The 72,089-nt window shown below is 46.4% G+C and overlaps 1 protein-coding gene across 1 annotated transcript; it reads left to right on the top strand.

Annotated features, from left to right (window-relative positions):
* Positions 1-32,230: 32,230 nt before the first annotated feature.
* On the top strand, positions 32,231-70,684 carry LOC149335753 (uncharacterized). The gene is made up of 8 exons (XM_089554542.1): positions 32,231-32,663; positions 56,899-57,009; positions 59,786-59,992; positions 62,363-62,806; positions 63,786-64,085; positions 67,575-67,916; positions 68,756-69,097; positions 69,795-70,684. Exons 1-8 carry the CDS (start codon positions 32,297-32,299, stop codon positions 70,007-70,009), a joined length of 2,328 nt encoding a protein of 775 aa, XP_089410668.1. The 5' UTR covers positions 32,231-32,296; the 3' UTR covers positions 70,010-70,684.
* Positions 70,685-72,089: the final 1,405 nt, after the last annotated feature.

Genomic DNA, 72,089 nt, shown 5'->3' with positions numbered 1-72,089 from the left:
TGGTCTGCACCAGGTGCGGAGTTGGCGCGGAGAGTCAGGAGGGCCGCTCTGAATCCGTCTCCGTGATGTTGGTGTCGAGTGTTGGATTTGATTGTCCTGTGTAGTGCGGTAGAGGTATGGGGCCGCCTGGAGATGTGTACATGGTTTGAAGTGTGTCTAGAAGGGTGTCGGGATCGTCAATGTGTTCATGTGTGAGGCGTGTCACGTGGTGCTGTGCTGCTGATTTGGTGCGTGTGGGGTCAATGAGGTGTCGGAGGAGTTGCCATGCACGTTTGCTGGACAGGTTTCCGGCGATGCCGTCACATATCTGTCCCCAGTTGGATCGACAGAGCTCCTCAGAGTGCTGTTGGATTTATGTCTGCAGCGCGGCCAGCCGCTTTTTAAGCGTTCTGTTGTGTTTGTTGCCTTTCCAGCGTTCCAGGATGCTGTGATAAGCCTCCCAGAGGTGGGCTAGGCGTGTGTCAAGGGTCGGTGTTTCGGTTGTAGTTTCAATGTGTCGCGTGTTGTGGTGAACGTCATGCTTGAGTGATTGCACCCATGCATCGATGTCTGCGATGGGAGTGTCTGGGAGGGCGGTGCGTGCAGCGCGAAAGGCATCCCAGTTAATGAGTTCGTGTGTCATATTTGCGTGACGGGGTGGTTTGTATGGGACAGTGATTTGTATAACGTAATGATCACTGCCCAGTGTATGTTGTGTTCTGTTCCAGGTAACGCCGCGGATACAGCGGCTCAGCGTCAGGTCCGGACTGGTGTCCATGCTGACACTGTTGCCGATCCGCGTAGGCGTCTGAAACGTGTTGTACACAGTGAGTTGGAGGTTCTGCAGGAGCAGCCAGAGCCTGCGACCTCGATGTGTCGTGGTTGTGTATCCCCAGTCAGTATGCTGACTGTTGAAGTCCCCACCGATGAGTAGGGGATGTTTCCCTGCTAGATGGTGTAGCTTTCGCAGAAGTGATTCTAGCGGGGCCATCGGCAGGGACGGGGGGTGGTATATGTTTGCTATAAATATAGAAGGAAGTGAATGTGTGTGATGTATAATTTCCGTGATCACGCAGGGCGTCTCAGACGTAATGTGATGAGTTTTGTAGGTGAGGCTGCGGTGGATGAGTGTGGACGCCCTGGGTGTGTTAGTGGTATCCGAGTGTGTAGATGTGTAGCTGGGGAGGGTTGCTCGGTGTGCAGTCTCCTGGAGAAGAAGTATGTGGGGCATGGGTGTGATGGTGGGAAGGAGAAGTTGCAGAGGTGCGCGCTTTGCCCGGAAGCCGCGGCAGTTCCAAGTTATAATGGGGAGATAATTAGTGTTCCCCCCCGCCATATTGGATGGTTGGGGGATTGAGGAGGGTATTAAGACGGGTGTCAATTGGTATGTGTGGCTCAGGGAAGGTGTTTTGTGCTTGTGGAGGTAGGATGGGGGGAGTGGAGGGGGTTTGAAGTTGGGTGAAGCGATGGGTAAGATTATGCTCCAAGAGCTCCATCATCTTGGTAAGCATAGCGTCCATGCGCTGCTCAAGTTTTTCGGTGAGGGCGGCGGCAAGGGGATTGAATCTGGCCTCGAGGCGGGCGTCTAGCTCCTTTAGTTTACGGTCAAATTTTGCTTCGAGTGCTGCTAATTTAGCGTCTATTTCTGGGGGCACGGGAGGGGGTGTGGCGTCTGTGGTGCGCTGTTTCTTTGAAGGAGGGGTGCTCGAAGTGTCTGTGGATGATGAGCTCGAATTAATGACAGGGGGTGCGGATTGAGGGGGCATGGAGGGGGCGGGGGTGCTTAGGAGAGAGGAAAGGCGGCTTACCTCGTCACGCAACGCCTTGAGTTCCTGGTCTCTCGGGTCTGTCTGGGAGGACTGGGGTGGTGGGGGTTGACGGGTGGTTTTGCCCGAAACGCGGTCTGCCCAGGTGAGACGCGTGGCGTTCTTGCTGCCATTCTGCCGGCTTGTAGAAGGCGACCGGGAAGCCGTCGAGCTGCGTCTGCTGGCTGTGCCTGGTTGATCGCAGCGGGAAAGCCGCGATGTACCCGGAGGAGAGAGAGCGTTCTTCGGGGACGCTAGTTTGCGGCCCCGTCCCTTGCAGTTCCCGGTGCCGGTCATATGAGGGCCTCCGCAGAGAATGCAGCTGGGGGTGCATGAGGGCACATCTTCCTTTGGGTGGGACTGCCCACAGCGGGGGCACTTATGGGATCTTGGGTGGACACACACGTCTGCCCGGTGACCAGGGACGCGGCAGTTAGTGCAGGCGTCTATATGCCCTCGATAGGGTGTGCACCTGTGGAGGGCTCCTCCATAAAGGACGGCGCGTGGGACAGGTCCAGCTCGGAAAGTGATTAGGATGGAACGCGTGGAGCCCATTCGGCGGGCGTCCACGATGAGGGCGTCTGGGTTGCCGGTGATCAGGTCTTGCAGGAGCTCTGTCGGGGTCTCATTCCAATAAGCATTGGAGATGACTCCGCGTACCCCTCCATCCGGCGGGGCTATGCAAGCTGCGACGGCGAAGTCCTTGCCTTGGTTTTTGATGCTGGTTACGCTAACCAGGGCAAGCGCGTCAGCTTTTATGGGCGTGCTTACGGCTGGGTGTACCCTGATTTGGGTACGCGTTGGTTCGTGTAGCTGGGACGCCGCTTGAAGGATGGCTTCCCGTAGTTGTCGGGTGGAAGCAGGTCCAGCTGCAGCCCGCCTCGTGATCTGAACACGACCTTGTTGTCTGCAGCAGGAAGCGGCGGCTGCTGCCGCGAACGCTGCGCAGCTGTGCGCGTTGCTTGTAGGTGCGCTGACTTGTCAAGGCGCGCAGACTTGGGGGCACCGGTAGCAGAGGCTGCGGCCTCCTGGCTTCGGGATGGTGACAGGACGTCCTTGGAGCGGGCAGGCACACTAAGAATGTGCGTCCAGTCCCTTGGGTCGTAGTCGTGGGGGTTAAGAACCTCTCCCTGCACCTGCACCTCCATGATGGTGTTGGTGGCGGAAGCGTCCGACGCAGTAGGCCTAGCTCCCAGCGGAGCGAGGCATTCGTAGATCAGTAGAGATCAGTAGATCAGGAGAGGGCACGTCTCCACAGTTCCGGGATGCGAAACCTGTCTTCCATTGGAGGGGTGTGTTGGATATGGAGTCGAGCAAGAAGGCGGCGACCCGACTCCGTGAGCGACAAGCGCGTGTACTGGTTTGTAAGGTGCGCCTCCCGGAGCTCCCGGAAAGTATTCACCACCCCAAGGGCCATAAGCCGGCTGTTTGAAGTAGTGATGGGGAGGTCAAGGCACGTTTAACAATTTTGCGAAGGATGACCTCAAGGGCGTCCTCCTCTTGTTTCCGTAGGTGGAGATAAGGAGTCTAATAGAGAATTCGACTAGTTACGAAGGCGTTTGCCAGCCGCTATAGGCATCCTTACTTCGTAACCCTCCGCGTTTGTTGGAAACCCGGCGGACCATGCGGCCCACCTGGTCCACCACCTTACGGAGTTTCGCCAATGTAGTGTCTGGCCACCTGTGTTTGTGGATGTATAGTCCGAGTACCCGTATCTCATCACTTTCGCGTATGGGACCACTCGGAAGAAAAAGAGATATTTTAGTTGTGCACTTCTGTGAGGGGCGGAGGTGCACAAATTCCGATTTTTGAGTGGAACGCGACAGCGTGTTGCAGCGCTGCCAGGGAATCCACAGAACGCCGTCGCCCGTTTGGCGCGACGCCTTGTCCGTTGGAAAGAGCTTTGAACGCAACGCATTTTTGACGAGACGAAATTCAGTAATTGTTTCACATTCCGATGGACACCCGAACCCCGCCGTAAGGAAAGGGAGGTAGGTGGGAGTGATAGCAGAGAGAGAGAAAGGGGTACCGTAATGAAGGAAGCGAAAATTCGATTTGAGGTAAGGAAGTTGCAGTAACTGTCTCACACATCTCGTTGGAAACCCGCAGCCTCGATTATAGGCCGCCAGTTCGAATTCCTGCCGCAAGCTCTCTAATAAGTTTATGCTGCTGTAAAAGGTGAATGGTATTACATCACCTGGAATATTCTGCGGCAAGCGGTTGGCATGATAGACTTTTATCCGATGTGCGGTACCGGCAGCTACAAGTACGACGCCGACGGATTTTCTACCGAACGAGCTGCATACGCTGGTGCGTAAACGACTGTGTGGGATACTGAAAAGAGCCATAGAACTACAAAGATAAAAGGTCGCGCTCATATTCTCAACCACTACATATCGCATTAACAGCTGTCTCTGAATATCGCGTTGACACGTGGTAACCGTCATGTCATTTGTTGGTGTTTTTTTAACCTCAACCCCAGACTAAGAGATATGTGGGTTGAGAGACATCACACGCGAACGTGAAGTGCTAGCCTTCGGTCGCAATGATGCAATTGAGCACTGGAGTTACAAATTAAAACACGGTCGGGGCACTCACCTGTGCTTTACATCATGGCGCAGGGGTGCGTGTGCGAGAAAGCAACTGGTTGATCCAGCAGTATGTATAGTTCGAACGGCTGTGACACGCTTTTATGTGGTGTGGGAGGGTAGGCTCGAGAAGATTCTCGTGTCCTACTACCCCACTCCCTCCTCGGATTTTGTCGGCCTCTCCGGCTGTGTGATCTGTGCTTTGATGGAGTGTCCTTTTTCTTTCCGGTTGTATGTACATATGTACCCCCCCCCCCCCCCCACCCTCATTTTCCTGAGCAGAGTTCGTATCCGCCCTCACCTCTTTGAGGGGCGATCAACAGGGCGCCCTGGTCTTTAATAACTCGTTCATTTTGTCGGGGCGACATAGTGCCCCATCCCCGCACTGTTTTCATTGTCTACGCAGAGAACAGCATTCTTTGTTCGGTTTTGTAGAACCCCTTTGGGGATGTCATGTTGGTACTGTACAAGTCTTTTCAGTACACAATAAATTCTCTTTGTCCTGGCATGCTGGCACCCCCCCCCCCCCACCATCCTCCACCTCCTCATTATGCGTAGAAACTTGCAGAGCACCCGGCGAACGCGGTAGCCGCATTTCCGCATAGACGAAAGCCTGCTTGACTAGTTTTGTATGCGACAGGACATCCTGGTAGTCAATACACTAGATCAGCTAAAATCTTGTAGGCTAATCCAAGCTACTACACGAAAGACTTATTTATTTATGCTTCTTGGATTTTTCGCTTACGGCCAACGCCGCCTACGAGGACACCGGCTTTTCTGCGAAACGGGGTCCTTAACGATATCGTGTTAATTAAGGCACATACACACGCGGTAGTGCCACGCAGGGCTCCGTCTGCAGCGCTTTGAATGTGTTCTTCGTCAGCGGGGCACGGAGAGCCAAACAATGCTTTCCATGTTTTACCTTTATCCCTCAGCGTAGCGCTATCTGCTTTCATTATTATTGCGAAATCAATACTACTTGCACGTTCACGCCTTTGCCGTGCCGCGGCGGTGACCACCATTGACCTTCATTTGACCTTGATTGCATTAGATTGGATTAGATTGGATGAGATTGGATTGGATTAGATTAGATTAGATTGAACCGCCGCGGTGGCTCAGTGGCTATGGTGCTCGGCTGCTGGCCCGAAAGACGTGGGTTCGATCCCGGCGGCGGCGGTTGAATTTCTTTGGAGGAGAAATTCGAGGCCCGTGTACTGTGCGATGTCACTGCACGTTAAAGAACCCCAGGTGGTCGAAATTTCCGGAGCCCTCCACTACGGCGTCTCTCATAGCCTCAGTCGCTTTGGGACGTTAAACCCCATAAACCAACCAACCAGATTGGACTGGATTGGGTTGGATTGGATTAGATTAGATTAGGTTACGTTAGATTAGATTAGATTACATTGGATTGGATTGGAGTGGATTGGATTGCATTGGATTGGATTGGAGTGAATCGGATTGGATTGTATAACCGATGCATCACCACAAGTCTAACCACAAGCGCCACCACCAGCTACACTACCAGCTGTACCATGGCGTAGGTACGGATATTGCTTTCGCAATTACCGGGCTTAACCAAGCTAAGCCACAGCGATCTTTTTTTTACATGCCGTAATTTCCCGCTGCCTATTTTAATGCAGAAATAAACTTAGTGGTAGCATTTGCAACTTCCCTTGTCGGCAAATTGTTGTCCGTTGTTGCTCAGTGGTTAACAGCGCTCAGACACAGCCGGAGGATCCGGGAATCGTGCTTTAGAATCCTGGACAATGTGACGACCAGTTGCGAAGGGCGGGCCGCTTTTGCAGTGACCGCCACGGGGTCCCGATGGAGGGAACCGAGTGAAACAGGAACGGTACGCTGGCCTTTTAAGGTTGCGCTTTAAATTTGAGTCACACCGAATTATCCCCGAAGGTTCCGACCTCACGGCCCCAAAATCTGAAAAGGCCCGCTGGAGGAATTTTGCCCCGCCCGGTGGAGCAGTGTGCAACGGGACATGTGGCGAAATTAGACAGCCTTCCAGAATATAGATATTACTCACCCTTACAATAAGCGCACATGAGGTTCTCTGCATGGACATGTAGATAATTTTTTCAGGCATATTAGAATGACTGACACTGTACCCAGACGGCGTTCGGTCCTGTTTTGTCCCATGATTCGCTACCCACTAGGCAGTTCTAGAGCCGGCCACTGCTTATAGACTGAATACGCGATATGTTTGAATTTTCTGCCTTCCCTGCAACTGTGTACTGTTTTAGTGGCAGAGCCGCTCCTCCCTCGTTCAAACGCAGTGTAAGAGACAACATTTGGCTCGATTCACAGCCTGTGAGCATTTGGTTACGAATGTTATTGCAGGCAGTCCGAACAGAGTGCGCTCCATTATCAGAATGCGTTCTAGAAATAGATCTTCTTGCCCTCCAGAAATAATGTGACGGTGACGTTCCCTAGACTTTTCATGCGGTTTCTTCCTTATATACATTCTCATTTTCTTTACTGCTTGCTTTTACACACCTTGCCGTTTCTGCTGTGGTATGTCAATAGTGGTCGCGCTACTGGTCAGCATTGCTAGGCGCAGTAAGGCAGTGCACGAAGAACAGACATATTTTTTTGTATGCTTTTTATTGACATATTTCCCACCGGGGGCAAAATATATTTTGTCAAAATAGGCAAAAATTATATTTCTGTGTAGCGGTTGGTAGTTTACAGGTGTTTAACGTCCCAAAGCGACTCAGGCTGTGAGGGACGCCGTAGTGAAGGGCTCCGGAAATTTCGACCACCTGCGGTTCTTTAACGTGCACTGACATCGCACAGTACACGAGCATCTGTGTTGCACTTCGTAGAATACATACGTAATAAAGCATGCACCGATGAACCACAGTCGCTAATCTACGACAAAGTGTGCAGCTGACGCTACGAGCAAATCAGTGACTACCGCATTTGCGAAAGGTAACCGGAGAGTAAGTTTGCTTTCAAGCCGTATTATGGAGCCTTTATGGCACCTCTAAAAACACCAAAAAGTTTCGCAAGGTGAGGACAACACATGTCCCTACCTTACAGGCTTATATAATATTTGGTGCTAAAACTGCTCTGCTATGCGGCTAAGAAACAGCCATATAGAAGAGCCAAAATCAGCGTCGAAACGAAATCCGAGCGCCACCTATAAGAGGAAGCCGAAGCCCGCTCGGGCTGTGACTAGCCTGACGCTGGTTGGACCCTGTTCTCGGAACGGCCCTAGTGATTTAACCCGGAGGAACAAAGAACGGTCAGCGTCAAGACAGTCACAGCCCGAGTCCTCTGGCTCTCTCATGGGCAGCTCCGTGCGGCGCCGCTAAAACGGTGTGACAGGGCATTTGACATGCCTTTTTTTTTAAGGATGCCTAAATTAGTGTTCCTCTCAATTGGATCCGCAATGGCCGATCACATTAAAGCTGTCTTCAACTGGAAAACATTAAACACGTGGTTCGCAGCATCAAAAAAGCACTTCTCTCTCAGCAACACACAGCTAATGGTTGAAGGGATTTCGGTCCTCTTCGGTACACTTTGTGACGGTTTATTACGCTTTCTTTTTTCTTGGTGACAGCAGCAACATACATTCTTGTCCGAACTCTCAATCATTTTCTCATCATAGATTATCAAGGATGTTCGCATATGTGACGCACATAGTCACCCTTCAATGTGCTGCGTCCGCACTTGCCACGGACACCTACCATGGTCTTACTGCTCCAGAAAGACGCCGCATGGCGCCGCCACTAACGCTACAGAGACCGATCCCCGTAAGGGGTTACCCAAAGGGTTGTCTAAATAACGGCAAGGCCTACTCGTTCGACAGCTCCAATGCGGCCAGGACTCGCACCCTACGTAACCTCGTCGACGTGCTCATCTTCGATAGCGCATCATGCCAGTGGGATACAGTGCAGAGGCATCTCCCTGACGATGGGCTGACGGACATTTTCCGCCGTGCCGTGGTAACGTACAGACAATGCCCGTACCTGTGGGGCGGCCCGTACATCTGGGCATTGAACAATGCCCTTTACCGCTTTGTTCCCCAGTACCTTGACATGGAGCGATGCGCAAGTGTTCGGTGAGAAGAACTCACTTTAAAGCAAGACAGCTTGCGTTTAAGGCAACCGCAAGTATTATCTTGGGTCTATCGAACGATTGGTTAGGTATGCGGCTCCTTGACCTAGATACCATGGAATGGCATCGTTTCCCCACCAGTGCACAGACCCCGGGTCAGCGCACCTTCACCCCGTCTTGCATTGGGATCCGGGTGTACACTCGACGTCAAATGTAAATGGAAGACGACTTTGTCAAAAAAATTTAATTTCTTTAAGTCTAAAGCATAATGGTCTATGTTTGTTGGTGCACACTGCAAATCGCAAAATCACAGTTAGGCTGCACATATGTATTCAAGGATGCATGAATTCAGGGGGTTATGATTAAATTTTTCCTTTACTATTGCCTTCCATTTACTTCTGACGGCACCTGTACGTGAGGGGTGGTGTTATAAGAAACCCATCTGTCTGCGATCGCGTTTGCGACAACTCAGTACACTACCTAGAAACGACCAATTCGACCTGGGCGCGACCACACGTACAAGGCGTTTCCCCGTGGCTTGGAAAGGACATGCAGCTTTCGTGTACAGTGAAGAGCTGTACATTTCAGGAGGACGCTGCCTACTGCAGGGCATATGCTGTGCAGGCATGCACAAGTACGACCCCGAGACATCGTTCTGGACCGAAGTAAGGCCACGTGGGTCAGGCCCGTCGGCAAGACGCCTCCACGGCTGCTTCACTACTGGCGAAACGGTGTTTGTCTTCGGTGGGTTTGGTCTGGTGCTCAACCAGGAGGACGGGAGGGTGTACGCTCACCGATCTCCACGTATTGCACTTGGCCCCGACACTGCAAAACTTGTGCCTACATGCAGTCATCAATGCCCGGCTGGATATAAGCAGCTTACCAGCAACCATTAGAAAGGAGATCAACGACATCACTTTACACCCAGCATAGTCCGTGGAAAGATGCGGGATCTCAAGCCAAAGAAGTGCTCTACACGAAGCAAGGGTGGTGGTGCAGCAATAGTTACAATTTCGGCATCGCTGCTTACCACAGCAATGAACAATTGTTTCACTAGGAAAGAAGCGTTTTCTACCCGACAGATTTTCGCATGTACAAGACAGTCGATAGCGTTCTCTTTATGTGCATGTCGCGTAGGGGTGTTACTTTCTTTTAATAATGCTAACTAATGTGTTGAAAGAAGATGTGTTTATTGATATCCGTTCAACAACCTGGCGGTTTCTTTAAGCGGCTCGCAATAACATCAATTTAGACTTAAGCTACTGATCAATTGTAGCTCATCATATAGCACTTCTTGGCGATTCTTTCATTGTAGACTGAAATGGGTTTTGTGGCGCATAAGCATCTAAGGCTATATCATGTGCCAAACATGAGGTTAAAATCTAGGCACTGTAGCCTATGCGTTCACAATGCACCCTAGTTGTATTCACTTAGTGTGCGAACGAAAAGTAGAGGAAAGACCGTCGAAAATCCATTTGCATTACATTCTTCATAAAAGAGTGGAAAATGAACAAGTGTGAAAAGGAAGTCTCGTTCCACTAGGCATCGTTTCTATAAGAGGATTTCTCTTTGTCTGGACCAGGACAATGGGAAGTCCTCATCGAGAAATGTTGGCTAGCGAATTGAGGCTTCCTTCCCATCTGATTTTCATTTCGTGATTTTTTTTTTGAACAGTTTCCTCTCTTCCCTATACTTTATCAACCATTGGTCCGTCTAACGACGCGTGCTGTAAGTGTTATGTCGTGAAACGTTGGAATTCGAAGAGAGCATTCACAACTGGAAGACGGAGCATTGCCTTGCATGGCAGTTTCGCTAAGCACCAGGATCACAAATCCGAACTTCTTTTTTTACAGCACAACGAAATAATTTTTAACCGGATTTTAAACGAGCAACTGCAGGATATTCGTTTCGAGCTTAACGACATTTACATTTTTTATAGTAAAAAGCTATCCGATCCACTGAGATCAAGCGTTCGCACTTCCTCTGTGAGGCACAATCAAATAATGATTAGCCTTAGAAGGGCACGAATACTAATGAGAAAATGACTGCAAGATGTGCAGCACTGTAGCCTTTTTCATGACGAATGATGTCCAAAAAGAGGAACGCTAATAAAGAACCTACGTGGTAAGGATCTTTCCTTTCTTTATCGCTTTCGCTTTCTTATCGCACTGCTTTCTTTAATTTACATAAGAATAAAAGAAGAGATAGATACGTTATTACCGCACCGAGCAGTCGTCGTCACAGAAGCGGACAAAATTACGCAACAGTTGGTACAAATATACGAGAAAATTACGGAAAAACAGTACTCAATGAAAAAACTATGGTTCGCAACACAGCGACGTCTACGATCGATTTTGAGGGAGCAACCCCAAGCAACACATTGAACAGTAGTATGCAGTGAATATATATAATAACGAAGCACATCCAAAAATCCATGTGGACCAAATCAATTCCGCCTGATCGAAATGCTTTCGTGCAAATAGCAACTTTTTCGACCATCCATAGAATGATTTATGAAAAAAGGCCTCCCGTGTCTCATCTCCCTAGCTGGATGTGATTGTCTGGAGGTAACGGACAAGTAATTGCTTGTGTGCACCTGGGGGTGGCAGACAGCCTCTCATTATTTGCCCCATTGCTCACTCGACAGTCGACGTATCGACCCGCTATGACTTTTGTCTGCTGCCTGAACAAGAGCATGGACTAGCTCACCACAGATAAAGCACGAGGAGAAAGACTTAAAAAAAAGAAACAAGTATTTTCAAGCTGCGCCCCTGAGCAAATTTTAAAGCGAAGAGAAGGGGTCGAGTTTCTTCATAACATATATAATACTGATCAGAATCTTCAGTGTCAGAAAAAATCAATTAACGTATTCAGGTGAAACGTGAATACCGAATGAAAATTTTGCATTCGGCGGCTGGAAATAAGGAGGGAAAGTGCCAACCGGGTAGACAAATGTCCTGCCTACTATCGCATTCATCGACTGCATGTAAAAAAAAATTTAAAAAATTGAGCTGGGAATGGAACAAAAGTAGAGGATTTGTGAGTAATTGAAACTTCTGGGTGCATAAAAAAGTGACGGGTATTTTCATAACCATCGCTAAGACCGGCAACAAATCAAAAAGAAAGAGCGCATAAACAGAAGTTTGAGAATCGGTTAATAACCATTCTAACATTTTTTTTTTCAGACTAAATCAGGCTTTTCAGATGTTTTGTTCGTTCAGCTACCGTGCTCAATCTAATCGCTAGCAAATGATAATAAACAAGGTAACTATAATAAATACCTCAAAAATGAAACGCCATTGTATTTTCCAATCGCCTGCATGTCTGAATTTGTGTGAACAATACATTCTACAGTGATAGCTGAAGAGTGTCGTCATCGGCGAAATCCTATCGTCGTTATCAGCGGCGGCAGTTTCATTCGTACTCGCCACACCGCCACATCTCTATATCTAATAACATATAAAAATGCAGGCAAATTTGAACAGACTTTATTCAAAACAAGTGAGCAACGACGCTCAAGCCAACGTGATATATTGTCTCCGAGCTTATATTAGAGCTTTACTGCGGGCTGAAAATTGATTGCCATCATTCTGTACTCTATTTTAAAAATGATGGGAACTTAATGGTCCCGGCTATTAACTGCTGTCATATAACCGTCATACAACCGAACAGTACAACGAATTAATGCAATGTAGGTGTAGACGAGCATAAAGCATGAAAAGGGTAGACGAATACAGCAGTCCAAATATGCAGACTGATTAAAGCCAGTGAGTGAAAGCATTCAAGCCTGCTCGGTGCGGAAGTTTCTGAGAGAACTCTTATTGTTATGACCGGTCTGAAATAAAATTTTTGCTTTTTGTAACCCCCCAGGAACCTTACTGTACAATGAAAGGGGCTAATGAATTGTGTAAATTGGCATGCAAGTCTAAGAAAAATCTTATTTGACACTCTTTGATTTATTGCTTATTATGCGGATGGTGACAGCTGACATGTCCCGTGTTTTTACGCGTAAAGCTCTTAGCAGACACTGAAAAAGCCTATTGTACTTGAAGGCCGGCCACACCCGACGTTTCTCAAACGGACGCTGAGTATAGCATACTGTCATCCTGACTGTAAGGTGAGCGGAAACACAAAGAGAAACACAAGCGCTGTAGGGTCTCTTTCTTGTGGTTGGGCTTGTTCGCTGTCGACTGACAACTGGTGTTGGTGTGATATGCACCTACAAGCCCAATATTTTACACTTTATGAATTTGTTCCATTACACAGAACAATACGTCAGGCTTCTGCATGAACTTCAGTAACGACGATGTAGTTTACTTCATAGCAAGCCAGAGAAAAAAGAGGGGGAAACGGAGGAAGGAGTACAAAAGCCTTAAGGGTTGAAAGGGGTACAGACAAAAGGGTTTTGGTTGTCTGTCTTTTTTGTCTTGAAACAGGCCTACAAGCCTAGTAATGATGAAAAGGAGCTCAAAACACCAGTGCGCAGTGTTAATAATTGGTTACACATAATTCTGTACAGGAAGTTTTGGTCTTAGTCGCGCCAACACTCAAGTGCAGCTTGATGTCAAGTCGACAGGCAAACCCGGACTACCACATCCCTTGTGACGTCGGCGTCACCAATAACCACTCGTTGTTCCTGCGGAGAACTACTGACAAAGCAGCACAGATGAATGGCACAACATTGCAAATGAATGGTTTTGCTCTGATTATTTATAGGACCGGGCCGCCGCCGTGGCTCAGTGGTCATGGCGCTTGACTGCTGACCCGAAAGACGCGGGTTCGATTCAGGCCCCGGCGGTCGAATTTCGATGGAGGCGAAATTCGAGAGGCCCGTGTACTGTGCGATGTGAGTGCACGCTAAAGAACCCCAGGTGGTCGAAATTTCTGGAGCCCTTCACTACGGCGCCCCTCATCGCCTGAGTCACTTTGGGATGTTAAACCCCCAAAAGCCAAACCAAACCAACCCTATGCACTGAAAATGTTTGGCCTTCTGAAAAGAACAAGGTCGTACAGAGATTTATTGAATAAACCGAAAACACTCTTAATGATGCAAACTAAACTTCTTTCTCAGAAGACCTTGATTCTTTTTATATTACAATAACCCTCCCCGACAACAACTGCTAGTAGACTCGGCATGTATTTTGGCTCAATCTTTGTTTGGGTAGGAGACTTAAGTAATTTCAGATTACTATTATCGTCTGCAATCTGGTTTAAGTTCCTGGAGTAGAACGTAATGATCGTTTAAGAAAATGGAAAAAAACAATAATATCTGCAAGGAAACCTTTGGTACGAGACTGATTAATACGTAACCTGGACCATCCGACCAAAAAGAAAACAAGAAATAGCTGGGATCACGAGAATATCCGCATAATTTGACGAAGATATTACATATATTTCTATTTCTAAAATGTGTGCACACTCACGCACATTCTGGTGACGACACCGATGCTCTGAGCGGTGTTAGTGCATGGTACGGAACCTAGATGGAATAAATTATGTCGTATGTTCAGGATTCTTTGAACAAATTTGGAATATTCAAATTTTGTAATTGTAAGATGCTTTCATGTAAATATTCTGATGCATAGAAAAATCTTTCTTTTAAAGTTTTTCCATCGTTCGCATCGAACAGTTAAGACTCCCTAAGAAAACAACTGGGGAATATTTTTGACGATATCAAAAACGTTAAGAAGAAAATATTAGCCCGCCGTAGTCACATTGGCCGATATATTGATGATTACAGTGAAATTTTAGAATATACGAAGAACATTGCTTTCATAAACTCTTCTCTTTTGAAAAATGCTTTTGTCTAGAATTGCTGGGTATGTCAGTTCTCTTCTTTTTCTCACCGTCCTTCCTCTCACGGTGTGGTTGTAATATACCTGATCCTACTACGACGATGATGATGATAATGTGCGAGTGAAGGAGAGGGAGAGTCTTCCTCGCTTCTCCTTCTATGCGCCTCGCTCTTAGCGTTCTTATCTCATTATCCACTGCGAACTCACGCGGGGGTTAAAGATGTTGAGCGGAAAAACCTTCCCCAACTTTCCCTTTTCACCTGCGGCGCTCCCCATCTCCGTGTCCGCGGTGTGGCGCTGCGTGCACCGACCGTCGCCGCACGCAGCTTCGGCAACCAAAGCGCGCGCCAGTGAGGCCGGTGCCAGCGATCGAACGGCGAGCGTCTGTCCGCTCTATTCTCGTCTCTCCCTGCGGGAACTTTTCTTTCACCGAGGAAAAAGCGACAACAAAGTCTTCTGGCCTAAACCCCGTGCTGCACTGTTCTGTGGATATACTGCAACAGCAATGTGCTCAAGCTACATACTCTGTTCTCTCCATTGGAAACTTCTTTTCCTAACAATCATTTGGATTTGGGAGACTGGAGGAAGCATTGGCGAACCACGGCACGGTGAGTGCGAAAATTTTTTCTAATATCTTTTCCTGTTTCATTATTTTGTAGGAAATTTGCATCTTCTCTTGCCGCTTTCCTTTGAGAACTTATGACTGCACAATGACATTTCTAACTGGAACAATATTAAATTAATAAAGAAGGAAACGTAGGGCAGCCGAGATAATGGCAAGTAGGCGATAGTGAATCAATTCCTGCTTTGCAGCAGCCTCCGTCTAGTTTATGGGAAAAGGGAAAGAGGTGCAATAGGAAAGACAGGTAGACAGGTTGGCCAGTGTGATAATTCTCTACGGCGCTCGTCTCTATTGAGAAAGGGGGAGGGGAAATATATGGGACACGATGGTTGGCAGTAGGGATCGACGACTTATTATTAATCACACCCCCAGTATGTCGGTTCATAGCCGTGTTTTGAAACTCTGTGTTGATTAAGAATTAAAGTAACGCCCGAACTGTCTGTAGAGGTTTGAGCGCCTCCGATCAGGTTCCTAATATTACGTCGGCTAATAATGTTACGGTGTCGAAACACGACGCGGAAGGCGGCGAAAACCTGCCTTCCACGGGCATAAAAAGGGAAGACTGTGATAACACGCCCCACAGTATTAGGGATCTGACAAAAGCAGTTTGTACAGTCTTCACAAATAATCAGATTAAAGTGCTGTGGCGTGGAAGCCGCTATCATTTTAAATCTGTGCGCAACTGTGTCATGGCACCCACTTGCCTTGCCCTTGTCTACCTTGGCGGTATTATAATAAGAAAGCACTAGAACTGACATCTCCGCAAAGTTGCAATGAAACAGAAGGAACTGAAAAAAATACTCAAAAAGTTACATCGGACAAAAAAAAGCAAAAAAGAAATTCTGTTATTATCTTGATCTAACCGAGGCTCATGTGAGGGAGGATTTCAAAGGGCGAGCGTTCTCCTTCAGTGCAAAATGCTCCCATGAGCAAACAAGCTGCCCCTTTTTTTTGCGAATAAAGTTCCAATAGCAGCGCATTCTGCATTTTAACAGCTCCTCCCGCACACACTCCTAACGAAAGAGAAACAAGGCCAACATAACTCCACAATTCAGGCTCTGGGGCTATGTACTAACGTTTTATTCCCTGCATTCTATGTGCGCGTTTCGTAACTGAAGAAGGACTGCACATTGGGGTAGTTGGCAACAATTCGTGATGGTTCAACAGCGCAAACAAACAGGACAGAGAAAGAGAGGGCACACACAGAACTCTGTACTGTTTGTTTGCGCTGTTGAACCATCGTGAAGTGTTTCGTATGCTTCTTCAAAATGTTTCACCTGTCGAACGGATGGCAGTCTTATTAGCCATCGCAGGCGTAGTAGTTTTATCATAGGGGTCGTTTATCTTGTTTCCTGTAATTAAACGATGCTGGCGAGTTGTATACTACCAATTGCTGTTGAGCTTCACTGTTCACCTTCAACATTGCGCTTTGACATCGGAGCTGAATTCAATTTTTGATTGCCTAATTCTACCACCACCCCTTCGAAACAAAAGTAGTGTTGGTGAGGTCCGCCTCTTCGACTTCAACCTAAAGTATGTCTATCTCTTCTTCATGCAGATTAAAAGATTACAAAGCAATTTTACAGAAGGTCTTACGCTTTTCAGTCTTACCGTGTGCTTGGGCGTGACATTTTCCGCGGGTCCGGCTGCCTTTCACACGCAACGGAATCTCTTGACCTCTGGTGCTGATTAACGAAGCCAGGCTCCATTCTATGCCCACAAGATGAGCATCTTCAGTAAGATTTTTTCATCGCAACGAGTCAGTCATTGAGTTACGAGTTTCGAGGGGCTAGGTATGCGATGTCCGTATAACTTATCCGCCTAAGAATGCGCCCTGCGCTTGCATGCTAACAACACAAAAAAGAACTTCTTTCCTCGTATAGAGTGCGAAGCCGGTCAACATGATGCGTGGGGCTTGTTGAGATACAGATATTACAAAAGGAGTGCCGTCTATTTGCGTGCTGACTCAATGCTCAGTAGTGGATCAACCTGCGTTCAGGGAAATTCTGGCAGCATCGATTCGCGCTGTGGGCTGAGCTTGTGTATGTGAAGCATATCGGAGAAGCTATGTATTTTGTCTACACAACGAAATTTAGAGATCTTTCTTGGATTTTTGCAACCAAGCCCATGGGTTCACTGCATCCCAAATGCACAGTGACCTCATACGACTCTGTCCATTCGCCGTAACTTGCTCCGGCCTATCCTACATCCGTAAACTGCAGCTAATCGACGCGGCAAAATCTACGTTATCAGGTAATACCCCTAAGTTAACGCAGGAAGAATGTTTCTTAAAATTTTAAATCGCACATGTAAAGTATTCAGGCTTCTCGTCATCTCTTGACATTAAACATTGATATTGAGCTTATTAGCGCGCCGTGAACTAAAGCTGTGATGCGCAAAAGACAAATAAGAAGTACAAGTTTATGAAAGAAATATGTTTACTGATTAAAAAATTTTATTTGTATGTAAACTTGCTCGGTGGCAATACGCATGAAGGTACTTCTAGAACCAAACGCAGGTGGCGTCATATGTTCTCTTCGTGAAACTGTCAGAAATGTGGCAAAGCACTAGCCACACACCTATAGAACCTGCCTGCCCTTTGCTCCAACTGTGTAAAAGCACTCACACAGAAGCACAGCTTCCGTCTGATGCCCAACAGCTATAATCAGCAAGCGCATAACGAAGCCCACAGTAAGGAAAAGGCCTCTAAACATTGTAATCATTACAGTGGAGCAAAGTGCTATGTGCTTGAACTGTTACAGACCATGAAGAAAACAATCGCAAATCAACACAATGTATAACAGGACACTCCTAGACAACCAAGCACGAGAACAGACGCAGCACAGGACACATCACTACTACATCATAATAGGGCACGCTTAGGAAACGATATACTAGAATAGCCCAAAAAGAGGACAACAATAGCAACGGTTGCCACTCTGCCTCAAACTCGGTCTGGGCATACAATTCCTTTAGGTGAACAATAATTCTGCTGATATGGTATTTTGTAGAAACAACAGGTTCACAATGTTGGTCCAGCCGTATACGCCTCACGTTAAACTGCAGCGCACTGTCGCTCTGTGCATTGCATGTCGTCGTCTTCAACAACTTCCATCTGCGGGGCGAACTGATCGAATCAGCTCAACTTCGATCACAGCGTAACCTGAGTTTAATATCGTCGTCAGGCGTGCCGACGACCCAGCAAAGCAAAACCATGAGCCAGTAAGGCTAAACAAACGGTTTTGCACGTTTGGTCGATTGAACTACGTTATGATTCCACCAATTTTTTCTAAAATATCGTTTACGTAGCAACGGCTCCTCTTAAAATGTATGCTCGTGAGAACTGTCACTTTACTGATTTATAAACTAAGGGCGCCAGCCTGGAAAGTTTACTCTATTTATCAGGCTACTAACTACTACTCTAATAGGTAATCTGCGGTTGAAAATAATCAAAGCGCGTAAGTGGATTGGGGGAGGAGGGTGCTTTTCTCAAGGGCACATAAATTCTCAGTTTCGTCGTATTGCGCATTCACACTCTTCAGGGGCATTGTTCAACGAACACAAATTCTTCACACGTGGACCAAATTCGCGGTGCATACCAAATGAGGTCAACGTGCACAGACACCCCTGCTCATCGCTGCTCTCAGCAGAAACAGGTCTGCCACCACCTAGACAAAAATAAACACCACAGAAACACCAAACAATGCGACTGTGATTCCGGGCACGATGTGTTGTATAGAGTATCCACTGGACGACTGTGCCGAGTCCTAGACGAGGCGCGAAAGCCATCGGTCTATTTGTATTCAGAGCAACGAAGGGATAGCGTGTCTGCTTTAACAAGACAGACGAGACCAAGCTCTCCACTACAGACGATGTGATGTAGTAAATCGAATTTTCCAATCCTTTGCTTATGTGCGTCTAACTGCATCATGTCTCCTGCACTTTCTCTGTCGGCCAGCCTGATTCGTGAAAGGGAAGGGTAAATTTAATTAAACAATATCTAACGTAATAACCCAAATTTCAGGATTGAGACACGTCGTATTGGAGGGCTTCAGTCTGATTTCACGCGCTTAGATTTCTTTCACAATCTCATCAATCCCGGTACATGGACGCTTTTATATTAAGCCGAGATTGAAAATTGGCCATTCTGGTTGGGAAAGAAGCTGCGACGCTGGGCTTAGTAGACTACCGCCATAGACAGAGAGTTACCACGACGGCCGGTAGAATTATGCGCACGAGGACGAAAAGAGTCGTAGATGTCACTGCGAATAGAGAGAGCCATTCTTCGTAATCTCGCCCCTTAGCGCCGCTTTGTTCCCGCGTGTTCCTTGGCCCTGCTGCCAGCTCGCGGCTGCTAGGCCATTAGTAAAGCCCAGAGGACAAATCTCCGTCGCTGTACTTTCGCTGTTACGTAGTATTCCGCAACGCAGTTTTTTTCGGAGTTGCGACTTTTTCACACAATGGATGTGCACAGTGGCCAACAAGTCGCGATGTTTTACGATTGCTTTACTCCTTCGGTTTTGTTCTCGCCGCAGAATGAACTGTCTTTCGAAGTGCCGGTATTAGCCTAAACGAAACAAGTTATGGTTAGAAAATTTGTGCATTGTAAGTACCCGGGAGTGCTCAGACTATTAGGTGGAAAAAACAGCGCAAACTAAGACAGAAAACACAGAATGGTGGAAAAAACACCACCATGAATTCACACCAACTAGCCCAAATGTCTGCTTTGCTTCAGACTATTAGGTAAGAAAAACCAAAATTGCTATTGGATATGAACAAGTGTCTTCCGGTTCATGAAGACACGACTGGCGGATGACAAATACCAAGCTTTATAAATGTTTCTAGCTGCTTAGCCGCGCACTTATTAGGATTTAGGTTTGGTTTGGTTTGGTTTAGGGTGGTTTAACGTCCCAAAGCGACTAAGGCTATGAGCATAGAGTAACATAAAAGTAAAGAGCGGACACTCGGGCCCTTTCGCGGCCGAGTTCGGCGCTTCCCCGTTTCCGCCAGATGGCACTGAACGTGCAAATAAAAAAAAGAAAAAGAGTATCGTCTTGGCATATCTTGGCTTGCAGTGACGTGCGCTGCGCGCCTACGGCCGCAGTTACGTCAGCAACAGCGGCGTCTTTTAAGTGCGTCAAGCCAACGGGCAAGCACGCCCAGGCGGCAGTGTGCGACGGACCGACGGTGTGAGCGGCTGTATTTTTTTGCGGCGTCTGCCAGCTTCGTGGGCACGTCCGTTTTGTGTACTGCTGTGGTGCTGCGACGGTTGTTTCTTCCACCCCGTGAACTGTCCAACAAGAAGCTGCAGCTGTCGGCCTTAAAGGCGGCGGCGGCGGCTCTTCCTAAGCCCTTCCAAAGAGGCAACAAAGCTGCGTCAAGGGCAGATGCCCACCACCAGGTTTTGACAGTAGAGCCTCCAAGATTCCTATTCGCCTATCATCTCTGAGGCCAGTGCGTTTCCCCGGGTCCGCTAGGTGCGCTGTGCACAAAAGTCGGCCGCTGGGGCCTACGGGAGTGTCCGCTCTTTACTTCTATATTACTCTATGCTATGAGAGACGCCGTAGTGGAGGGCTCCGGAAATTTCGACCACCTGGGGTTCTTTAACGTGCACTGACATCGCACAGTACACGGACCTCTAGAATTTCTCCTCCAAAGAAATTCAACCGCCGCGGCCGGGATTGAACCCGCGTCTTACGGGTCAGCTGCCGAGCACCATAACCGCAGAGCCATCGCGGCGGCTATTGGGATTTAGGAATGTGGCGTCCTGTCTAATATATTTGCGGATATGTACTGTGTGAGATCATTGAACTTTCACCTATAGGTGCAAGGTAATTGGAAATAGTTTCAAACTGAAGGTCCGGTAGGTTAAGCCAGGAAATTTTTCATATATGCTGCAGAACTGTGATGCGTTCAAAATGGTTCACTTGAGGTGGTGTTTTAGTGAACTACTAGTATATTTCGTTCACAAACTGTTTCGTTTTCTTTTCAACTAGGATATGCTATTTGGCTTTGATTGCTAGTTTTTCTCTCCAGAACCTTTGGCGGGAAGCCCTAATCTCCTGTTGTCAAAGAACAAGGTTAAAAATCTTGCGAATTTAGGAATCTAACCACGTAAAAATTTCAAGCAGGGGCGGATTAACGAGTCGGTTTTAGAGGGGGCGAGTGACTCAGGGTGAGAATACTCAAATAAAATATTATTGGACTTTGAAAAAAAAAATGGGGTTGAGCCTCGTTTTCCTCTGCAATTTCCTCGGTCCCCCCCTCCCCCCCCCTCCCGTTCTCCAGTCTTACATCCACGAATAGTTTCAGGTGGCCAGAATAATGAATATTAAGCCGGAACAAAAACGCAGTAGATTCGCTGTTAACAGTAGCACAGTAGGCTGTGTCTAATGTATACGGGTAGTAGAGGGCCCCATAATCGCTGTTAGTACATTAGAGGGCCCTTAGACGTATTCAAAAAGCGGGCCCCGAGTCTTTCCACATTGGTTGCTTGACTCCTGCAACCGTCTGGCGTGACAACCTCCACCGACGCTTCACCAGGTGCGCAATGCAGTACACAGGGCAATATGGCGACGCCTACACAAACGCTTGCAAGAAAGGCCTGTAATTGACTTTCTCAGAAGTCAACGGTGTTGAATGCATGTGCTTCCCAGTACGCCAGTTGCTGACCCATGAGAATGTTTCCCGTGTTGACCATGGTACGAGCATTCTTCAGAATGTGACTGCGCAGTGACGTATTCCATAAGCGCCCTCTACATGTCAATCACTGAGTAATACCTCATACTTGTACGGAAGCTAGCAGGGAGGAGGCGTGAGTGGAGGGGAAGTGTAGCATACTAGTTTTGTAGTGCTCAGTCCATCAGTGCGTGTTACGTACTTGCACTTCTTTCTTTCTCCTCTCGTTTTCGTTCTCTTCCTTTGTACGTTCCCCCGCGGCGTAATTTAGGTGCCCACATAAAGAGAGAGGTGGAGACAGTGCCCGTGCTTTTCCTATCTTCAAAACTGCGTCGTCCTCTGCCACACCACGTATGAGGGCACAGAGACGGGGAGTTTTGCAGATGTTCCTCAAATGAAACCTTCTTCTTAGGTATTAGCAAACCATGATTAAAGTATGCAATCACACGTAGGAAACTACCTAGCTTATTCGACATAGTTACTAAGAGCCATGCGTTGAGGTATACAGTGATTAGAAGCGCACTCATCGCTGCCGCATGTTCAATTCGCCCATTGAGCTCAAGGAAGAAAGCGGGTATCGCGTACCGACCAATGTTATAAAGCCTCGAAAGAAATGACATGCCGTGGGAAGTTCGTGGAGCCTTACCGCGGCACCGTCCTCGGCAAGTAATTTGTTGCTCCCTTAAAATGGAAGTACTTAGGTAAAAAAAAGGCTTTTCCACTCTTAGTACCGCTGGGAAGAAAACGCGACATGGTGATTCTATGGGCCTGCTTTTGATGGCTGCTGCGACATCGGTGCTTTATCATGAATCAGTGCCTAACGGAGAGAAAAAGTAGACTATGTCGTCCCAGCACCGTGCAGAACCTCGGAGGTAGTACGCAGCTTGCGTTCTTTCGGCGGCCATCAAAATGTTGCGAACGGCATCATTTCCAAGTATAATAAGAGGAAACGGCGCCCCGTTGAAGGACTTGTTAACAACGATGTAAGGAAGTGGCAGGAGGGCAAAAGTTTACGGCCCCCTGCTGAGAAAGACCACGAAAAGGAAACAACTCGTGGAGAAAAAGAAAATAACTAACTTCTAGTAGCTGCGCTGCGGAAATGTATTCGCCGATTTCGAGGACGCCGAAAGAAACGGCGTCATTACGAAAGCGCAAGAAATGACAGAATATTTGACACCTGTGTGCGACAAAAAAATCTTCGTTTTGTTCTGACGTTTTGTTTCATTCAATCTGGGGTTTTGTTTCGAAAAGAAAAGAAATGCAATGCACCCCAGCTGCCAAAATTTGAAGCAGCACCGGATTAGGAGCAAGAAGGCGTGTGGAACGCCCCACCTCGTCGCAATTCACGCGAAGTCTGGAATGAAAAGAGCCGCATGCTGAAAATCCGACCGGAACTAAAATGTGTGGGCAGCAACACCTTGTTTTCCACAGAAACTCTGCGAGTGCTGATGTGGACCATTTTCGAGTTTGCTGAAAGAATAGACACGGCGTTCATTTGCATTGGAAACAAATTTTAGCCCCTTTGATCCAGGTCAGCTTTGCGACGAAGTTGCTTTGAAAATGATTTGCTTCGTTCAGAGCACGCAAGCAGTGCTAACAAATCGGTCGTAAGCTAAACCAGCACAGATACGGGGTGGTTTGCCTTTGCAAGCTTTTTTGTTTAACAACGAAGACAAGGAAACGGCAACCCACTGCACTGACAATATAACTTTTTTGCCACTTCATTCATTTCCAATATCATCAGTCCAACATTTTTGGTGATATCTTGATTATCACTTCAAAAGAGCGGATTCGCGGATTCACCGGGGGCGTGAGAGAGAGGATCTTTTTATCATCACTTGCTCTTTTCTGGTTTTCTGGGAAAGAATTTGTCAAGGGTGATTTTTTTTTTCTTTTCTCGAAGAAAGTAGCACATAGCTACTATGCCACTATAAATTTCTCAAGCTACCATTATTCGAAGAAGGATGGATACCTGGGCGAGTTTGTATTAATTCATCGTGGGGTGTGCAGCGCGGGCTGAAAATTACTTTCTCCTTCCACCGTTTTTTTTTTAACTGTAACTTTCAATCACATGAGTACATACGATGTCTAGTCTTTTTTTCTTTCTTAAGATGATTTTTTTTTAAACTTAGGAAAAAAATACACCTGCTTCGTCATGAATCAGCTGCTTTCCACGGTCGCAAGCATGCTTACCTTCCAATGTTACCTTTACAGTCATGAGTCGCCTCAGCAAATTTGGTGTACTGGTTTATTGGAGTTTAACGTCCCAAAGCGACTCCGGCTATGAGGGACGCCGTAGTGAAGGGCTATAGAAATTTCGACCATATAGGATTCTTTAACGTGCACTGACCTCGCACAGTACACGGTCCTCCAGAATTTCGCCTCCATCAAAATTCAACCGTTGCGGCCGGGATCGAAGCCGCGTCTTTCGGGTCAGTAGCCGAGCACCATAACCACTGAGCCACCGCGGCGTCCTCAGCAAGTACTCCGACAAGTAACACAGGTTCAATTCTACACTGCGCCCTATGCTCAGTTTTTCATAATGCGCCAGTATTTCAAACCTGATGTCCTTCAAGACCTGCCTGCCGGGCTAGAATTGCTTTATTACAAAATATGGGATCCAATGATTACGTATTGAAATAACAATTGTCAATGCCCTTTGTTTCAGCAACACAGCTCTCTTCGAAGGAGCGGGCACCGGCAGCGGGGTATGCTGTGAATGGTTCCCCAATGTGCAGGAAGTCGTTCAATAATTACCCTTTCGTAAAAAAAATTTACATTTCCAGGTTGCTCTAAATCTTTTTGAGGTCGTTGACAAGGGAAGCCCAACTACGATTATTTCGTCTAACTATTTTCATCACAAGTGCTCATAATACGTTCCGCATTACGGTTACAAAAAGACGCCTCTTGGCTTGCAAAGCAAGAGCCCCCAGCGACTCTGTGAAAGGCGTACGGGACTCGAACAATCTAGGCCCATTGCGTAAGCCGGAATGTAGTTTAAAAGCCCGCACGTCCAGTGATATTGTTACGGGGATGTTACGGCATTGCCGTTACGGTAAGTCTGCAGTGGCGGTTGCTCTGAGATGGCCAGCACTCAGCTCAGAGTCCAAGGGCCCAGCTACCCACTGTCAACGTCGTCGTCGTCTAGCGCACCGCCACTTCTTCGTTCACGATTCGTTAATTTATTCAGTAACCGGTTCACCGGTAACAATATTTTCATCTCTGTTTCATGTTTGCTTCATGTTTGCACACTAACCACATACTTCTGTTTTTCCTTCTCCTGCCTCTCATGAATCGTCATGTTTTTACGAACAGCGCTGCCTTGTCCCATACAAACGCTCTTTTCCAAAACTCTGATCTCTCCGACTTGCAAAAGTGCTAGAAGCTGAGCAACGCTAACCAGGAGGCTTATCTGCCTACGTGGGCACGTTGAGGCTCGCTCGTTAGCAATCCTTGCTTTCCCTTTTTGAAAACAGTCGCTTCAATCCTACGTCTTTTAATGTTTCCACTTTTAGCGCTGTGTACACAAGCCACGAGGTATTGTTTTGCGCCTGAGCTCCATTGTATGCAAACCTGCAACTTTTCCAAGATTCTACTCCCGGAAAACTTCATAGGAAAACACACGCAGAGCGCTATTCCTCAGAAATAAGCATGTGGCGCTGTTGCTATTATTTTCTTTACTGCAGTCCTGCGCGGAGCTTCTTTGTTTGCCCTCGGTGCTTACGGAAGCAAATCGCGACTTTTTTTTTGTTCATTCCCTAGAAAGCTTGCGAGGAAAATCTGGAGAATGCGATGCCCCAAGCCGAGGTGTTAATGACCTCACTCCGCCCTGTGCCTCATAACTTCTGGGGAATGTAAGTAATATGGAGAAAGCGCTGGCTAAAGAAAACACAAGTGGTTTCTAACCGAATGCACAACAGAAAGCGTGAGGGATGCAACAGACTCTGGGTTATATTTATGAAACCGGCGGGTTGCTTTGCGTCACGCTCTATATACTAGGATTTTCGCTTTGCGTTTCCCTTTTTTTTTGCGTGTGCATGAATGCTGTTGCAATCACAGCGAGGATATTTTGTTTTACAGAACAGCTGTCGTTCCATACCACCACCTTCTAACATGCTTTACTTCAGATGTAAAGATTCAAACCCGTCTGTGCAATACAGCCAGACTTATATGAAGAGTTGGAAACTCAAGTTTGTACTCAAGAAAACTTTGCGCAGAATAACACAAGACGGAAGCGAGAAACACGTACACACACACGAGCGCAAAGTGTGCTCTCGTGTGTGTGCACGTGTTTCTCGCTTCTGTCTTGTGTTATTCTGCGCAAAGTTTTCTTGAATATGTCGCTACACCAACTGGCCCAACATTCTGCTCTATCAAGTTTGTAATAGACGTCTAGGGGTAAACCAGCGCTGATCTTCGCTATTTAGGTTTAATGAATGCTTCATTGCAGTTAGAAATCAACTAATTTCTCCTTTGAGCATGCTGACTTTGGCTGTGCGCTCGTATAAATATCCTGATCATTGTGGCCTATCATGAAAATAGAAAATAAGAGCACTTGCAGTTACTGTGGATCCTGATTCGGCTCAGGAAAGTTTTTGTTGAGAGTCTAGACAAGACAGGCCAAAAGTTTGGTAGGCTGTTCCTTTATTTCAGAGAATGAGACCTAGTTCTAAAATTATTCGCTCTTCGGGAACAATACCGAAACGAAAAACTGTCTTAGACGCGCCAGTTGTTTCCAAGCCGGACAGGTTGTGGGCAATAAATAATGTAAGATCGCACCTAACTAAGTAAAACTACAATATCAACTTCAGCATTTGTGTACTTCGGTGGCTCTCCTGTCTACCTCGACGCACGTTTTAAAACATAAGCCTCTCTCTCTCTTACTGGGCTTCATTGTTTTTCCACTCCGGTCTTGCTGTGAACCTCGATGATATTAACTCATTCATTTCATCGCCTTAACAAGTACTGGCCTGATTTGAAAGCTTTACAACTGGTGCTAGTAATGTTCATGATGTAAAAAATAGCGCACAGGGAACACAAGGGACGGAAAGTAAACGACGCAGACAAGCGCTAACTCGCAACTGAGGTTTATTGCTGACGCGCTGACGGCGGAGCTGTCTATGTAGGACAAACGGGGCGATGCCTCAACGTTAGGCTTGGTGAACACCGTAACTCCCTAAAAGATCATTATGGCAATCTTCATGAGCATTGCCGGGAATGTAGCAAAAAAGAAGAGCAGAAGGGAAAATTTGCAAACCGATTTTTTCTAGTACCGTCATACTTTTCAGACATCGAGATCAGCGTGTACGCGAGATAATGGAGGCATATCATATTAGGAAATGTCGGAATCCGTGTATCAGTGAGCCCTCTGTTAACTTGGCAGACTGTGAAATCGATTTTTTAGCCTCAGCGTTGCATTGAATTCCTTTTTTGATAACGGTTTTTTAACTGATCTTCCACAGCGATGAGTGGCGCCTGATGCTTCAATTTCAATTTTTTCCTCTGACTTGGTCTTTCGAGGAGGGACTGTTTGTGGTTGTTTTTGTTTTATGTTTTTAAAGTGACTACCTTATATTGCGCGCGTCAGCAATAAACCTCAGTTGCGAGTTAGCGCTTGTCTGCGTCGTTTACTTTCCGTCCCTTGTGTTCCCTGTGCGCTATTTTTTACATCATGGACGTTATTCAACTTGCCCAACTTTCCGCTTTGCTGGTGCTAGTAATTCAGGAAAAAATGTAAACCATATTCGCGCACAGGAAGAGCTTTTAATTGTATGCCACTTCTGACATCTGCATAGAGTGATCAAAGTGGCCTCAGTGACCGGAGCGAGTCGGTTACAATCATTCATTCACGAATAAGATGCCCTTGAAATTTTGACTAGATTCGATGCTTGCACAGGTGATGATTGCAGCTCCAGTTTTAACTTATCTGGGAATAAACTGTTAGGAGCACTATGGGTTCAGCAAGCAAGAGGGTTAGCTGTGGTGCTCACATGCAATTTTTGCGTCGATGCAATTAATGACGGAGGAGGAGCTTTTCGACGAACGGTCGGATATAACGAGATCCTCCTCTGCCTGTACAACTTAAGTCTCTGCGGAAGGGGAAAACTGGGTCTCTATGGTAGATCTGGAGCGCTAGCGGTGACGTGCGCACAAAACACGCGTGGTTAACAAACATAGGCAGTGGCTTAGCTCGGCTATGCCAGTACATCCGTAGCGAAAGCGAGCGCAACGACGAGGCGCGCGGTGTGACGTCATGCCAGATGGCGTGGCGGACGCACGGCCTCCGCCAGCTGCGGCGGTTGATAGGCAACGGCTCAAGGTCGGTCTCTGTGCCTCCTCGGAGCACCGCCACAATGAAATCGCAAGTTCGTGGCCAATGTAGCTTTCGCTACAAAAGCTCCGTTGCTATCCCTGTAGGCGCATAGCTTCTCTCCAGACGCGGCCAACGCGCCCAATCGCTTAAGGAATAAGCAGAAAAACGTGCGGACTTCGAATTAGCTGGGATGAGTGGCCGCGCGTTTGAAAGAATCTCATCGTGGGCGAAAAGCGGCATGTTTGATAATCACCGGTTCCCTGTACCGCGCCAGTGGACGCTTTGCTCAGTGCACTGTACCTCGTTAGGTACTTCAGCTGTACGAAAGCGTACGGTGCGTTACTCCCCGCTAGCGGCACTTTAAAAAGCTAAAATATTACTTCAAGCATTCTAGCGATCATCTTCACAGCTTCGTGGAAACACATCAACACCCTGGAATGTTGACGGGGACAGGTGCCAAACGGCGCAAACAACATTCAAGGTCAGCGACGTTAAGCTGGAACGTTTTCAGTATGGGCGTGCCTGGCGTGAACCAATATTGAAGATGGAAAACGTGGTTCAGTTGATGTCGATTGAACCAGTTACCTTGACGCGGGATCACCGAATGAGTTCCATAATACAGCTGGTCGAAAGGCTAGCCGCGTGAAGATTGCCTGCAGTGTCGGGCCACATGGGTCTTTCTTTTGAAAACGGATGGGCAGTTTCGATCTGGCAGACCTTAAAAAGTGAGAGCAGAGAGATGCCGCAATGATTTCGAAGTTCCTCCTACGGCAAGAAACTAGCTGAGTAGAGAAGTGGCCCAAAGTAGCCGTTAACCATCGAGTTTTCAGACATCCGCCATGGAACTACCCCGGCCTAAACAGAAGGTCTTTGGCCGCCTCCAGACAGCGACATGCGGCCTTTGTTCTCTCTTCAGCGATTAAGATGACATCGTAACTCCAGCCTGAAACCTGAACATCAGGAATCTGAATCAGTGCCCGTAGCCACGAGACAGAGCTAACGCACCCAAGATAGTGAGCGGACTATCCAGCCCTTCAGTCAGCTACCGTTAAGGAATAATTAATTAAAATCGTCATCAGCCTGCATACGCCCGCCGCAGGAAAGACCTCTTTCGTATCCCTGCAATTAAGCCTTTTCCAAGAGCAAAAATAATAAATAGCTGCCTTTAAACTCTCATTCTTGGTAGCGACTCGTTCATTCCTGACCTAAGCACTAATTCGAATTTGGCAACAAGACTGGCTGCAATTTATAACCGCTCAAAGCTTACGTCATATGGCTTCACGTCTTTCCACGTACAATTATTTCGACCATGGTGCAGGCACGAGTGACGGCGTCACAGGCTGCTGCAGTTGGCCGGCTCTTTTTCACGGGATTATAGTACTGCCTTAAGTATATTTCTACCTGCTCTTGTCGTCCCAAGGACAGTAGAATCACACAGGCAACATAGAGCAAGCAGAGACGCTAATAATAACCCTAGCTTTCAGGTTTTCTGGCGACTCTCACGACAGCTCGTGAAGCCATCTTTGGCATTTTATTTCCTTGGAAAGAGAAGACGTTGCGGAACAACTTCCACTGCACTGCTTTTGATAAAGCGAATGGCCAGGAGCACACGTGCACGCAGCTGAATAAATATGCTCCGACGTGGTTGAGAGGAGGAACGCGCATGCGTGACGTGCCGGTGGCGTGACCGTGGTGGCGTGAGCACTGAGAAATAGACGTTCGATATCAGCTGGCGTCGCGACCTACGTTGAGTGCGAACAATGGCCCGATCTCTACTATGTGCATGTGCGTGTTAACCCTGTATAAAAAAAAGCAGCGCTCGCCAGGCATAAAAATAATGAAAATGGATAGAAAGAACACGTGAACAATTGCGTCGACGAGCTCTTAAACTAAGTAGTCGTCATGCTTCTCGTTTATGCTGCTGGCGATGCAAGACTCACGAGGTTAGACCTCAGCGTCGCCGTAATGGTCATATGGTCAATCAATACGAGACAGAAAAGGCCGGAAATAAAAACTGCGGTTATGGAAAGCTTCATAATTGCGTGTTAAATAAATATGCAAGATGGTTCCATTATAAAGGTTTCTTTAGACAGTCTATAGACTCACCATAGTCTTTTGTCTATAAAGTCTTTAGACTGGCTATACACAAATCCTAGAGCACAGTCTATAGACAATACAAATCCTATAGACAGTCTGTAGACAATTATGGTCATATACATTTACTAGACATTTGTCTATAGACTGTGATTAGTCAAAAGTAAATATCTATAGGAAGGCAATATAGCCTATAAAAGGTCTGTAGACTGTCTACAGACCACATTTCTAAGGGCTTGGTTTTAGTGGAATCTTCATGAGACTCACATCATGCAAACAGTCGCTACAGACAATCAGAAGCACTCGGACGAGGCCCTTCACCACATTTTAGGCTTCCCAGATCTGGATTAAGAGTGGCTAGGCCCACTTGCAATTGTTGGGGATTGTAACCTTAGCGACTAAATACAGTGAGTGACCAGGGTCATCGAGTTCTTCGCGAACGCATATAGGCCCTGGTAAAACGCCAGGTGACACTCCACTAACATGAACATAGCGTTAGCTAGAGAAATATATATGGACTTGGTTTGGTTTTGTGGGGTTTAACGTCCCAAAGCGACTAAGGCTATGAGAGACGTCGTAGTGAAGGGCTCCGGAAATTTCGACCACCTGGGGTTCTTTAACGTGCACTGACATCGCACAGTACACGGGCCTCTAGAATTTCTCCTCCAAAGAAATTCTAGCCGCCGCGGCCGGGATCGAGCCCGCGTCTTTTGGGTCAGCAGCCGAGCACCTGAGCCACCGCGGCGGCATATATGGACTTCAGAGCAAGTCTCTACCGTCCAACTTTTAAGATTACAACTCTGAGATTGTTACTGTGCTGTGAGCAGTCGCGTGCGCCAGCAATACTTTTCTGAAACCGATTATTAAAAGCGACTGTTATTTCTGTATCTCATGTGCACTGTCGTCATGCAAAGTTGCACATTTCCCGGACGAAAAGCTGGCGCTAATTTCGCCGTGTTTAGTTTGAAAGCAAAACAACACTGAATCCGTGAGCATCTTTCCTGCTGGAACGAAAACTTAGATTTCACTGTCTCGCCTTTTATCGTATTGAAAGGATTGCTGATCACTCCTGGTTCGGCACCGTCGCTACAACAAACTTTCAACAATTTTCACCATTCCTATTTCTTAGATGAAGACCAAACTTGATAGCTGACTTCTTTGTTGTTTGATGGTCTGTGTATACCAAACTCCAGAAATGCGTATTTTTGATACATCATCATCATCAGCTTGACTATGCCCACTGCAGGGCAAAGGCCTCTCCCATGCTTCTCCAATTAGTCGTGTCCTTCTCCAGTTGCGGCCACCGTATTCCCGCAAATTTCTTAATCTCATCCGCCCACCTAACTTTATGCCGCCCCTTGCTACGCTTGCCTTCTCTTGGAATCCATTCCGTTACCCTTAAGGACCAGCGGTTATCTCGCCTTCGCATTACATACCCTGCCCAAGCCCACTTCTTCCTCTAGATTTCGCATCTCGTCTTAAGCAAAGGAACCAACCGGTAAAACGGTAGTGTTTGAAATCATTGCAAACCAACTATAATTTTAACAACGCAACAGCGTAGTGCTTTTTCTGTGATTGATTCGGGTGTCGCGGTGAGTTCTGTCTAGAATTTGGTATTCTTTATTATTTCATTTTTAATAATCCTCAAGCATAAGTCAAGTAATGTTCAACACTAGAGTCGTTTTGTTGCGAAAGCAACACTACGCGAGTAGCCAAGCCATTTCGCGGAGCTGCCGAAAGGACATACTGGGCATGCGCGAGAAGCTGGGACGTCACACGGCACACAGCTGGCGCGCCGCCGCCGTCGTTGCGCGGGTGACTCAGAGGTGCCGCCGCCGCGCTCGCCAGTTGTGCATGCGCAGTAGCGGAGAATAGCTAGCGTGCAGGGGCCGCCGCCGCGCGCTCTCCATCGCCTCTCTCTCTCTCCTCGATGCATTCGCAATCCTCCAGGTTTAACCAGAGCTAAACCACTGTCAATTCTTTTTAAGGTGCTTGAAGAAATTTTTAGTAACAAACATGCTTCTTCCTTGTCATTGCTTGTCAACGTGCATTTTATGTGGCACCCCCTTCTGCCAAGGGCCCTTGTTCAAAGGCTAGCTATATTACTGAAATAAATAAATAAAATAGGCATTGCCTGTTGAGGAGCCACGGGGTGCATTAGTTGTCTGCACTGACACCTTCAAGTATAATACTCGTTCTCGTAATCCTCAAGTTCTTGAGAGGCCCTCAGAAAGTCCCTAAACATGCGGCGGGCCTTTCATTTTGTTACAGGCGATGGCAAGGTCCTCACTCCAATTCGCCTGAACGCTTTGGAAGGCGAGCAGACGTCGCTCCCTTGCCCCATCGACATGGAGTCACGACAGGCCGCGTCGGCAGTCTGGTTCCAGGTCGCCGCTGGTGGTTCCAACGTGCATGGCAGCTCACTCCGCCACCTACAGATGAAAAAGGTCTATGCATTGGAGGCGCCAAATGTGTCCTCTGCCAGCGGTGCACTGGAAGGCCCTTACGGTCTGGTGGATGGCAGCCACTGGAAGCAGCCCTCGTGGTCGGGCAGGGCATTCTTCTCTCTCCTCAGTGACCCTCCGGCGCTCCTGCTCAACAGGCTCAAGCGTGAAGACAGCGGAAGTTACGTCTGCAACGTCACGTACCGAGACAGCGTCACTTCCTACGCCCCAGCGACTGTCACTGAGGCTCACATCGAGCTGTTCGTAGCCGGTAAGCTCGCTTTAGCCTCGTTTTACCCTCTTTTTCTGCAAGAAATTGTGAATGAGGACTGTGTCGCAGTACAGTATCTTAGTACTGCATCTGCTCGTTCAGATTGCGCGTTCAGGTTTTCTCATTGTTTTTACCAAGTCTATAAAGGAATATTTTACTGGGAATCAGAAACCGCCGCTTTTGTAGTACATCGCAACACAGAAACTGCGTTCATCAGTTGGCTAGATGCATTATTTTAAGCCGAAAGCCTTTAATGTGTCATCGTTGTCGACAGGAGGTTGTCAGCAAAGGTGTCCCGCTTTTCGGTTGGTCGAAATGGTCGTGTCGTCAGAGTGCGTGGATACGAAGTAATGGGGTCACCCACGGATGCCTGACGCCCCCTTTTGGAGCAGACAACTATTAAAATAGTTGTCCGCTCCGACAGGGTGCGTTAGGCGTCCGTGGGTGACCACATTGCACACCTCATTACTGCGAACAGAGCCATGGATACAACCGAACTCATCGAAGCAGAGATAGAGCCGTGCTAAAGAGAAAAAATGTGTAGTTGTAATGTGTAGTCAAAGTGTGCAGTCAAATAAAGCACTAGTACAGCCCAAACAGTCTCGCAGTCAATGCCAAACAGTGCACCATGAGAGGGTTTCTCCTTGCAGCACTTTAGAAAACCAAAGTGCCCCCTGAATATTTTTAAAGGAGGAAGTCTGTGCTCTAAGACTGTTTATACAGGAAGGGACAAATGGGCTAAAGCGGCTTGTCTTTTTGGTGACTAACGAACCAGTCCCCCAAAGAGTAACCATTGCTGCGAAGGAACCTGATTGAAAGCAGGTGACAGGCACATTTAAATTCTCCACACACACACAAAAAAAATTGGTGCTAGGACTGTCTTCGCAGCCACTGCGCATACGTAACTATGCAACAGGGAATGGTGCCACCTGGCTCTAGGCGTACACAAAAGACATCCGCTAATCTGATATGCGTGTCGACACAATACGTCTCCGCTGCGCCGAAGCTCTCTAATAATATGAGCACCGTGTAAGCGCGTGTGCTATTGATTCAGGCACACCACGCCAACGCCGACGGCACACACACCGAATAATGACCGACGTGCAGCAAGTGCCGCAAATACAAAAAGTGAACTAAAGCATGTACTTTTTCCCAAACATTAATTTGTTCCGTGAATAGAACTGCGAACATTTAAACAACATATTCCAAGAACACGACGACTGCTATTGAAAGCACATTTCGTCGTCTTTCCAGACTGACAGAATGACTAAAATACAACCCGTGCCTCTGTATCATTTCGTTAAAACCACGGCTTTGGCTCAAACGCATTCCATACTTAAGCGCCAAGATAAAATTGGGATCGTTCTTTAACTTTAGCCCGGTTCACTGCATGAAAATTGAAGAGACGGAGGAGATTCTTCGGTGTGGAAACAGGTGAATGCTCCAAAACGAACACCAGGAGCCAAGTGTTTTGAGAGATATGAATAGCTTCAGTGTCAAAGGTACGTGAAAAGACTCAAGCTAAGAATAGCGACTGAACGTGGGGCGCAGGAAGACATAGAATAAAAATTGGCCTGAGGCAATTAAAGGTTCGTCCCAAGCAAAGATGGTGACAGAAATAGAAAGATGGTAAGAAAACATAGAAGTGGAAAAAAGAGGAACGCAACTCCACACGTGCGTGAAAGAAACAGGCCCGCACCTTCTCCTCGTCCTTAGTTTCGCTTAGCCTCGGCTTGTTCTCCCAAAAACGGGATCCGGAAAGTTAAGACCGGAGGGCCTTCGAACGAGCCTTTTCAGTCGTTGGGGAGGTGGATCGAAGAGCGTAGCGGTCAAACCTATGGACGTGATTGTGCCCGAGGGTCGGGAAGTGCGCTATCGGTCTTTGCCTTCCCTACCCCTTCCCCCTCGAAGACCCTGATCTGCGGTTGAACGAATCCCGCGCCCGTACTGTTCTACGTGTAACTGCTCGGTACTGGCAACAAATTAACCGTGAGGTTCCCGATAGTGTTAGATTTTTTTCAGGTTTGCACTGTAGTGAGAAAACATGTTTGAAAAGGAAGCGACACCACCTGCTTTCATTGCTCTCTTCGTACAAATCGATTGGCTCCCTGGCTCAGTTGTGTAGACCAGACCGTATAATCTCCAAGCGAAGTTGTTTCGACCGTACCTCCGTGGCGCCCCTACGTTGCCTCAACAGGCAAACTGGAATGGTTTCAGTATCCCTTCCGACATACTGTTCACAAAATCAGTGCCGAGCTGCGGCTTTTCACAGGAAAACCAGTTATGCGAACGTCGATTCGCGGAAACCAATGGATGTGCCTTCTGCAGGACATATTGCGGATATCGGATAAAAATTCTCACCATAAATATTCTCACCATAAAATTCTCACCATTTTTACGCTCTAATGGTTCGTGGTTTACGGGGGTTTAACGTCCCAAAGTGACTTAGGCAATGAGGGACGCCTTCTACACTCTAATGCCAAAGAAGTATATTGCGGTGAAGAGTGCCGCATTAATTTCGTCTGGCTGAAGTTTTTCTACCCCCACCGAAATATTGGCCTATGCCCGCGTTTGTTTTTCTTAGAGAAAGGAAATTTAATGAGGAAAAGGTGGAGAGGTCGGCCGGTGGTAACATGGCCACGGCCTGCTACTCCCTATCGAAATATAGGCCTCGTGGCTTGGACGGAACGCGCGAACCAATGAACAACAGTAGAAAGCCTGACCTCTGAGTCTCGGCGTGCTTAACAATTTCATGAATTGACGCACATATTCCTAACTGCGCATATTGGTCGAGTGACAGTTTGCCAGTATTTATAGCAGCCGATGCCACTTACATATCCGCTTAAAGTCAGCTCTGTAGCCCTCATATTAAAAAAAAAACACTGCCTTTGTTTCGTTTATATTTTATACCAGCTAGTGTGAATTTTTCTACATCTGCCAAATGTTTCCCGCAGCAGGTCCCTTATTCCGACGAAGTAGAAGAAGAGCGACGGCGCGCGATTCAGGAAAGAGGAAGATAATGTGAAAACCAAAGATGAGGAGGATTACGACACGAATTTAGCGGTTGCCTTGCTGACGTGGGGTGAAGGGAAGGGGAATGTAATGGGAAAAGACAAAGAGTGCTAAGTTAGGAATCAATAGATTCGCGAAAAAGATAGAGCTTTCGCTCATGAGAAAGTGGCAGACTATCCCGGAGACAAATTGCCCGCTACAAACGTAAGAGCGCCAGACAAGCCATGAGATCCGAAGATCGCTCCTGCCACCTTCCGAGAACCTTCTTTTCCTTCAGCAGCGGGTTATCAAAGTAGTCCAGTGCATACCACTGATTGTATTTCGGCATTGCTTGAACCGCACAGCGTAGACTGATTGTTCAATCTCCTCCACGCAGCCAACCATGATTCCCATCGTGCGACAAATTTAGAAACACCCTTCGGCTGAATTCGAGGATCAATTTAGATGTTGCAAGACGTTTAGGGTTCTTGGAAGTGAATGAATACCTCTCTGAAGGTGTGTCGTCATTCACTTTTTTTTTGTTTCGCTGGTATCGCGAAGTGTTTTGGGTGCCTTAAGCCTGAATGCAAAAAGGCTCTGGGTACAATATGACTGTTAAAAGAATTCCAACCCACCTACAAACTTTTAATAGAAAAACTTAAAATGATTCATAAGAAAGTACACCAGCGCTTGCACAAACGATGCTAAGCATGTACTTACTCAAAAGCGGAAAGCGCACTCACTTCGAACGTTCGATTTTTTCGTAGTAGGAAAGTGAGTTGTCACAATAACAAGGAAAGTTTTGCGCACGTTCGACCAAACATCTGCCAATAGAAAGTTTCAGTGCTGCTTCCGGCGCGTGCTTTGCTTAACGCTTGCCCAAAGCAATGCTTGGTCTCAAACACACAAAATAGGGAGGGCTCCTAGCGCAGTTTTTAAGAAGGTAACGAGCAACCAGCGAAGCGCTTTCGAGAACGCGGGCTTGTGCAACATAAATGTACTAAGATGGTAGGTGGTGGTATCGTCAAGGGGAGTGTCATATTGAACACATCGGCAATAGTTCCGCATGTGTCGCATACGTCTAACAAAATTTGGAAGACGCTTAAGCTTCACTTTTAGGAGTGGAATGCAAGAGCGTGTTGCAGCGCGGCCAGGGAGTCCACAGAACGCCACTACCCGGTCAGCGCGACGCCTTGCCCGTTGGAAACAGCTTTGAACGCAACGAATTTTTGAGGAGAGTAAACGGCACAGTGATTGTGCAGTAATTCTGCGGGTGGAAGGCGGTCCTGTACCATATGGTATGGGCCTGCCAACGAAATCAGGCGGTCACTGTCAATAACCAGCCAACGCAGGAGGGGTGGGAGGCAGCTCTGACTAGCTCGGACGAAACGAGTCAAAAAGAACTCATCGAAAGAGCGCGGACAGCAGCCTACGCCAATGGGGTTCCGCACTCGGAGCTGCACCCGCCGCTACAACCTCCTAAACAATTTCGTTAAAATATTTTCACCACCAGTATTTGTCCCACATCTCGGTGGACACCTGAACCCCGCCGTAAGGCAAGGGAGGTAGGTGGGAGTGAAAGAAGAGAGAGAGGGAAGGAGGTGCCGTAATGAAGGAAACGAAGATTTAATTTGAGGAAGGGAAGTTGCAGTCACTGTCTCACACATCTCGGTGGATACCCGCAGCCCAGATTATTGGCCGCCGGTTTGAATTGCTGCCTCTAGCTCTCTAACTAGTAAGTTTACGCTGCTCGAAACGCTGAATGGTATTACACCATCTGGAACATTCAGCGGCAAACGGTTTGCATGATAAGACTATGTGTTGTATACTGAAAAGGGCACCACAGAACTACACAGATAAGAGGTTACGTTCATATTCTCAATCACAACATATCGCATTAACAGCTGTCACTGAATATCGCGTTGACACGTGGTGACCGCCATGTCTTTTTTTTATGTAACCTTAACCCCCGACTGAAAGATATGCGGGTTGTGAGGCATCACACGGGAGCGTGGAGTGCTAGCCTTCGGTCACAAGAATGGAGATGAGCATTGGAAGTAGAAATTAAAATATGGCCGGGGCGTTCACGCATGCTTTACGTCATGACGCAGGGGCGCGATGTGTGTAAGCAACTGGTTGAAGCAGCAGTAGTAAGCTCGTACGGCTGTGCGCTTGCATCGCTTGTTATCTCTCCCCCCCCCCCCCCCCCTGCCTTTCCCGTTATGCTTGGAAGCTTGCAGAGGCATCCGGCGAACGCGGTAGCTGCATTTCCGAACCGACAAAAGTCTGCGTGACTACTTTTATTTATTTATTAGTACCTCAAAGGCCCACTAGGGGCATTACATGAGGGGTAATACTTTTCGCATACTTTTGTATACGACAGGACGTCCTGGTAGTAAATACACTAGATCAGTTAAAACCTTGTAGACTAATCCAAGCTACGAGCCGAAAGACTTTTATTTATTAATGCTTTGGGGATATTTCGCTCAGGGCCGACGACGACACCGGCTTTCCTGCGACACGGGGCCCTTAACGCTATCGCGAATATCATACGTGGAGCAAAATCGTGGTTTGAGCTAGTTGGTACATCTTCAAAATGTCCAAGAGTCCAAGGTGTCTAATAAAAAAGCATGCTTCCCACTGCTTAACAGGCCTAAGATTAAATTCAGACATCCAGATCAGCTGAATAGGGAGTTGTGTGAAGCCTATCACATTCACATGAACAGCGACACGTGCGTTAGCACATCATCTGTAAACTTACATGAGTGGGAAATTTTGTATCTAGATTCTTAACTTTCTTTTGCGTGCTTTTTGCGGGAAGCGCAGGCGCTTTGGGTTGTCATTTGTGTGCATATAATCTGTGTTTCTTCAAATAAACTTTCAGTTGTTAGTAGCGCTTGTCCTTGTCCTTCCTTCTCTGTTTTTGTTCCTAGTCGCAGCGCGGGTGAAGTTTTGAATATCATACCTATACTACCGACGAGAAGGCAAGTGAAGGCCAAGGAATCGCCTTAAACCAGGCTCCTTTCCCAGTCTGGTGCGACTGCACTTCACCATGTTGTACGTAGATCACGGGCGTGCTCTATAAAACCCCACAAATTATGACACTGGCTTATAATTACACTCGTTTAGTCATTCGGATTGAAAAAGAAAACATTAATAGACCATTAAGCAAATTTTAGCATTTGTAATAGGCGCATCTCCTATAGTAGGAACTCATGGTTGTTCACGATGTATGCTTCCTAGGTTGTGTGAACTGCGAGATATCATGCAAATGGTAGCATAAAAGCATCTTATATTGAGTTGGGTCAAAACAAAAAAGTCACACAGCCAAAGGTATCTTTGTATTTCGGTTTCTGCATGACAGCTACTGGCGATGAAAAAGACATCTGACACAGCCAAAGGTATCTTTGTATTTCGGTTTCTGCATGACAGCTACTGGCGATGAAAAAGACATCTGACATCAGGTCAGCCGCCGGTTTCTCTTTCGGCCCTCCGCCCTCTTTCACTTACGCCTACTATCTGCAAGCTTTATGAACACATTCTAGCAGCTCGCTTGTCGTGGTGGCTGGAATCGAATGATTGTTATCCAGAATCTCAAATTGGGTTCCGCCCTCACATTGGAACAGAAGACGGCCTGGCTGTTTTGGCTGCGGACGTACTAAACCATTCTCCCCATAGTCATCTAGTTCGTACGGTGATCGCGACTGACATCACAAAGGCATATGACAACGTCCTACACTCTTCTATTCTTGGCACCCTTCAAGATATCGGTCTCCCGCATCGCTTTCTCCTTTCAATTCACTCATTTTTAACAAACAGAACCTTCAGTGTACGTATCCATGGGAAGCCTTTTGGTCACTTTACCTCCAACGGCGGTGTACCCCAGGGCTCCGTCCTCGCCCCCACATTATTTAATGTAACTTTTATACCTCTTGTCCGAGCCCTAGAGAAAATTCTTTCTGTGCGCGTCCTTGCGTACGCCGACGACATAACCTTGTGGTCCTGTAATCCAGATGCGTCTGTGCAACAGTCGGCGCTCCAGCAAGCGCTGGATGCCTTAACATCACGACTACCCCCTTTGGGTCTGACCCTCTCGTGTAATAAATCTTGTTTCATTCGCATTGGCAACAGAAGTGGCTTACGGAAAGCAGCACCTTTTATTCTTGATGGAACAGCGCAAAACATCGGGACAAGAGACAAGCGCTGTCTCAGCGCTGTCTCAGCGCTGTCTACAGCGCTTGTCTCTTGTCCCGATGTTTTGCGCTGTTCCATCAAGAATGAATAACCAACATGCCCAAGCTGCTGTCCTAGCACCTTTTACTTTTACGGTAGACAATTGTCCAATTCCTCAAGTTGAAAGTGTGCGTGTTCTAGGTCTTCTACTTCATACATCTGGGACTGGGTCTCCGTGGCTAAACGCGACCCGTAAATCGGCTCACGCTACTCTCGGTCTGATTCGACGCATAGCTATGCGCTCTGGCGGAGCGCGTTTTGATACTGCCCGTCAGCTCGTGCGCTCCATCCTTCAGCCGCGGATAGTGTACCAAGCGCAATTTCATCGCCTCACCCGCCGACAGTGGGACTCCCTTGAATCAATCAATCGGGAGGCTATGCGCGCCATAACTTATCTTCCGCGTATCACACCCATACCCATTCTGCAAGAGTACGCTCAGCTTAATACATTAAGTGAACTTATCGGCCAGCGTGAGGCAAACAGAGCACGCAAGATGTCGCTTCAGCTTCATCGTTTACAGACTCTTCATCCATGATCATACTGTCAGCTCACAGACAATCGCCCCTCTGCTTCGACGCCGATATCAGCCGCCCATCTTCCTTCAGGGTGCATAATATACACCGATGCATCACACACAGCAGTGCAGGGAGTTACTGCAGTTTACAGTCCCTCACATCCTCATCTCAACTCCCGCGCTACATATAGCACGGATACTTGCTCCCCCCTGGCCTTGGAGCCTCAGGCGATACACAATGCCATTGCTTCCCTTCCACTCGCACCTACTTTCGATATTGTACACATTTACACCGACTCCCTTGCCGCCCTTAAGCAGCTTAAGGCTGTCCGGCGCACATTCCAAGCTACACAATCCATTCACCAACTTTGCACAAAATACCCCTGTCCTGTGCGTATACACTGGATTCGCGGGCATGCCCAGGATCCGCATAATATTCATGTGGATTCAATGACACTCCTTGACACATCCGATATCCCGCCACCTTCCCCTCTTCCCTCAGATCCGTTCCTGTCCCATGTTTCCGAGAAACAGTCTTTGCGTCAGCGAACACGCGCTCTAATTCCTCCGTGTTCGTACCCTCTCCCCCGGAGTCTCACTCGGGAGGAGGAGGTATCTGTGCGCCGGATTCGGGCAGGAGCGGCTCTGACTCCTTCTCTGCGTCATCGGTGGCGTGACAAACGTTACGAAGTGACTAAGTGTCCCCATTGTGGTGCTGCGCCCGACCAGTGTGACGAAAAACACTTGCTGTGGACTTGCCCGGCTACAGCTTCCGTGAGACGACGTTTACTAAGAAAGGTTGGCCTGCGATGGGACGTTGAAGACGACTATACCAAGTGGACTCTAGATAATCGCTATATCACGAACTTTTGCCGCTTTTTAAGCGAGTCTTGTTTGCACTCTTTTTTATAACTCTCTTTCCTTTTCATTATGCCTGATGGCAAAGAGCTCGAATAAAAAAAAAAAACATCTGACAATTTGTTCATTATATTCTCCTCACGGAAACATTCTCGTGGTTCCGTTTGATTTATGCGGTTTAACGTCGCAAAGCGATTCAGGCTGTGAAGGACGCCGTAGTCGAGGGCTCCGGATAATTTCGACCGCATGGGGTTCGTTAACGTGCACTGGCATCGGGCAGTAGGCGGCCAACTATCATTTCGCTTCTATAGAAATGCGACCACCACGACTAAGCTCTAACCCACGTCTTTCGGGTCAGCAGCTCAGCAGCTTCACCACTGAGCCTCTCCGCCAGCTGAAACATAAACATGTCAGAGATATTCATTATTCACAAAGTACGCAGAAAGTAAACTAACGAGCAAACAAAAACCGTTCCCAAGGGCCAATGAAAATGAAATGCATAGACGCCATATTTTAGGGGTTGCTCGTAGTGCAGAACGATGTCTGGACTAACAGCATCTGTATTTCTGTTATCAAGCGAAGCGGTGCGGTCATATTCACTGCGACTTCCACAGTTTAGGGCGACAAAAGTTTCGAATGCAATACGAAGTTAAAGAACCCTCCACACAAGTTTGCAGTTTGCGCGGTAAGCGTCCACATTTCAAAGACAATGACGGCGGCAAAGTGCTCAGAAAGCCCTGGCTCCAGATAGCCTACCACAAAGATGTCTGCCTCACACTGAATGGCCTTAGTTAAATGAAGTTTAGGCAATAAGGAAAAAAACGGCAAGAGAGTTCCCATTAAAGCTTTGAGATTCGCAGTGAACACGATCACACAAAGGATGTCGCCTATGTGCGCATGCATGCAATAGGAGCTCTGTGCAGGCGTTTCGCTAAACAGTCTCCAACAAACTGGTGGATAAATTTCTTCGCACAACTTCGCCACGGCAAGCAGTCGACTTAACTAAGGAATGCGCACCACCGGTGGTACCAACTGTTCCTTGCAAGGGATTAAACAACGCACTCGCTTAGAAGCCGCTAGGAAATCTGCATGAGAAGGCGAAATGAGCCTGGTTTTATAGACTTTGCAACGCTAAACGCGCAGCGTAAAATGCTTGTCTAGGGTAAACCGATCGCTTATTATCACTGGAATATGACGTAGGGGTGGCAAATCACAGTCTTGCTCTTTTAATTACAAAGTTTGGAAGATCCACTTTCCTGATCTGATCAGAATTAATGGCAAATCCGCGTCGTCTGCAGCGTTGGCGACCAATAAAATCAGCTTTCGCATAGTACGCGTTTATCGTTGCGAAAGCCTGTATTTTAGTTACTTAGCTTCTTTCCCAAACTTCCGCCTTGTGGTTTTCACTAAGCAGGGATCAAACTAGTTTAGAAGGCTGGAAGGAATTTGGGGCCCCCAAAAAAGTCAATATTATTTTTTCCTCTTGTGGTGGTCGCTGTTCCGGGATAATCGAGGTCGCGGATAAAGTAAATTTAACAATTTATTTTCGTGGAACAACGTTAAAGTACACGCATTTTAGAAGTTTGCACAACGTCGTATTTTTTCGTTGATTTCTGTTTGTTCTTAATACATACCAGAGTTGCACTCTGCAAATTTCATATACTTGCACAGTTTCGAAGGAATTTCAGGAATGCAAATTCTATGCGATGCACAAAATTTCACAGTCTTAATGAATCAGTGGAGCACTGTACTTGCTTGCTATTCTGATGTGATTACACAAGTTCAAAACCCGCACTTTCTCTTTAAAAGCTACTTAGCCTAAAGGGTCCTTAAATACATGTTTGTGATTGCACTATTCAACAAGAGTCTATGCGTTAACCTTCGGGCTCACCTGCTTGACAACCTGTACATCTAACCATAAATTCGAGATAAAAATAACTGCTTTAAAGTTAACTGAAGTGCACACGCGGCCGCGGCGGTGAGTTTCGTTAACTTTTGTTGTAGTCAGAAACATTTCGCATTCCTGACACGAACATTTCTGAAATGTCGTTTATGTCCCATTATTTTCCCCGTGTTCTGTTTACATGCACTGTTGTTTCCTCTGGCAGTTTGATATTTCGACCCAATCTCTCCTCTCTGTCACTGTCGCTTGTCTAGGCAGCCAAAAAGAAGAAATTTTATTCTTCAATAAAGAATGCCAGCCGTGCAACAGCATTGTTTTTAAAATCTGCTCACCGAAGCCACAGACATGAGTGAAGCGAAGTCATAACAAAAACTATCATACATTATACCACAAAACGCTGAAAAAATTGCTATACCGGGCACTATGCCTAAAAAAAAAAAAACTTTCATGCAAGCATAAAATAATCCTTATGACTTTAGAACACTGAGCAAAACAAAACGAAAAGTGCACTTCTACTAAATACGAACAGTACTCCAGTTTCGCTCTGAAAGCAGCCACTGGACATTCAAGAGCTCCTTGCAGTGCTACAAATGCTTCTATCAAACGTTTTCAAAAATCGCTACGACAGGATGAAACATGGAAAAGGTTTTGGCGTGAAGGAGCTATTCTCAACTTCTCGCTGCGATGCTCCTAAAAGTAACCACACAATAGAAACACATCTCGGCATAAAATGTTTGCACAGGGCATACAAATCCTTATGAACCTTTAAGTAATGGATGTAAATCTTCTAACCCCTTTTTGAAACCACTATCAGAGCATATTGGCTAAACAAATAATACGCCCGCTTCTGTTCTGTCCTCAAGAAAAGAAAAACAGCAACAAGAGAGTGCAGGTGGCTTAAAATCAATAAGAGGAACACAATTATTATCATTTAAATCAAAACAAAAGCCACTGTGAAGCCAGCACTGAGGGATAAGTGAAACAAAATGTGGGACACTCGTTTGGGTGTATGCACTGAATGCCAAGACGTAAGATATGATCTTTGCCATACTGCTTTACCTCTAAATGGATCCAAGTGAAAAGTATTTAAAGAACATTTAACAATGAAAAACAAAACAGCTGAGCAAAGGCACAGTATTTCGATCATGTCATATTTGCAATCTTTTTTATCATTGCTATTCACCGCACTCCATACCTCCAAGTGATAGCGAATAAATGCACGAAACGCAGTTACGCATGTCTGTTTCCGAAGATGTAAATAATAAACAAGGATTTTTCCAAAATTCCTTTCAGTATCCTGCCCGAAGGAAATTGTTCAAATTAGGAATATTATCGTAACCTTTGTAAAAACTTCGTACAAAACCTCGCGAGTCTTGTGATTTTCGTAGCATTACATGGTAGTAAACTCTCTATCATAAGTCCCCACAGTGAAGAAGTCAGTGGAGGAGTAAGGAGCCACTCGCAAACCATCGACTGCTGTTATATTTTTCATCAAGAAGCCGAAGCTGCCACTTCAATCAATTTTTTGCTACCTCGGCACCTAAAACCTCTATTTTGAGTTCTGTTCCCGCCAAACGGCAACTCAGAATTGGACAGGCAGCAAAGTTCAGTGGGTAAGCTGTCGATTAAGCAAGAGGTGGGGTACCAGCCTACGTGTGAGCATATGCAACGCAGAGCGGTTAATATCAAGAACACACTAGACCCTTTGGTCATCTTGTTCGCAGCATTGTTATCTTGAAGAAGATTTTAAACTACAATCTGTTCTGGAACAGTACAAGAAAACTCGCAGCCGGATGTGAAGTTGTATAGATCTGGCTCTATATGGGCTCCACAACGCGAGCAATGAAATGCGCGAGAAAGGAAAATGAGAAACTCTACAGTTCCTGGGTCCGCCTCCAAGAAAATATATATGTAAATGCCAGCGCACACATATCCACTTCACTCTTATATTACCTTACTTTTTATTCTTCCTTTCATTGCTTCCTCTTTTGAGCTGGATTTGTAGTCGGAGCAGAGATGACAGTCAATTCTTCAGGGAGTCAATCGCTTTCGGTCGGCGAATTGGAGAAAAATAAAGCGAATGTGTTGTTTTTCCATGTGTTCAGCCTTCTTTTTCCACCACCTCCCGCTTCATTCTGGGACGCTCGGTAAACAGCGCCCGAGTATAATATCCACGCTGAAAGTGTCTACACTTGATGTGTATCTTAGCAACTTCTCGTAGTTTTCTGTCTCACTAAGGCGGCCTTCTGGTCGACAAACATTGCGGACTTGGTAGGGACACGCAAACAACCCGAGGCAGTATAGGATAGCATTTCCTGCAAAGAAGAAACTGGAAAGTGTTCCATTTAAAAAAAAAAGGAAAAGTTGCAACAGCATCTCTCGCTGGTCGTACGGCTTTCGGCGCTCTGAGTTCAGTTTATAGTGTTTTTAAATGTAGTCTTCTAGAAGTTTTGAGGCAGCGAGATATTACGACATTAAGACGAAGGTAATTTTGTTTTTAATTTCGACTCTGGTTTTTGCTGTCGGAAATATTTAAAGTTCGGAGTGGGAGTGGGGAGAGGCTCCTTACTCGTATTCGCGATTGTACAAAAAGCATTGTGTTAAACAAAGAAAGGTCAGACAAAGGAGGACCTGACGTTCAATGTAACTAAAAACGATTGAACTGAGACGGTGAAAGGGATGGGAGAAGGCAGTGAGAGTGCCATCGGCTCCCCTTCTGCTTCACCTAATGAGAGGCACCGGAAAAATGACTAGTCGTAGCGAAAACAATTATACGGGCGATGGAGCTTATTTTGACCTAGAAAAATTATGTAGACCATTAGTCTTCGCGAGGTTTTTCTCTAGAACACAGTTCATTGCCCTGGCAAGTTATTCTGCGCAAAACATAGCATACACACTGCCACCACATTTAAATTCATTTCATACATTAGACATTGATTTACAAACAACTTCTGCGCGAACTCTGCGCGAACATTCGTGACTCCTTACTTCAAAGATAAATAGTGCGATATTTTAGTTTTCCTTTTTATTGAATTTTTCCTTTTTCGTGACTTTTACCTGCTGGCGCCTCAATTAATTATGGAAATAAATAAGTTACTAATATGTTTTTCGATTCTCCTGCTTCTCTTCTTTTTATTTTTCTTCAGGCACATGTACGTTATGGCACTCTCCTTCCTCTTGGTTCCCGGTGATGTGCTGCCCTTTCCTGCGTCACTTTGAAAGGGTTTGTTCTTTCATGTGCCTAGTGACAACTGTCTTGATAATTGTGTCAACTGTTTCATTTTATAACATCTAGCGCTGTTTGCTTCACTGCCACGAAGAATATCCTTTTTTAATCTAGGTCACAGCGAACATGCTGATTGCCGGCATGACGTTTGGACTGAGTGAAGGCGAATGCACTGAAAAAAAAAATCGCATTTGGCAGACAGAGACAGACCTCCCAGCATTGGCCTTTCCATAACTTCCTCTTGCTTGTCTCTTGTCTTGGTAGGTAGTCTGCAGGTGCCAGCTCTTTTCCTTTCGCGTGCTTGCGGTCGTATGTCTCGAGTTGGTCTCGATAGCGTTCGCATTGAACGGCTCGAAGATTAAAAGTATCTTTGGGTTAAATAGCTGGCCCTGGAAACTTCTGTCTCTTCATAAAATGAATGCTCCAATCGACCCCGCATGTCGCATCATTTATGCAGACATTTCGGCTAGAGTCACATTGAGTAAATTTATGTCTTTAAGACAGGGCATACACGGAGGCCAGATTAAGAATTACAAATTTTACCGTTATGCGATTTCTCTCATCACAACTCTGTGAATGAACAGAGCGTAGAAAAGGTTTAGTGGTTTTCATTATTCTTGTGGCATTCGTCGAATTTCGGCGGAATATTTCGATCCCACCAGTTGCCTCCATATTCTTCTGATTTTATTGGCCTCTTTTGGATGTTATGTTTACATTTGCATTTGAACAAAAGGTTCGCTCGGCATCATTTTATGCTTTGATTGCATTATAAAAGCAATACATTTATAGGAAAATTTTTTGCTCGAAAGCATATCAAGGAGAACATTTTTTCCGACTGTAGAGCAATTTTCGCATTGATCAATATTGCAGAACCCTGGCAGCAAATCAACTGTTAAGAAAGCTGTGGCATGTCAGATGGTCTCGAATGAAACTGCGACGGTGTTGGTTTACCCGATACCAGATTAAACACAAGTCGCAAACCGTGACCTCCAATTTAGACTTTAGCTTGTTCTCAACGGGAGTCCTTATTCTAAGGTGCTCGCTTCAATAAATTTTAATACAAAGAATGCAGTCCAGAAAAACTCCCAGTCATGCTGTTGAGGCTATTTGGTTCACCACTTTTGAAGAATCGGAGCTCATTACAAATGTATGCTCTTTATCTTTATTTATTGCTTTCAGGTATGTTTTCCAGCCCGGTCAACCTTCTGCTATTTTTTCTTTCTTAAAATGAAGTGACCAGCAAGACAAATTTCTTCAGTAAAGTTTTAAACATCACGGACTACACACGCTGTCGTTCTGATAATGTTCATTTGCCATCAAAAATAACAAAAACGTCTGGTTTTCTGCATCTGGCTGTTTACGGTCTTTGCAAAAATTAAGTGTTCGCCACTTGAATCTCTCGTCACCCTTCAAGGCCACATTGCTTCAGCGCCCGCAATAAGTGCTTGTGATGATAGAAGGTGGACGGGTGGAGAGAGCCAGGTGATGAGGGATGGGTACTGTTACTAATACCAGCCAATATCGCTCCTTCGACCATCGGATCAATCATGTCCTAGCACACAGATGAGCCAACGGGTAGAGTTACCGCGTCGAAGTCGGCCCTCGGAACTTTGGGTGCTTCTGTCAGCACGAAGAGTTATCCACCGTGAATGGCACGCGATGGTTTCTGGGCATCCAGCTCCTACTTTGCCACGGGCTTTCGCGAAGCTTACATCAGCGGTTTTCTTGTTAGCAAGGCTCTTCCTACTTATCTTCAGCTATCTGGAGTAGAACTGAGAGCAACACGAAGTTCCACATCAGCCGTCACGCGTATATTACTCCCGAATGACGAAGTAATTTCGAGCTCCGGACGTAATTAGAGCTCCGTGACGCACCTGACGGGATAGGTTATGCTGGTGCTTCAGAAGGAATTGCGTGCGAAGTGCCGGCCCTTTTGTTCAGCTATTGAAGGTATCAAGCCCGCATTTCGCGACTATTCATTTCCTGTTACATTGTTTTGCTTTTTTATCTTTCGCCAATTCCACCTTTGACTACACAATCGGCGTACGACGTTGCTTTCTCACTACGAGGCCTGAAGCCACCGTCGACAGCTGGTAGCGATATGCACCGGAAGAATGGAATGGGAAAAAAATATTCACAAAATGCGACCCCCCAGATGTCGTTTTTTTTCAGTTTAAACTCTGGTTGAGAGCGGCCTCTTCTAATTGACAAGGATGCCATCTATATTTAGAAACAGCGGGTGAAAGTTGCACGAAGGCTTTGCAAATAACAACAGGCGCTATGCATTAGTTATTATGCTACTAGCACGAAATAATAATGGCAGTGGGTTCCTATGCCACATAAATGCACCTATACACTTGTTTACGGCTTTGGATAGTCATGAGAGTGCCGTTGCTCCCGCATTTCGAAGGCGTCCTTTACGAAGTTTACCATGTACTGTTTATAGGCATGTCTACAGATATGTTGTGAATTGCATAATGACACTTATCGCACGAATAGTAACGGCTACGACGCTTGTTTTACAGTCATTAGTAAACTGCACGTCAATTGCTTTAAGGATCGAGTGGGTTAGATTTAAGGGCAGGGTTACCAGCAATCTGTGGTAACCGACTTGAAAGTTTGAGTTGCGCCCGCTTTGGAGAAGAAAAAAACCTTGCTACTTTTTCGTGTATTTTTGTCAACAGAAAGATGAAAATGCGAACATGTCTTGGACTCACGTAGCTTTATGAAACGAGGTTAAGTATCATTATACCTGATTTTTACTGATCTAACGAGCTGTCTTAATAGATCTTTCCTTAAAATTGTACACGTCACTAGATTATTTTCTCGTTGAGAAAGCATTTTAGCAATGGTCTCTATCTAATTACTCGGAATGCACAGAACAAAAACAAGAAAACTAATACCTCGGCGATATAGTCAAATGGGGCACAGTAATCGGTAGCTCTCGAGAAGAACTTTGATACGGAAAAGTAATTTCTTCGCGAAGGTGTGCCTTTAGATGCAAAGTACAGCTCTCTATTAACGCAGTGTATACGGTAAATTACGTATTCGCTGGAATAGCGACGTTCTCTACGTTTACTCGTTTTACCAAATTAGAACATTCATCGACCTTTAAAAAAAAAAAGCTTCGTCGCGAATGTGCTATCCTACCAGCCTCTCACGCTTTATAAAGTCTCTACCACTTAACCTTAGCAGTGCTGTCGAGACTAGGATTAGCACCAGCTGATCAGGGCCTAACTAGGATAAGTGTTTTGCGCTTAAGAGATCGTCGCGATTGTCAAGCCGAGCAACTCCAGACTGTGTCGAACTGTCCGCAAATGCAAAAGGAGGCATCTTGTCTACCGCTGAGAATAGCTGACGCCCAGCGTGCCTTCCACAACGCTGCACGGTGTTGTTGAAGTGACGCACACGCATACATACACATATACAAAAACATAAACACAAAAAACGCGCGCTCATAAGCAGCACCCATTCGTGCGCAGAAGCACCTTGGCAAGTGTACTTTAGCTCATTAAATCGATTCCTACCTCCAACATCGGAAGAAAATAAGCATTTTCAAGAAGACAGCAAAAGGACACCCGCGCATAACTCGAGGCGGAAATCCGAGGCTGGCATCGATTTAAGAAATGAAATTTACATTCTCGTTTGCTCAAGTAGCTCTTCAAGGAAATCAAACATGAGTTCAGAAACTAGACAAGCATGAAAACTGACACCATTTCTCAGAGTCGTATTCTAAATTAACAAGACTTGGCACACAAAACATGCTGCACTCCGCAACGTAATGCAGAGAGACGAAGCAGTATAGGTCCCAAAAGAAACCTAAACTAAGAGGAAAGTCTCTGTATCGAACATCCATAGCTCCGTTGAACCAGCATCCAGAAGGGCATCAAGCGGGCCTGGCTTCTCGCTCGACACTCCGATGGGACCGTTGCTCAGACGTGCTTGAGATCGATTTCGTTAATCACTTCGTACGGAGCTGGAGGATCTGGGAACAAAATTAGCTCAAGCATTTATACAAGTGCGTCATTGAGTTTATGAGGCGGCCGCTTTCAGAGGCTCAAAGAATGAAGGGGGAACAAATGAAAGGAAAGGCATAGAAGGGGCTCTAAGTTTCGATGGAGTTATCATTTAGTTAGCTTTTCGGTTACATGAACGGTGCCATTCCCATAAATCTATTCTGAATTATAGTTATGGCGTCGATAATGGCAGCGTTTGGCATAGGGGACCAACACAGGCATTGATTCGTACGGTAGAGGGCATCTGATCATGACTGACAAACTCGCGACTTTAATTTTCTAATAGCACGACAGCACACAACACAGCGGCATTAATCTTGTTCCCATCACTACTGGGAACTGTCTTTAAAATCTTGCTCTTAAACTAGATACGCCAAGCTTCCTATTGCACCGGTTACCCGGGGCACTGGCTAGCTGTATTAATAAGACTCGAGTTAAGTCAGCAGCAAAGGCTGAAAAGAAACGAAATACAAAAATGCTAAAAAGCAGCAGCGCGAATCATATAAAGAAGGAGAGGCGGAATATTCATAGCACCCTTCGGTTTCGGCTAAAACCAAGATTTTACTCGACTCTTTTATAGTGAACAGATTTTTCAAAAGCCGCGCTAAACCCCATTTTTATCCACAGAAAAACCTTTTAAAGAAATTAGCTTCCCTGCGCACTACGCAGAAAAATCTGCGTTTCTCATGCTTAATCTAAGGGGACGTTTTTAGTAAACCAGCTCAAGCTTTTTTGACAAAAATTTTAAACGCTGTAATATTGTACGGTAGCGTTATGGAAATGTTGAACGTAATGGTCCATTCTTTCGATGAGCAGCAAAACCTTTCTTTCGAAGTTTTTCAATCGCTCGCATACAGTATTTAAGGCTGCCATAGAAAAACAATAGGAAACGTTTTTGACGGTAGCAAAAAGCTAGCAGCAGAACAATGCAAGTCTTCCTAGGAACGATCTGCGGATATCGATTTTTATACTCAAATCTTCCAACGCATAAAAAATTTGCGTTCATAAACTCTTTCCCGTCGAAAAATACTTTTGCCCAGGATTTCTGTGTATGTCATCAATTTAAACTGCCTTTAATGCGCTTTATTTGTTGTTTCATACTTTCAGCGGAATTCAAGTGAGAAGCCAAAACACTGGTACTGACCGGTTGTCTTTCGGGCATCAATGTACCAAGCACTCCTCACTTTAACGTCATCTTGCAAGCGTCTTCGACATTTGAAAGCAACGCTAGTTTTTGAAATAATGTTTTAGGTGTGTACAAAGAAAAGCAGGCAGGCACTTCAGAGGCACAGAAATGCTGTGCATCAGATCATAATTTATGCATGTAAATATAAATGGCAAGAAAACCAAATACCGGATGTTGGTATAGGTTTGATCTGCTACATGCCATTGCCATACTGCTTGCAAAATACTCCGCAAAAAGGGAGCATTTTAAGTACGGCAAAAACAGGCCAATATAGTCACTCACAATCTGCTACAAAATGTGACCCGACAAAAGAAGAGAAATACAGAACTTCTTGTATGACAACACGATGAGTATCTGGAATTCAGTTTTAAAAATTCCGCTATATTTTTGCCCCGAAACTCCGCATAACATAAAACCGAAAAACGAACGTCCCTATTTACAGTGACAAAGTGTTAGGGAAAGATACCATAGGATACCGTATATTCCGAAGCAAATCGAAACATAATCAAGTCTTACCCAGACGAGCTGAGAAATTTGTTGAGTAGGCAGGCCGGGGCTAAGACAAAAAAAAAAGAGCGCTGAAAAGAATCGAGAGCAATATTTCTCTCGCAGTTAACCTCACTTAATGGTGCTTGTGATGGCTTTGGTGATGATGATGGTGGTGATAAAGTACCACTCGGGAATATTATGTTGTTGCCAACTACCAAATGGGACGTCCTGTTTCTGACTGTTCTTCAGTCAGAACGTGTGAGCGGCACTACGCAGTAAATGTCTCACTTCTAAATGGACACCTCGACCACACCGTGAGGGAAGGGAGGAAGATGGGACTGAAAGAAAAGAAGAAAAAGAGGTGCCGTGGTGGATTGCTCCGGAATGATTTCGAACCCCTGAGGTTTCTTTAACGTGCACTGACAACGCACAGCACACGGGCGCCTTCTTCGTTTTTCCTCCACCCAAACGGGGCTGCCGCGGAGCAGCAAGCTCGAGCAATCCGTCTGGCACGATACGCTTTGAGAAAGACGTCCCCCCACGGGGCTCCCTTTCCATTGGAGGGACCCTAGGGCCTGGCTGAGGGAGCGGAGGGGCCTCTACGTCGACCGTAATAGTCATCTTGAACTTGAACCACCGCGGCCGGGTAGAACATAAGAAGACGATGAAGAGTTTATAGATCCATAGGAAAATACGTGAAAAAAAGGAACCTATACCTTTCCATAATGATTGGCTGATAGATGCTAAGTGCGTGGTAATAAAAACTAGATGACGCATTTTTTTATCAGCATGTTCCTAAGCTATTTGAAAGAACATGCGCAGGTGTTTCCTCTCTTTCTTCGTTCCTTCCCACCTTCCATCATTTCTCTCTCTTCTTTCACTCCCACCTTCCCTTACGGCGCGGTTTAGGTGCCCACCGAGAAGTCAGACAGACCTCTCATTAATTTTTTCTTAACCGGCGCAGACTCTCACGATAGGTTTTGTGTACTGAAGGCTGTGTGAAAACAAAGGAGTAATGACCGAAAGGACACCGTGGGAAGTTATTAGCTATAACATTCTTTTGTTGTTGCAAGCTTGAGTGAAAGCAAGCAGGAAAGATGCCTTTCTAAGGAAAAGTTGGATTCTGTCATTTGCTATTAAGTAAAAACCTAGCTCACGTAAACACCGCGATCAGAGAAAGCTAGCGCGCCCCTTCGTGGACCACCTCCGCATCACGCTGTCTCTTTTGTTTTCCGTGCTACTCGGCCCAGAGACTCTCTGTGCTGCCGAGGAAAGTCAGGCATTTTCTATGACAAATGCAGCTTATGCAGCCAACAAGCACTAATTGCCGTTGTCGATTTCTTTAGGCACGCGAACATGACAGCCGGAAGATAAATAATGTGCCGCAAAATATTACCCGCGCACTTTTCGCAAGCTTCAAGCGCCCGCTCTATATAGAGTCACCTTAACTGAAACCATGCAGCTGCTTGTATACCAGACTGAAGGCCTGTGCACGTTTATTCTTGCGAAGTTCATCATACTTGAGAGCGTTTTATGAATGACTAGGCATTGTTGACGACAAGGTGTGGGATGGTTTTTTACTATCCGTAAGTATTACCAGCGAAAAATACACCGGTAAAGCCAGCGTGATTTATTAACATGAAGCCAAACTTTCGCACTGCTGCAACGCTTTACTGGCGTGTTCTTCAGCTGCCAGTGGCTGCAAGGTCCTAATCGGAACTGTCAAACGAGAATTTATGGCTGCTGGGGTTGCAGCTGCGGAAAGGCAGGCGAAACGCCACCGGGTTTGGGCTGAAAGCCGCTCGCACTTGATGTACCCTAGCAGCTATTTATCAGAAAGCGGGGAACATCAGGAAAGGAAAGTTGTGTGATGCGGAGTTTTCAGCGGAGAACAACATAGTTCGGCTTCCTGTACTTGAATACTCGCAGCTACGAACGTAACCTCTGAAGGCTGTATCTTTTAAAATGCTTCCTACTTGAGCCAGTACTGCGTTCTAAGTTTGAGACTGAAAATAAATGAGAATGACGCATTGTATTTCTGCTTGAGTATCAGCTGTGTGCATTACTATACACACACGCGTTAGTCTAATGTCGAGCACCTGTGCGACAAAAAACCGCCTGCTGTGCGGAAACATCAATACCACCGCCTTTCGCTGTCCACATATATTCCTGCCGCTCTAATTTACTCACGTAAATGAGAATCACTTCTTAATAAGCTGAAAAAAATAGGGTTGCCACGCTGCAATGTGTTGAAAGAGAATAAATCAAAAGGGAGATTCCTCTCTGTCGGTCGGATGTTGCAGATTATATATAAATTTTGCACAAAAAAAACTGGAAAATTAGATATTTCCTCTTAGAGGCGCTAAATTTAGTTGCGTGTTGTAGAATGCGCAGCAGCAAAACGCACACGCACGCACACGCACGCACGCACACAGCACCAAAAAAGTCTGTCCCTGCCCAGAGTAAATAGGAGAAAGAGAGATTACAGCTTGGAGGAGAAACATACAATGCTTGGAGGCAGGCTTGTCTAGGGTAGGTGTGACCTCGTGTGAGCTTGAAACTTCGATTAATTGAAATGAAAGGCAGGCAATGAAAAGGCTTAAAAGTAAGACACAGGTTGTGTTACCGGAGACAAGTGGTTCTCTATCAGGAGCGATGACATAAATAGTATGCGAGTACACATTCAAAGACGCCGACGAAAAGCACGAGCTCGGACACTTCTTTCTACTGTCGAAGAATGCAATGTCTTGTTTTAAAAGCTTAAAGTTAAGAACAAGACGGGTTAGTAAGAAGATAATTAAGACGACTCTCCTTTTGGTGTTTTGTAGCATGAGTTAATGAAGCTTACTAGGTCATTTTATTTCAACAGCTGACAGCTTGTTTCAAAAAAATGTTCCTGATGTCATGGTCCGCAAAGAGTATAGAAAGCTTTGTCTTTTTTTCAGTACGCTGTTTTCTTTTCTCAGGCTTATCTAAGCAGAGCTAATCATCGCCCGCGCTCCCTCCTGGCCATCTGCATAATTAAAACCAGCATGCGCCCCGAATAACGAACACCATGAGGCGATCAGGAACTCATATGTGCAAATATCAATCGATGCGGAACGGGAACCAGCCACTCGCAGTCCATGCGAGATGCGTCAGTTAGCATCTGATCACGTCTCTAGCAGTCCATTAAATATCCTAGCATCGAGGAGACGCTAAAGAAGGCAATGTTTTTGTAGTGCAACCATGCCTTCCAGGAGAAAATGATACTGGAGCGAAAGATATTCGCATCGAGATCAGCCAAAGCCGAATCGCCATCAGATAGAAGCTGACCTGCAGGTTTGGAGCATCGTTAGTGACGCCTCTGGGAATGCAGAAGAAAATGCACATTCTGCGTGTTTTGAATCCGAGACGTATTTGATGATTTTCTTTTCAAAAGCTACAATCCAAAATTCGACGCTCTGTTTACAATGCCTCCATGTGTGTGGATGCTTGTTTGCTATCTCTAAAGGAACAGCATTTAGGAAGAACGCGTCGGAATCTAACCTAACGTAACGCAGGCGGACGTGGTTACTTCGCTCTTTGCAAGCCACTCAGAACGTCGAAAGTTGTGCAGAGAGCGGCTGTTGCCTAATTAATTACGCCAAAACCGCCGCGGTGGCTCATTGGTTATGGCGCTCGGCTGCTGACCCGAAAGAAGCGGGTTCGATCCCGGGCGCGGCGGTCGAATGTCGATAGAGGCGAAATTCTGGAGGCCCGTGGAGCGCTCGTGTTGTCCAAGTCTCTTCTCTGTCCGTGTTTTTTAGCCCTTGTACGTGTCTACTGTGTGATGTCAGTGCACGTTAAAGAACCACAGGTGGTCGAAACTTCAAGAGTCCTTTACTACGGCGTCCCTCATAGACTGAGTTGCTTTCAGACGTTAAAACCCAGAAAGCAAACCAAACCATACGCTGTCTAGCGGCCCAGGCCTCGAATCAGAAGAAATGTTGTCATTGAACGTTCGTTTTATTTACAAATTCTTGGCTTCTTTAAATAAATTGCTAGTAATGCCGAAGTTCACAGAATTGCCGCCCTACATTCCAGCACTAAAGAGGCATGCTTGATGCTTTTCTGCACCCCATGTAAACTTCGCATGCAGCCGCACAAGTGGACTTTGTTTCCAGAATTCCCTAACTTTCCAAATGAAATCACGCATATGCCTGAACCGTGATACACTTAAAGTAGATTTTGTTTAATACAGAGGAAGTTTGTTACGTCGCGCTCTTACTGTGGCTATGTACTAAGCATTTTGTTTCTCTGAACACGTTTGCTTTCGGCCATTGCATAAGCTACGGACGCTAAAACAACTAGGCCATCACGGTGATACCATGCTCATTCGATTGGAGATCTGCAAGAAGAAAGTGATTCGTTTTACTTCGGGCCCAATGGGGTTCTTTTCAAGCTGGAGGATAGGCACGTATACATTCTAAATAACACCTGCGACTGTGTGGTCTGCCCTACGTCGGTCGTAGTTGGGGTCAATATTAAGGACCTACAAATAAAAGCTCGCAGTTCTTGGCAAACGTTCTTGTAACCGTGTTTCAATCTCATACGATTCTCTGCGCAGTTAATCTTCGCAGTATGCATAAATCAACTGCACGTGTCTGAATCGTTGCAAAAGATAATGAAAACGACATATTTTTACAAGCATGGGAGGAAAAGAACTCGGCGAACACAAACAAAATGATTCCATTTAAAACACTGCCGTTGTGACTTTTACGGGGGAGCGTTTGTTTCACCGTGTCCTAGTTTTTGCCGCAACATGCATGCGTTCCTCTGCCTTTCATTCATCAACAGCGCCGGCTTGCCCTCCTCTCATCAAGAACGCCGACGGTGCGACACTGCAGAATGCGGCTGGCCCTTTTGCTGAAGGAGACACCGTAAGGCTGATCTGCGAAGTAGAGACATGTAAGTTATCCGAGTGAAACCGGGTCTGAAAGTGTATTGTCAATTTATCATGGCTCAGTTTCCTCGCATTTCTTTCTTGACTTACTGCGACGCCTCTATAAAGACCACGCGTATCCCTCTAAACGCTCCTGTAGTTGTATAGGCCGCGGAGCCGCAGAATCTCACTCTGTATACACAATGTAATACAGTATGCTCATTCAACAGCACTTTCGCCACCTCAAAATATGCTTCTACGATATTCTAAATTTCTTTGCGAGGAACAGTTTTCCGCATTAAAAGATCCATCGGGAACAAATTTCAATCTCGTGGGGCAGGAAATAAAAACTACATACACTCTGCCCGAGAAAAATTATCAGGGCCCTCCTGCAATGCGGCGTCACATTCTATGTGGCGGCCACGGAACGTTACCATACCATACCATACCATACCATACCATACCATACCATACCATACCATACCATACCATACCATACCATACCATACCATACCATACCATACCATACCATACCATACCATACCATATAGCCTTTGCAATTGGTGGTTTAGTCCTTAATGCTAACACCTATTATTAACACATGGCCCCTCTTGTGTGGCGCATTTCACTATCGCGGTAAAACAAGGTTCATGCCACAAAGGACCTTTCTGTGGAATCCGTGATATCGGTCCTAGCGCACGAGAATAATATTTTTAAAAAAATTTAAAGAGGGCACTTCTGTCGCCGCCAGCCCGGCATCGCGTTTTCGCCTTCTATATTCGCCCACCGCCAGAATATAGTGGCGCCGACAATTTCCGTCCGTATCAGATCCCGACGAGGATTGTTTACCTCGAACCTGCGAGGCGCATATTGTTTGCAACGAACCGGTGAGGCGTTTATTTGTTACACCCCGTTCGCAAGCCATGATTGCCCTAATCCACTGTTCTCGTGCATGATACCTTATAATGACAGTTCAGGCATCGAATTCCTTTTGGGCTGGTATTTTAGGCTGAAAACCATAGACTGATTGGCGAGCTGGTGTTGTATTGGAGACCACGTACGAGCGAACACGATCAAAGGCAGATAAAGACGCAGACAACACAAGCGCTCACTTGGAACGCCGCACTTAGAAACACTGATTCTTTGAGCATCAGTAAAATCGATAGTGCTCTTACAAACCATGCAGCCGTTTTTCTAATCAAACATGCATCTATCATCTGCCTTACAGCCTGGCTCCTATGTATAGCTAGTATCCTGTACTCGTTCAACGAATGTTTGCAATGCTTTCGTAGCCATGACAACACACGGAAAAGTTCCCGTTCCTCTTATTGCCAACCTTTCTCCTGTTCTCAATTAATCTTTCATTTAGGCACTGTCTTCTCTAGCGAATGCGGTTACATCGGTCAAATCCACCGGTGTCTACATCAAAGATTAATAGAGCACAGTGGGAAGGTCGGCAATTACAGGAACGGAACCTTTCAGTAAACACGTCCGGTGAATAACGAATGGTGTTGTAAACCTTCGTTCTAAGCGTGCAGTATACTAGCTATGCATAAAAGCCGGCATGTAAGGGAAATAATTCGTTTGATTATAAAAGCAGCTGCATCACATGACAGCGCAATGGTGCACTCGATTTCACTGACGATCGATTTCACTGATGTTCAAAGAATCAATGTTTCTAAGTGCGGATACCTGATGTCAGCATTTTCAGTCGCATCATGTCATGAAGGAAGGTGTATATATCATGCATTTGTGTCAATAAATGATTAGTTCGAAGTGAGCGCTTGCGTTGTCTGCGTCTTCCTCTGTCTGCGTTCGTTTGAGCTCTAGCGTAGTCTGCTATATTTGAGGGCCGGCATCGGTTGTGCTTGTTCGAGACAGTACCTGGCACCTAATCAGGTCTTTGCTGCATTGGGAATATTAACTAAATCCCACCACTGAGCAGCAGTCCTCTAGGAAAAGAAAGCTTGTTCCCGAACGGATCGTGAAAAGAGCAGTAACTCATAGTAAACTGGGAGACAACTGCAATTAAAGCTTTTCCATTGAAATCCCAACGTTTCGGAGCCCCCTCGGCTCCTTCTGCAGGGGTGACAGGAGTCTGTTGGCTTGCACCTTGAGGTGCATGGTTGGGAAGTGGGGGGGGGGGGGGGTGCGAAGGGGGTCGACTTGGGCTATTGCGGACTGAAGTTCCTACGCATACAGAGGGGACAGGCTGCCTGCCCCTTGTGCGGCTGACAATTTTTGAGCTCTTTCGGTATGCCAGCATTCGAATAATTCCAGAATTTCCGGTAATTGGTGTCAGGTTCCGAGGTTGGTAGTTCCTTCCAGGTTGATTCTGGTCTGCACCTTCACAATCTTCGGCTACCGGGCTGCGTTCTCTCTCGAATTACACGAGAGATTTTGGTTGCAATGGTGGCGCTTCACCTCTGACAAGCAACTTCAGGACACTGTCACGGCGTGGCTCCAAACAAAGGCTGCAGCGTCCATTGCAGAGCCCGTTGCCAAGGTTGTCCACCACAGGGAAGAGCATCAAATGGCATGGTAATTGTGGTGAGGAGTAGGTCGTAGCTGTAATCTGTTACTGCGAGTAAACTGTGGTTCATATTCATTATGGTGTTTGTTCGCAACGATACTAGAAGATCAAAATGTAAATATTCTTTTTACGCTACATACCGACTTTCCACGTCCCTCTGTCCGTGCCAGCAATGACGCAACACTTCCGTAAATTCTCGTGTCTTCTGAGCTGTGCCGCACTACTTCCGGAGTCTTAATGTTGAGTATACCCGCTCCACGTCCGTACAGGCGACCACGACCTGACGCTGACCTGGTACCACGACGGCGTGAAACTCAGAACGGCACACGGCACAGTGGCGACATCCCGGGGCGGCTGGAAGAGCCTCGTCACTTTGGGACCACTGCGTCGCGGCCACCTCCACTCGAACCTGACCTGCGCAGCAGCCAGCGACGTCTCCTTCCCTGCATCAGTGACGGTGCTCGTCGACATGTTTCGTAAGAGTGCCCAAAGAATCTGTGCGTTCCCGCACGCGTACTTAGATACATGTATGACCTCATGCGCGTTGGAACACAAGACACGTGCCAGGCCACATTTTACTAAATTGTCCAAAATTCTACAAAATGTTGAGTTAGATCTTTTTCGTTTATTTTTGTTCGAAGTATTTCTTAAGGACATAACTTCCTGGAGATATCTTCACGAGAGAAGAAGTAAATCTGAATTTGTTCATAAGTGTGAACTCAGCGTTCTCTTCAAGAGATGTCGTGCCTCTGCTACCATTGTTACTGTGACCAAAGAAGCGGCCAGTCTAATAAAGCTCCATCTATTTCAGTCATAGAATGACTGACCTTTTATAAAATGGCTTAGCATGAAGATAGCTGCGGCTTCGACAGCAGCCTTTGCTACTACAACCATAGCAAAGCTGCATCGAGCCTTATTTTGATGAATAAAGCATAAAGAAAGAAAAGCCGAGAAAATTATGAATTCTAAATGGCGGCAGCGTGCGGTGTTATGGTTTGCTTTCAGGATTGTCTCATGTCACTGCTGACGTTCTCCTTGACCGGCGGGCCATATTTACATCCCTAATACTAAAACCGCTTACGATCTCGAGTGCTGCAAGACGCAGCTGTCGTACAGGCTATTTTTCTCGTCGGCTATTCTTTTCTCTAGCCAAGTATGGCCTGACTTGCGCGGGTTTTTCAGCGCTTCAGCTTCACCTCTCAGACAGAAAGAAGGTTTGTTCATAAGGAGTTTCGAAATGGGAATACAAACGCTCATAATGAAAATAGAAATGTAAAGTGCAGGTAACTGCCAGCAGAAAGGCAGAGTTCCATTAACGCGCAGAAAACAGGGGAGAGAGAGATTATAGAAACAGGGGAGATAGATTCGAAATTTCAAGCGACGTGGAAACAGGGAAAAAATGGGGGAAAAAAAAAGGGGGGGGGGGGGGGGGGGGGAGGGCTCAAAAAACGCTAAAAGGCTCAAAATGTAAAATTTTCAAGAAATGACAGAGCACAAGCCGTTGCACAGTGTAAATAGAACGTTTCCTGAAACTCTTGAAAACAAAAAAAACTATAAAAAGAACAAGCGACGGGATGGCAATTGCAGCCGTTCATGCGACCTTGTGAAGGGCGGCGCTTTCTACCTCCCCTTATGCCTAGGTCACCTATGTAATTATTATCACACTCAACATTGCGATGTCTTCCTGGCCTTCATTATCCACCTTGTGTGTCCTCTTCAGTGAATTGCGAAAGCCACAGGAATTAACTCTCGTCACAACGGATTAAGAAAAAGCAGCACTTTTCAATTAATTGCAACTGTATAATTACTGTTCGCACGCGAGCACAGGGGGCACTTTTTGAGACAAAGCAGTATTGGAAGACACAATGAGTCTTCATTTACTCTGCATACGAAGGAGATGAACAGAAAATTTGACAGATATTTTTGTTATCTCCTTTTCTCTTGCACGTGACCTCTGCGTGAATGGAAAGCGCTATTGTCACCGGCCGATAAATAGGTTTTGAAATTTATATTTTTCTTCGTCAATTTTTTTGCCGCTTCAGAAAGTTCATATCGTTACTCTTCCCTTAAAGTTTCTCTTTTTCCCCTTCATTTGCTGCAAATAAGGAAAAAGGTTTAGAAAACTGTCCTTGTCCTTGATTGCCTCTTCCCAAAAAACTGGTATTTCCCATTGACTCCTCGAAAGAGCCTCTCGCTTGCATCACCCACCTTTCAGTTTCAATTACGCTCCTACTTTTCGCTTTATACATAGCAGCACAACAAAATGTCACTAATCGTGCGATCACTAAGCTTCTCTTTCATAAACTGCGCCTTTATCTCTCGTAACTGTTTTGCATAAAATCCAGTTTTTCTTCCTGGTGGGAGCATAGCAGCTTAATGCCTTGAAGTCCCACAAATTAACTCGAGATGCTGAGAGGCAGCTCAGCATACGCAGCACGTTTTGTTCTTCATGCAATCACGCCGCCTGCACATGAACAAATAAAGAGGAACTCTGGGTTCATAAAGTGATAACTGCCAGCATGGTTTACAACGGACAAGAAGTGATTCGGATTAAAAGTCCGGAATATGTTCCGTTTAGTTCTGTTCGCACCTTTCAAGCTAGGTAGCGGTACCCGAATTAAAATAAACTGAGGTCTCCCAAACACAAGCATGACTTTAATATGTGAAAGGGTCGTGGTATCGCAAACTTTACCAGCCATGAAGAATGCAAATCTGCTCGCCAAAGCTATGACATCGCGCTGAAACACCAGCACTCTAATTAGCTTCGCGAACTCTTGAGTACAGGATTGATGATCTTTGCACAAACAATGACAATGGTGACGGCGATCCCTGGCTTTCCCCCGCAGTGGCACCCACAGCCGTGACTATATGGAGCTGGCCTCTGCAGAAGATGAATGTATTTCATTCGGTGGCATTCACCGAGGCATTACCCTCACTACCAACAAGGACTACACCGTTTGAGTCGGGTCCCTTGGCGGTAGGCGCTGAGGATCGAAACGGGGCTGCGGCTTTGGCTTCGGTCGATGCGTCCGAACTGTCGTCCGCATCGAGAAGCTTCGAGTGCGAGGCCAGCGGAAGCCGACCTGCTGCAAACATCACGTGGTTTCTCGACGGGAGACCCGTGGAGCTGGCGTTCAGCCGCAGCGTGACGCAGGGCAACATGACGACCAGCATGCTCTTCGTGCCTCCAACAGTGCAGTCTGGGAGGCTGTTGGAATGCCGTGCTACCAACGGAAACCTGCCTGAGAACCTTGGGGTGATGAGCCACTTCCTCAAAATGGACACGTCACGTGAGTGACAGCTTAAAGGCACAGATGCAAGAGCTTAAGCTATCACTCCAGGAATGTCAGTTATTACCATGAATTCGGGAAAGCGCCTAGCCAGTGTCGCCAAGCCTAGGCGCCAATCACATTCTCCTCTGCAGCCACTCGGCTATATTCTTTGTTATATCACGGATTATACCAACGGGCTACTTTTTAATGTATAAAGAAATGCGGTACGTAGCGGCAGCGAAGGGGACTAGAAGTGTTTATTCCGAACTCCTGGTAATGTTGAATCTGTAATTCTACAGCGTTTTTATAACGCCCAAGACATGTATTCTGTGCACCGCTCGCCTAAGTGCAACGTTCAAGAAAGGGTATTTTGAACAAACAGCCTCAAAGTTACTAAATGCTGATAGGGTTTACGACCTTTCCTTATTGAGCTTCTAATTATCTGAAAATACCCTGGACTTGTAAACACTCACTCTGCTATTAGTAGTGAAAAACAACGCTTCGGGTACTCCTCAGGAAGCATGCAACACTTGTCATCCGAAGCTATTGTTTAATTACCAAGGAAAATATTCCGCCCAAAATGGAGCTTAAATCTAAGTAAAAACGAGGATACATTAAAAAGAACAGAGAATGGAAGTGCTCGTAGACGGATTAGTGGATTCGTAGCTTTGAGCTGCGTATACGCCTCATGTGAAGGAGGAGTTTAACATATGGTGCATGGTTGCCTGTGTAACGTCTTTCTCTGCGGAATATATGCACATTTTCTGTTTCATTAACTTCATTTACAGTCACCACTAACGTTATGAGAAACATGCGAGCGCGTCTTAGACGCCGCGGCGCATATTCCTGTTAAATATTGTGGCCCGCTGTTAATATGCCGTATACCATGAGTTCCATAACTGACTCGGATGCCCGGAATTTTCACGGACCTCCTGAGTGGTCAAATCTACAAAAATCACGCTAAGCGTCTGCAACAAAACGACGCAATGCCGTGCAGACAAGACGGAGGTGAGCGTGCGACTTGGCGCGGGTCTCAACGCGAGCGACATCGCCGAAGGAGCTGACGTGTACATGGAGTGCTCGGTACTGGCCGCTTCCAAGATCACCGAGGTCTCCTGGCGCCGCGATGGACACCCGGTGAAGGGACTCACGGGCGACTCGGGTGAGGCGCTCGTAACCTCGCGCTACCTGGTCATCCGAGGGGTGAACGTTACTCACTCCGGCCGCTACACGTGTCGGGCCACCAGCGCGGACGAAGAGACGACGGAGAGCACGCCGCTAGAGCTCCGTGTGAGACGTGAGTGCGAAATAATTTCGAGGGCAGTGGGCTCACGTCATCTACGCTTATAATATCGGGTGGCTAATACTCGTCCCTGATATCTATACAAAAAAATTAACTGTTGACATCACTTGAATGCTTCCTTGGCTAAGTGTGTGTTGGGCTTGCCGGACACTGACTGGAAAGCGCTCACGGTTATTCGGTTGATTATCTGAAATGTGTTAATTGCATTTTATATATTAACTTTAGGCTGCCTTTAATGATAGCAGTTTTTAGGACTGTATTGATTACACACTAATTCAGTTTGCATAACTTGCCAAAGTGCAAAAATTCTTGAAATATCGATCAGTCTATACCCTTCTCTTTCAACCTAATTCTGGTAGAAGACACTCAGCGAGTGCGGAATCTCAGCACAGGCTACGAAAATCATGGAAGTGATTAAAGAATGGCTGATGATCTTTTCCACTAGGGGAATCTCTGTAGATAACCTTAGTTTAGAATCAACACAGTTTTCAAGATCGCGATAGCAACGCGCAGTGTGAAGAGAACAGTTCAAAAATTCATAAGGAAATTTCCGCTAATTAGCCGCATAACCACGATTATTATCAGGTTGTCATGTTGCCGCCAACCCCTACACACATTTAGTTAACGGAGCATCCACGTGACCATCAGTCTTTATATATATATATATATATATATATATATATATATATATATATATATATATATATATATATATATATATATAGCAGCAGTAAAGGCAAGCAGAATCACCCGGCATGCACCGCACGAGGTGCCCCTGTTTTGGTGCAATATACCTTCTGAATGGCGAAATGTATTCTAGAGCTTGCACGTTGATTATGCTTTCACTTTTGCGCCTCTATTTCGTGGCAACACTTTTGCGACCAGAGTGCAACGCGCACTGGTACAGGGCTGAATATCCATGCTCTCTTGGACGATAGCAATCAATGCCGCCCATACCTTAAGTCCAGCCGCCGCGGTGGCTCAGTGGCTATGGTGCTCGGCTGCTGTCCCGAAAGACGCGGGTTCGATCCCGGCCGCGGCGGTTGAATTTCTTTGGAGGAGAAATTCGAGGCCCGTGTACTGTGCGATGTCAGTGCACGTTAAAGAACCCCAGGTGGTCGAAATTTCCGGAGCCCTCCACTACGGCGTCTCTCATAGCCTTAGTCGCTTTGGGACGTTAAACCCCATAAAACCAACCAACCATACCTTAAGTCCGCACGGTGCATAGGTGGCAGCGCGTAGCGTACTCTGCACACATGTCCATGTGTATAGGAGCAACGCACCATGCACGGTATACAGGAGAGCTTAAAAGAGCGGCAAGGTGAAAAAAATACAGGAAATGGGAAGGAAACGATAGAGCGTCACTCAGTCATACAGAGTCATCTAACAACAGTGGTGGCGTTTTAAAAGGGGCAAAACAGAAAACACGCCTCTATACTGCGCGATATTAGCGCACGCTAAAGAACACCAGGGGGACCGAATTATTCAGGAGCCTCCTATTACGCCACCTCTTTCTCTTTTCCCCCTTTCACTCCCTCCATCCTTTATGGCGCGGGTAAGGAGAAGTAAGGCAATTGCTACGCCTTTCTTTCCCTTAAAGACAATTTTTCTTTTTTTTTTTTCCCTTAGAACCGTATGCATTCGGGCGGCAATCTTTTCCACTCCAACTAAAGCCCTTTCACAAGTTCATCCAGTTGCTACCTCCACTAATGGGTTTCATATTACTGATAGTAATGTGGTTTATGTTCTGGCTAGGTTCTGTTCCCTACCCAAGGTAATTTGTAGGATGCACCTGATTCTTCAGAGCGATCAGATGTTCGCCCTGTCTAAGACAGCTGTAATTCAACTGTCTTTTCCTCCGGACCCAAGGCCCTCAAATAGATACTCCGAGTTCACCGGAATAATTTGTCGGCCAGAAACCCAACTATACTGCATCTGCCTTAAGCAGTTTGAGCCAGTCTTTTCTAATTGACGGTCTTTCACAGTCTGATGCAGTTCGATCTATATCACATTCTTTAGATAGCAAGGCTCGTTAGGCCTCCTCTCCTCTCCAGGAAACGCAGCGAGAACGGTGCTGAAGAGTGCTATCTAAGCTTCGGCCTAGCTGTACAACGTCTTCATGTCGGCGTCGGTACAGAGAGAGAGCAAACCTTTATTAATCAAATATAGAGGATGAGCCGGCGCAGGCAGTGAATGCCGGCATCTTCTTGGTCCGCGTCCCTTGTCCGGGATGCCTCAGGATCCCGCCGCCTCGCGAGCTTAGCGTGCGAGGGCAACTTGCGCCGTCGCACTCGACCACTCGAGGAGGAAGGTCTCCCAGGCCTCTTTAGTGGGCTTGGAGTGTGGAGGGAAGTGGGGACTGTGTTGACAGGCTCAGCAAATGTGGGACAGAAAACAGAGCTCGTCACAGTGTGGGCGCAAAGCATTCACTTCCGGGTCATAGCGAGCAGCCATTGCGGAACACCAGTAGGTGTTCTTCTGTAGCTGTCGCAAAATGCGTTCGTCTGCATTCGACAGCCCTTTAGTCGTGGGAGGGAACTGGCACTGCCTGTTTTTGCAATCGTCGATAATTCCTCGAAACCGCAGAAGCGGTCGGCTAGGCTCATCGGCTGGGGAGGACGCGGAAATAGGTGCCCGGAGGATAAGTGCTCGGGCAGCCGCATTCGGTAATCATGCTACCGGAACAGACGCCCGGCTTTTTATTGCGCAGCAGTGAGACCTGGAGCGAATTTCAGGTGCTGAAAGATATTCGAAAGGTCTCTACACGGATGACCAATCCTATTATCTACTATGTAGTGCCAGCGCAAAATTGATGTCGCGAAGCGCGGCCGCAGAAAGTGGGTAAATATTTTGCGTGTATTCCCAAGAGGGTATTTCTTGCAAGAAGCAATAATTCAGAATGGTTTCCTGGCCTTCATTGCATACTGACATCACACAACTCTGGTGAAATGTTCCCTATGAGGATTCCCATAATATCTATGCTTTTCGGATAAACAGAACACGCATGCTGATAAGTCGAAATACATACGGACTCCACACGATATGATATGCATCATGTGAAAATTGCATTCAAACCATAAAAAATTAATAGCAAAGCCAACGGAATCTTATACATTTTTCATGTGATACAAACATCGTCATTGTGTACTGCATCGATGGGTTTGAGGCTTGGGCATCCGCCCCATATGCGATAGATGCGGGGTTTCATTCACAAGCCCGCCGCGTTCCGAGCAGCTTTTCAACGCGTACAAGCTTTCTCTTGTCCTGGTGGTCAACTTCTCTGGGTGAGGTGCTCAGAAAAAGCGTCCTCTGACCCAAGCTTGAGCACCGAAGAAACACGTTTGCCATGGTCCTGTTTGACCTTGCTGGCATCAACGAATTAAAACCAAATTATAATTTTCTAAGCACACCATAAAGGTCTCTTGAAAAGAATGTCCCAGTGGTGTTAGAATTACTGGGGCTCACACAGTCTGCTATTTGCAGACTCCCCTCGATGCATAGCGACACGGGACAAGGTCTTGGCCGCGACACCCGGTGGACCTCTGAACGTGACCTGCGACGTGACAGCGGATCCCAGCGAAGGTCTGCGTTACTTCTGGGTCGCTGAAGACAACGCTGGAAAGAGGACCCGCATGCGACTGGGAGCTGCGTTGGCCGATCACGGTGACGGAGAGGATGCTGATCAAGAGCGGCCCTCGGAACTGGATTCGGACCGGCTGGAAGTCTTGATGGACACGTACCTCTTCCACACAACGCTGCTCTGCTGGGCGAGGAACTCAATGGGCGTGCAGCGAGACCCCTGCCGCTTTCGCTTTCAGCTGAGACGTAAGGACTTCAACTCGTTTGTTTAATGGGAAAGAAATATATACAATGTAGTCCATTGGAGGAGCAGGCAGAGAGCTAAGGAAAGGAAATCGTTAAGGGTAAAGGTAGGGGACACGGAAATCGCAAAATAGGTTAGGGAGCAAGACGCTAGTTAATACTGAAGCTAAAACCAAGTGAGAAATTGTAATTGGGCAGGGCGTGTAATGGGTACAGCTGATAACAGATGCTTTTTAATATAATCGTGTTGATTTAAGAGCAGGAGACGGTGGACAGTGAGGTGGGAAGAGAAGATAAGGAACAGAGCTTATTGCAGATCAGTAGGAGATGCCTTTTTCCTTCGGGAGTTTTTCTAACCTGATGATGATTATTAATATAGGATATAGACGTGAGCCGCATTATAGGCGTACTGTCTCCGGGAAACCACAGTTCACGTAGAGACTCGCCGAAACACCTTCATCCGAATCATGGTCGGCCCAGAAAGCGGTACCTATAAAACTACGCTTTTCCTAACCTCAGTTCAGTACTCCGTACTCTGCCGCCCGCTACACACACAGAAATAGCGTGCATAAAAAAAAAAAACCTGCGATCGTGGAATGATTCTATACTATGTTTTATATAATACTGGCTGCAGATATCCAGCGTCAAAATTAAGCGCTGCTTTAGCAGGATGCTTGCGTATAAATTTTTACTATACCCGAACCGGTTAACGGAGGTGATTGTATTGCAATCGCGGCAATTTAATATATAGAGCGCGCTATCAGACGTAGCTATCGAGAATAATAGTTTTAAATTCTCCCTCAACCTCACCTCCTTTCTTTTTCATGTTTTCAACATCGCAGATGAGCGCTTCTCCAGCCTCGACTGCACGGTTGGCAACTACACGGACACGTCTTTCTCCCTGACGTGCGCTTCCCGCCGTCGAGGACAGGCCGGAAGGGTCGTCCTTGGAGCACCGCTGCCTCGCCTTCACGTGCAACTATACGACGCGACAGCTGGCAATCGCTCTGTGCGAAGCTTCTGGGCCGACGCGGGTGGCGACGGCTACGAAAATCCAGTGTTCCTAACTGGCCTCAGACCGGCCAACGACTACCTGGTGGTTGCTAGGCTCGAACACGAGATGGCCGTATTCGCAACCTACGCTAGGACGTGGGCGCCGGCCCAGACGCTCCGGGAACGCACAGGTACTTTTTTTCGGTGAACGCTACATTTGTTTTAGAAAGAGCAGTGGGTGTTCTCCAACCTGCATTTAGCCCAATGAATATTTTGTACAGCGCATAAACAGTAGTTCTTGGTAGGGTATTGTTTCGAGCTCTTAAAGCCCAAGCCTCATAAATAAAAATATTCAGTGTCGAAACCTATTCGTTAATGGTAGTGGCACACGTTTCTCAAAAGGGGTCAGTTCTACGTTTGACACTCATTATCATTTAGGCCTTTCATCATCATCATTAGGCATTAGGTAATGATTTGGGCCTTTGATGTGTACATCACTTTATTGTACTCTCAGAAGGCCTTTGTCGCCGACTGTAACGCCTACGTATATTAAATAAGTTCCATAGAGTACGCTGTGGCCACTAGCCTCCGCCACATATTTCTCAATGTCCGAAACTAATGGTTCATGTATCCTAAAACGCTCTTATTTGGCTTTCTTGTGAGCGCACATATCTTGTCTACTTCATATTCCTGCATCGTGTGCCTTCATTGCGGCTTCTCCCTTACGGGGCAGCACTTCCGAAGATCTCGCTTTGAACGTTATTTTAAGACCTGTTGTAAGCAACAGCAGTCGTCCTTTTATTTATTTAATGGTTTTGTTGTCTCAGTCTTTAATTTCATAGTACAGCCAATCATGCTTCTTACTACTGTGTTCGAACTTCGTTGCAGCAAAGGGAGACCCTGACAACACCAAGCAACCTGTGGTGAACACGATCGTGGTCCTCATCTGTGTTGCGTCAGCCGCCACGTTAGGCTTAGCTGCAGTCGGCTCAGCGTTATGGTTTAAGTGCCACAGCAGAAAATCGCGGCAACGCAGTGCCGCGGCGGCCCGCAAGCACGCCGAACACAAGTCATACATCGCCTCGGACACTCCGTGGAGCTGATACTTCGGGCAGAGCAGTACGCGCGCTTATCAAGCGCCTTCCTGCCTCTTCCTGCGTAAGCTGTGGCAAACTGGTTCCCGTGCTCATACAGTGCTACCTTGTGCCTCACCTACCCATAGCGAGAACAAATGTGCTTTTTACTTGCGCGTTCATGTGCCTGCAATGTTCAGTAGTGTTTGAAATGCATATGAAAAGTCAGTTTCTGTAATGGCAATTTATATGATTCCAATCATGAAAAACAAACACATACCATGACACTCTTGATGTACAACAAACGCAAGACATTGCAATAAATACATTCCATGATAATACCTTCTTCTACCGGAAGGCAACCTATTTCTTGTGTACACCATTGACTGATTGTAAAAGTACAGGTGTTTTTTAGTGTGTGTTTCATTTTCGTACAGATTGTTATTCGTGACCCTTCTTCCTTTCTCTCGTTCTCCGTGCCGATTAGCCCATCCAGGTTTCTCTACTCCTTCTTGCTAATATAGTAGTTATTCGCGAGGAAACCAGCGGGTTGCACCTGTGTTTGCTTGGCTCATATTCGGGAGGAACACGAAAGCAATAAAAGAACTGATAAGTTATTTACAATGAATGCCGGAGCGCAGAACCGTCCCGCTCTCGGTGTGTAACTTCAGCTGATTCATTAAGAAAGATTCTATGAAGAGAATGAAAGAAAAAAAAAGAAGAGGTATCGAAAGGAAGGGCTGTAGTTAATTTATATCATCTACGGTTCTTTAATGTATAAAAAAATTACACTGCCCACGGAAAGCTTCTGCATTTCATCTTCATTGGAACGTTGCCACCGGGTGAAGGCGATGGGTGTGATTCGGATCCGCGTCATCATTCTCGGCAGCTGAACGCTATGCATATTTTCACTCCCTCACTGCTTCACCGCGCGGCTCAGATGTCCACCGGCTAGTACCTACTGCAGTGGCTGGGGAGTTAAAGAACTCGAGTGCTGACCTGGAAGTACCGGATTGAGTCCCAGCCGCGGCGCCAGTGTTTCTTTACAGGCAACACGCAAAATGCCCCCGTGCGCTGAGTGCTGTCAGAGAACGCAAATACCCTCAGTTCACCCAAATTATTCAGGTGCTCTCCATTACGGCACATATTCCTCTCTGCTTTCACCTTCTCCATGCTTGCCGTGGTGGCTCAATGGTTAGAGTACTCGTCAATTGAGCCGGAGTAGGTGAATTCGACACCAGCTGCGGCGGCCACGTTTCTATGCAAGCGAAACGCTATAGGCGGCCGTGTGCTCTGAGATATCAGTACACGTTAAACTTGCCCAGGTGGTAGAAATTATTCTGGAGCCTCTTTCTCTGCTCCTTCTTTCTCTGTCACCTTCTTTGCTTCCCTCATGACGTGGTTGAGGTGCCCACATAGCACCGAGAGAGCGCGACTTTGATTTGATCAAAACCACTTTTTTATTTTTACTTTTTGTAATGCGACAGCATTTAGGTTGTCGTCTTGCAAAAAACACCCGGTTTCTCCGTAACAAAACTCGCTGATTGGTCTAGTGGGTCCTGACGTCATCAGCACTACCATAATTCAAAATCTGAAGAATAGGATGCTCGAGCAATGTTTATTGGAATGCCGCATGGGAAAACACTGAACCGATATTCTCTCCCACCTTACTCCACCCACTAATTCCCCCTTAACCACCCCATTTAACCTACTAATCTACATTATGCGCCCACAACCCCCCCCCCCCCCCCCCAATCCAGCTTATTCCAGCCACTAAACCTCATTTATACGCGAGTAAAACACGTTCTTGGGCAAGCTGCCGGTAACATTCTTGATTCATACCGGCAGCGAAGAAGCACAAACACAAAGAGAAGGAACACGCAAAAAACACAAACGAACGCTGCCGTTCGTCCGTGTTTTTGCGTGTTCCTTCTCTGTGTGTTTGTGCTTCTTCGCTGCCGGTATGAATCAAGAACTCATTTATACATCCTAATGCCCTCACTAATCCCCACTAATCAAGTTTTTATATTTTCAGGCGTGGAACGACATAAAAATTTGGTTTATCCTTTGAAATATTTGGCTGTGGGCCAAACTCCCAAAACGCTATCAC

The sequence above is a fragment of the Amblyomma mixtum genome, chromosome 7, assembly GCF_055824585.1.
Source record: "Amblyomma mixtum isolate Tamu chromosome 7, ASM5582458v1, whole genome shotgun sequence".
Taxonomy (NCBI): domain Eukaryota; kingdom Metazoa; phylum Arthropoda; class Arachnida; order Ixodida; family Ixodidae; genus Amblyomma; species Amblyomma mixtum.
The sequence above is the reverse complement of the archived record's forward strand: the minus strand, read 5'-3'. Positions and strand labels throughout refer to the sequence as shown.

Excerpts from the sequence above, each read along its gene's own strand:
- LOC149335753 (XM_089554542.1), top strand. The coding sequence starts at position 32,297 with ATGGAGTCACGACAGGCCGCGTCGGCAGTCTGGTTCCAGGTCGCCGCT. Across the intron at positions 32,664-56,898 it reads CATCGAGCTGTTCGTAGCCG|CGCCGGCTTGCCCTCCTCTC; the intron begins GTAAGCTCGCTT and ends ATTCATCAACAG. Across the intron at positions 59,993-62,362 it reads GGTGCTCGTCGACATGTTTC|TGGCACCCACAGCCGTGACT; the intron begins GTAAGAGTGCCC and ends TTTCCCCCGCAG.